Raw genomic sequence first — 72,089 nt, 5'->3', positions numbered from 1 at the left:
TTTTTCAGACTAATTTTTTTTACCAATGAATTTTATTTTTATTGTATACTTAATTGAAATTAAAGGGCATAAGCTAATTTTTTCTTCTGAAGAAATATTATGAAATAATTTTGTATACAAGAAAAATTATTACGTTAAAGAACCATCATTTTCATGATCAAAGACGATCATTTAATAAAATTCAAAATTTAATTATGTAATTGCTATAATTAGGAAAAAGTTAAAATATTGACATTTCATCAATTATTGCATCATTTCATTTCATATATTCCAACATAAATACTGCATCATCCTATTAAAACGATTTCATTGCAGTTAAATAATAAATATTTCATATGATTTTTTGGAAAATACGCGAAAGATATGTATAAATATGTCTTTGGAATTTCTTAATAAAAGCATATATACAAAGTAAGTGTCATGAAGAAACAAGTGTAATTTATAGTAATAAAAATGTTTTAGAAATTAAAGTTGGAAACTACATATTTTGTTCGAAAGATGTTAAAATATCGTTCATTCTATGTATATATTGTAACAATTATGTTTGCGAAAGACAGTTTAGCGTCAAGAAATGAAAAATAAATTTCTGCTATAATCAAATTAATTGCATATATATTATTTAATTAGACATATATTGATGAATAACTTGCTTTGAATATTTCCCTTTTGTTTAATATAAATAGAAGGAAATAATTATGAAGACCTTTAACTTTTAAATGAACATCATAAGATAATTAAATTTGTCATACATATATGTAATTATATATACGTGTAACAGCGTGGAAAATTTATAATTAGAAATTGAAATTAAAAACTGCACTATTATATCTGATTACTACCTATACTATCATTAAGCGAAAATAGAACATATATACTACTTATTGCGATGATATCTAATTTATGTATTATGACTATCATCACATGTAATGCTTACAATTCAATTTATTTATTTCAAATAATTAATACGATCTACCTTATTGCAATATGTTGTAATATTAATATATAACTTGCAATATGTTATAGTATTAATATATTTAACTTTCAAATACTTACCGAGTTATAGATGGCTGTAGTAATTTATATTGGATTATGAAAATTTTATATTTAAATTTTTATTGACCCAATATCCAATAATATTATTAAAGAGTTAATAATGGATTGCACGTAGTTTGGACGAAGATATTCGTGTAATATTTTCGTAGAAAAAAACCAATCAAAACAGCTGTCATTATTTTATTCCCAGAGGATGAACTTATATACAAATACATATGTATAACAAAAGTTTACGACTCAGGTAAAAGACTTGATTACTTTAATGGTAACATCGATCTCAAAGAAATATCTTTCATAAGGATACACATTTATCTTCCTTATATTAACTCGGTCAAACGTAGTGAAGATATTGTATAGGGTTTTCGTGTCGAACGTAACTGGGACAGACATTACACGTCGCCGATTTTCATAATGATATTGCAATTAACTTCAGTATCTCGACGACAGATATTATAAGTCGTTCGCCCTTCTGTCCCGTGGGAAGACGGGTTATTATTTTAGATGTATATTTGTCCTATAAGATGTATATTTTAGATGTATATTTGTCCTATAATTTTCTTTGCCACATTCTAACAGCTTAAATAATAATATACTTTCCTGCTTTATCTCTCCTCGCTTTTTCTTGCCCTAACTGCTGGTGGATAACCGAAAGAAAATAATCAATCATCCTCGACATTTCGCAATTTTCTCCTTTCGATCATTCCTACCCTCTTCATGCTGTGCTGTTTCTAGCAGAAAATACAGCGGAATAAACTCGGTCGAAAGAATTAATACTCTTCCCGAACGTTGCATGAAATACAACGTAAGAAGTAGTCGTGTAACGAAGATTAGGTACAGTAACGAAAATTAGATAAAAATAAATCGATCGCTCATATATTGCAAAATAATTGAACTCATTATCTATAAAAATTCTTATCGAATTCTTATTAAAGTTTATATTATTTTATCATAATGTTTGGATTATAAATAGTATATCGTTTCTTTCTATTGATTTTATTACATTAACATATTATCATAATTTTTGAAATAACAAATTATTTTATATTTATATATCTTTAAAAATGATTTTTTGTTTATTTTATGTTTACACATACACATATGTTTATATTTGCTGCAATTATAAGTACAAATATATTTGTTGACAAAAATTAAGAAATATCATTTCATTTCATTTTTAACTAAATGAATAAATGATATACTTATTAATTATTATTAAAATTAACATAAAAATGAAGTGATAATAAAGTAACAGAAGTTGCTATTTATTAGCAAATAAGAGATACAGAATATTTTGAAAAAAAATTTTTGTCGATGGAAACACTAGAAAAAAATAATCGATCAATTTGTTAATTTTGAATTTATGAAACAATAATATTTTGTTATGTATAAATAAAATATTATGTTACATACGTTTAGTATCCAATACTGAAAGAATTTGAAAGTGTACAAGATATCGTAACGCTAATATTATTCGGTTAATTCTAAGAAGAAAATAATTGAATTCTTCAAGTAGGGAATTCAATAGAAAATCATAAAAATCATAAGTTGGAAGCAGATAAAAGTTTAACTTTAACTCAATCAATTCTTTGCAAAAAGAATGATTGCTAAAAATTGATTATGAGAAAAATAATACTATTTGGAAGCCACAGTTTAGAAAGCTTTTATAAATGAAAAATTATACTCGAAACTGATTTGTTATATAAAAAAATATTTCAAACATTGGTGTAGTATTAAAGGAATCATATAATAATAACATACAATATAACAATTAAATTTTTGTTATTTTCTTCTCAAGATACAAATATTACCATGAATATTGATCACTTAGTAAAAAATGTAATTTAAGATAAAAATAGGTAAGAAAGAAGATAATTCACCTTATATAATAATATTTTTTAGCATGCAACTACTTTCCGCAACATTTGTTTTATTTCTTTTTAGTTTAACAATATCTTTCATATAACGGCAAAAGACATGTAATAAGTATATCGAGACATTATTTTTATTCGTGATATTTTTTATTTTCATTAAAAATAATAAATATAATAGAAAATAGATTAAATAAAAAAATTTTATTTTTCGATACAATATATAAAAAATATAAAATTAATATTTGCTTAGTATGCTAATTTTATTTTGATTATCTAAAGAAAAGATTATTTAAAGATTATCAGAACAAAATTATATATATATATTCAGGATGTAAAAAATTATTTACGATAAAAAATAAATATGTAAAATATTAGACTTACCTCCTTTTTGCATTATTCATATTTATATTCATTTATTCTTATTCATAAAATGTGCACAATTGCGAAATAAATGTTTCCATAGTTTTATCAATATATTTTAATTCCATTTATACTCACGCCTGTAAGTATAAAATTGATATTGATAGATATCATTGATTTGCTAAGAAAGTAATGAAATTACGAAAATTTCTAGAAGTTTATCTGAATAGTAAAAATGTTTTATTTTTTAAATCTAAATAAATTTAGATAATAAGAAATCGTAGATATTTATGCATTTTTAGAAAATTTAAAATTCTAAAATTTAATACGTTATTTACGTTATTTATTTAATGTCCAACGTAAAGATACATAATATATTCAAATAGCACTGTTATTATTGTATTCGATAAATTTTTTTTAATTATATTCCTAAAAATATAAAATTGCATAAATATCTGCAATCTAATAACAAGTTTATCAAAGTTTAAATTTTAAATTAATAAATCAAAGTATTTAATTAATCTAATTAAATATTAGTCGAATTAAAGTATTATTTACATATCTTTTTTATCATTAAAAACCTTAAAATACTTTCTAAAATATATTTTTATTGTTTTTTTAAATTTTGTTTTATTTTGCTGTTGTTTTATTAGTATATTTTATTGTTCCTATATATTATTATTATATAATTTATTATATATATTTTTATATTATTATTGAATATTGCGTATTATTGTAATATATTACTCAATGTTTGCTCTAGTAAATAATAATAATAATAATAATAATAATAGTTCACTTTTAGAATTTATTCTGACAAATATATATCTCTAACAATTTTTTAAATGCATCAGCCTTCTAGCAAACAATATGACAATGTATTTACTGATGTTTTCGTAAGAAAAAGAAATAGAATGTTCTGTAGAATCCATTTCAAAAATTCATTTAAAACCATTTGAAAACCAGGAAAAATATTTACATAAATATGTGTTCTATTTGACTTTTATGTTTTGTTATCTAATATATGATTATTTTAGTAGAAAATATTCGAAATGCCTTATTTTTGCATTTTTCAAGATATACTTATTTGGTTATTTTCAAGTCATGGATATGTGGTATACTTGGATGTTTTGTCATTGATCTCTAGTTTTCTTAAGTATATTTTATATTTGTATATTTCTAATGTTCAAATAAATTAGACATGAAAATTGCTCGTTCTACAATTATATAAATCTATTATTAACTGTACTGAAATAATTTTAGAATTCGGAGTTTTGCAAATATGTACATTTGGTTTGTGGAATGCTTAATACTTAATATAAAAAATTGGTGGGTATATACAAAGTGCTTCGTTTTTATTTGTCAGCATATTTTCTAATTAAAAATAAAAAAATATATTATACAAATCTAGAATTATAACTGGATTATTACAAAATTGTAATAAAAATACCAAATTATATTCGATGAATTTCTCATTTAATTCTGTATAGAAACGTTTAACTATGTTAGAAAAGCTGTGTTTTCTATTATTGTTCATTGTAAATACAAAGATTATTATACTATGTATATATAGATATACAGATTTTTATTTGTAGAGAACTTTGAAAAAAGTAGTTTATCGAATACAAATTAATTTGCATCAGGATATATACTGATGTAAAAAACTTATTACTCACGTATGGATTTATAACATTAATATTTCATTGAGTAGAATACATTTATAACATTAATTTCATTTGTATGTAGAATACAAGAAAAAGCAAAATATGTTGTGCTTTCTAGGATGTTATAGCTTTCAAAAAAAAAATTTATGAAATATTATGAAATATTAAATTTATGAAATTTATAAAAATATTTTTGTTACTATCACTATTCTGACAAATATAAATTGTTTTCGTGGAGTCAATTTTGCACCACAATTAAGTTAAATAAGAAATTATTAATACTTTAATTATTAAACTATTATAATTTCGTTGAAAAAAGATCATATAACAATCTATTTACAATTAGTCTCATTTTAAAACATAAAGTTTTCTACACTCTTCGTTCTTTCCAAGATTTTTAACACTACATAATAAATAGAAAAGTCTTCCTGTCTTTAAAAAAATTATGAAAATTTACATATATGTAAAATATTAAAAAATTTTATTTATATCTAAATCCATTACGGCCTTTAAAGTTACAAAACTTATTATATCTTTATTTTGTGATTTTATTGCGTCTTGAACATTAAAGTTAAACAACAAAAATTCAAAATATCCTAATATTTCGTCATTTAAACTTAATGTTCAAAATTCAATAAAATTGCAAAAAAAAAGTTTTAAAGAATCATTATAAAGAGAAAATTTCAATTTTTAAAACCATGAGGAATCAAGTTACGAAAAAAATTTTTTAATATTTTTACGAATGTTTGAATTTTTACAATTTTTAAGAATAAAATTATTCTTACTTTCTCACTTTTACATGATGTAAAAATGTCTTTCAGTTCTTCAGAGACCCTCGTAGTGAAAGATTATGCTTACAAACACACGTGCTTGACAGCGAGTATACCTGGTTCAAGAGTTACAGTATAACTATATGCAATTGTCTGAAAAATTAGTGAACATTAGTGATAAATAACAATTAACATATTCTTTAGGCTAAATCGGTGCAATTTTTTCACTGAAAAGGCCTCCGTTAATGGAAGTAACGTACCCCAAGACAACAGCAACCAAACCAACAACGACAAAGTTACACAAATGTTGTTAACAGTGACTGTTTCTCAAAAAAGAATCATGCCATAATAACTGAAGCGAAAGATGTAATCCAAATAAAAAATTATGTTTATACATTAAGCAAAATAACTACCTCATTTGATAGATTTATTTCGCAAATATTCAACAATAGAATATGTGTTTTTATGACAAGTAAGAAAATCGCAGGCATCACGGACGAACGAAAACATATTTTAGTTAATGGCATTAATCTAGCTTTAAGACCAGCAAATTCCAACGCTCAAACATGTATCCAACGACTCCACATTCATTAATCGAAGAAATTTTCGATAAATTGGGCGTGAAAAGAAAATCAACTCAAAAGTTCCGGATTTCATAAAAATCGAACACAACCAAACCACATGAATCTATCTTTCCACAGACACATTGAAATGCTTTATATGTAAATTAGAGGGGCATTTAGCAAAAAGTGTCAAGCCAATGATAACCAACAATTTCTCGATATACCACAAACAGCCAAACTAACTAAAATCCCCACTAACATCCAAGGAGTTGAAACAACCCCATCCATACCCAGCAGTACAATCACAGACGCACCAAAAAACTCAAATCACACCAATATAATAGAAAATACGGACATAAATAGCTAATTTATTAAAACGTACAAGATCGGAAAACGGAAGATTCAAATCAACTTTGAAGAAATCAAAAACTCATGATACATTACAGATCTAAATAGGACACAACATCGCATTCAGAGAAACAAACCGCAAACAATCAAAGAAGAAAGTAAGTACCATAACAAACAATGAAACAAATATGGAAGAGCTGCTAAAACCAATTAAAGATATAGTAGAAGAACCAAATAAAATAAACTTCTGCCAAATAATAAGTTTTCTAGAAAACTCAATCGGATCCTCCAACACTAAAGTGATTGCTAGAAAATACACAGAAGACAAACAAGCTCTGATAAATTTTGTGAGAGAGCTTCATCCACACCTCACAAAACGGTCGATCAAAAACTATTGTACTAAAATCATAAAAAAGTTGGCCAAATCTACTACTTGAACTCATAACATGCTCGCTAACCAGCTCAGAGTGTTCGGATATTCGAAAACATACTCGAACTTTGAAAAATCAATAGCCAAAATGCAAACCTTCAAATCACAATTAAAAACTCACAGCAAAGAAAGTAATTTAAAAAATGAAAAAAAAATAAGTAAAAGAACACAATTGTCACAGATTCCATGGAAATAACTAACCTGCCGATATCTTCGCAAATAACTCAGGTAACTTTGAAAACTTTGATCCCAACTTTTTCCAAATCAAAATAAATGTAGAAGAATCAAGAAGCTATAAAGTCAATAACCTCCAGACAATCATAAGCCTCTCAACTCGGAAATTACGATCAGCGAACTAAAATTAGCCATAAAAACCACCAAAAACTCCAATCCAGAACCAAACAATATATGCAACATTTTTATACAAAAACTACCAGAATCTGGATTATTCTATCTGTTAGGAATTTACGACTGCATATAGTCGAACGGTATTTTCCCAAACAAGTGGCAGGAAGCAATAGCAGCCCCCATACTAAAATCCAAAAAGAACAAATTCCACCCAGACAGTTATAGACCTATCACACTCACATGCTGTTTGTGCAAATTATTAAAAAAATACTAAATACAAAATTGCGATGGTATCTAGAAACCAATAACCTACTAGAAAGAAACCAAAACTTTAAAAAATATCGCTCCACAATCAACAGTCTCATTAAACTTGACAAATATTTGTGAAGCCTTTATCAAGAAACTGCATCTAATAGCAATATGTCTGAATATCGAAAAGGCATACGATATGCTTTGGAGATACCGAATTTTCTAACGACTTCAACAGTGGAACATAAAAGGCAATATGTTTAAATTCATAACTAATTTCCTAAAAAATAGATTTATTTATGTCTGCGCAAATAGCAAAATTTGAAATAAAATTGAAATCTCAAATAGAGTGCCACAAGGGTCAATGTTAAGCATAACCTTATTCCTATAAATAATATTACGACAGTTTTTCCCAAACCAGTCAAATATACTTTATTTACCGATGACTGCACATTTTTCATTACTGGAAAAAACCTAAATACAATTTAAATACAAGTCAGTTTGTCTAAAACTGTCTAGACAAACTCCAAGATTATGCCCAACAGATTAGTTTTAAATTTTTGAAAGATAAAACTACCGTCACCATTTTCTCAAAAGCAAGGAAAACACAAAATCATAAATTGCAACTGTACTTGGGATAACAACAAATCACAAGAACGGACACCAAAATCTTTGGTCTAATCTTAGACAAAAGATATACCTAGAGTCCATTCCTAAAATATCTCAGAACAGAGTGCTGCAGAAGAATGTCGAATTTCAAGTCCTGAATAAATTCTACAAAGCTTCAGTGCTATCGAAATTCGACTAGTACGCTATCCTAGTACGCTAAAAATATTAGAACCCAATGTACACAATGCAGGAGCTAGAATAGCAACAGGGGCATACTGCACAAGTCTAGTGACTGCAATTCTGTGCGAAGCAAATTTACCACCATTAGAAATTAGAAGAAAACAACTAAGTCTACCTTACGCAGCATCAAAACACTCAACACTATCAAATCCTGTTTACAACATAATAACCACCAACACCCTACCCGAAGATTTTACAAAAAAGCCCAACTTACCAAAATGCTTCTTAGGAATCCACGATGAGAGTAATCGAATGATTGATTACATGGTTAGACTTGTATTTATTATTTCACTGGCCGCTGTGTACTGTTGTTGCATGCTGTTTATTGTGTGCCGTTTTACTGAACTTTTGGCGCGTTGGAGTCGATTCTTATGTAGGTCTCTTTGTGTCTTTCCCAACCACATGATAGTAATAGAGCATTTTATGACTGTTAGCAAAGTCAGTCTCATAAAGTAACTGTCAAAATTATCTAACAGTACTATGTCCCGAGTATGTGTCACATTATATTCAATAATCCTAGCTATAGGACAAAAGGCAGAGGAACACATCCCCTACATCTTAAACTTTCGGTTCATAAAATATTTCCAAGAACTAAAAATAGATATGCCTCCAACTATGTGAAGAAGACAATATCAATTCCCTCCATAGATAATAATTACCCCCTCCATAATCGATAGCTTTTGAAACACACAGAAAGCTAATATCTTTTAAAATCTGTAGAAAATTAACCTACAACCATTCAAGCCATAAACAAATATACCGAAGCATCAAAATCCCCAAAGGAAGGACCGAATGTGCGGTATGTGCCCCGAAGACAAATTGCTATTTCGTTTCCCTGACATATTCACAGTCTCTAACAGTGAAACTTTTGCCACCTTACAAACTCTTACATACATAAAAAGATCAACATACAACAAATATATAATATAATTTTCTCTGACTCCAAAAATGTAGTGACAGCTCTAAAAAAAATTAGAATCAAATAGCAGAATAATCCAAACTATTATCGAAATAAATTACAAATTTGCACATACAAATAGAGACGTCTTGTTCTCGTGGATCCTAACACATGTAGACATCAAAGAAAATAAAGATGTCGATTCAACAACAAAACTAGCTAGCTCTGTTGCATGTTCCGCAAATCATGAACCCACATTCTACAAAGATCTCCAAAAGTATTTCATCAACGCGACAATAAAATTATGGGGCGAAGAATAGAAAAATGCAAGACTTACCAAGCTACACAAAATTCAAAACAGTGTATATGACGCCAACCCGGCTTTACGGCTGAATAAGCATTAGAATAAAAGAAAAGAACAAATATTACTAACAAGAATAAGAATAGGCCACACAAACTGGACACATTTCTATCTAATCACAAACAGAGCCAAATATCTGTAATACATACATTCTATCTATCTTCATTGAATATATATTAACAGCTTGTTCCAAATACGAAGATAAAAGGAAATAATACAACCCCACGAAATCACTCAAAATGCTGCAAAAAGAATATCCCGGAAAAAAAGTCTTGGAATTTTTGAAAGATATAGGATTATACCAGTTATTACAGCCATACCTGCTCTATCGTAAAACCTATTGTGGTCACTAATAATCTGAGAATGTAAATGTGTAATTTACCTAAACACGTAATTATAAATATAAATAAAATATCTTTGGCAAAAACGAACATTGGACAGTCAAAGTAGAGACTCTCGTTTCAAAATGAGACCAAGTGGATTCTTATATGATTTTCTTTTGCAAAGTATAGACAATTTTTTATCGTTATTTCAATTATGATCCTTACTATAATATGAAAAATTTATGCAGTATTCAGTGAAATAAAAAAGGATCGGGATGAAATTCGGGAAACAGATTCAATTTATCAACGAACAACATTTCAAATAAGAACCTTAAAAATATGACGAACGACCAGTCATTTATAATTTTAATACTTTTTACTAATACTAATACTTGTTACTTTTTAATAAAGTATTTATAATTTTTAATTACAGAACATGTTACAATTTAGCGAAATAAAAATGAAATACTCTGTATCTAATCTTTTATTCTAATTCTTCTATATATAATTACACCTATCCCCCGATTTACACTGAAGACAGATTCCTCAAAACCATGTAAATCAAAATCGTAAAACCGTTACGTAAAACCGTAAATCGAAAACAAACTAAAATATGCATAATTCAGTCATTTATTTCGACGTAAAATAAAGGTAATATATCTTGAAAAACATAAAAATAACAATCCATTCATGAAACAAATATATAAAAATATAAATATGTAATTCATTTTACATATAGAAATAAGAAATATAAGATCCTTAAAAAATTTAACCAAAAATTTAATTACTTAAATCACTTTCGCAGACTATTAATCTTTCCTTCCTGATTAGTATGATGTATGCAGCCAAAATGTTCACTTTTACCAGTTTTTCTTTTAAAATCCGTTATTTAAAAAATTTTGTCAAAGCGAAATCGTGTAAATAAAGAACCGTGTAAATCGGGGGATTTAGCTATAGATGTATTTAGCTTCGCTAAAAGTTTCCTTGAATTCGTTATTAGTTGGAATGTTATTTTGAATTTTCTGGAGGTACATAAAGTTAACCATCGAATCGTTTGCGTGAGATTCAAACTATATTAACTGCTTCATCTATTACAAGAAATATATTCTTAACAAAAATAAATTATTTTATTTTCACGGAATTTTAATGCGTAGAAACAAATTAAGCTTGTGGATCATAATTTTGTATGACATAAATTATCTGGTCACTATAAAATTTTTTTATACCATATTCTTTATAAACAAAAATTTAATAAACATGAATTTAAAAAGTAAATTACATAGTGGCATAATTCGTATTACATTCTTCATATAAAAATGACGGCAAAAAATATATTTTTCAAGTATATTATTAATATGAAAATGTTTTTTAAGTTTCTTTATATCATATATTATTTTATATTATTAAATTTTTGAATTTATAAACTTAAAATGATAAAAATAACATTCCATCCCATTTTATAACTTATTAATCACTTAAATTATTAGACTTAAAATATTTTCTAAAAAAGAACCAATAATTTTTAATTTTTCATCGAAAGAAAAATCCTGATACTTTCAATTATGTACTTTATTAAGTGATAACTGATATTTATTCATGATATATTTTGTCAGATCATCAAAAGTAACTAAAAAATTTTTATCATTGTTACGATAAATATTCTGTATAAATGACAGTACAAATTTTGGAAACACTCAACAAATATTCGTACAGTAAAATAAAATACAGAAAGGAAGATAATAGAAAAGAAAGTAAGTCTTCTATTATTGATGGAAGATATATTAAAATTCTCTGTCTCCGATCTTACGGTTTCACAACAATTTTATCCCAATTTACCCCAATAAGTCCGGAATTAAGAAAAAAAAAAAAAAATAAATGAAACCACGGAAGCAATTTAGATATTACTTACGTCGAGAGGGGTTCTCTGCTTCCTGAAGAGAACTGACGAATAAGCTCGAGAAGAGGGTAAGAGTGAAAAAAATAAGACGTGAAAGGTAGTGCTCGTCTGCGAAAAAGAAGAGAGCAAGTGGAAGGGAAAGCAAAAAGAGTAACACGGGGCGAGGTAGAAAGCCGCATAAATGAGAACGCCTGTGAAAACAGAAGGTATTCCAACCGAGAAGAAATGGCGCCGGAAGAAAAAAACCAACACATCGTGTATCGTCTCTCAATGTTTGAACGTTCTGCAACCGCTAAATGTCCGTCATTTCAATGTCAACGTTCGCAGTAAATCGTTTTAAATTTTGTAGATCTTGCCCGAAACGTGTCAATATATCGATGTCGCGTCACGCTGAAACGAACATCACGATAAATTTCAATTCGCCAATTTCACTTCAATCTTCCTTTCTCTGTTGTTTCAATCGTTTGTCACTTTCCACTTATCGTTTGTCGTTTCCCGTTTTCTGTTCCCTGTTCATTGTTTAACGATTTATTCCAAAAAAATATTAAAAACCTATGAGCCGTTCGAATATTACTCGCGGACATGCACGTTTTTCGATAGTTAAGAGGGAGAGGAGTCGTTCCAAAGGAGAAAATTGAAAGACAACACAGCTCGAGAAAAAAAAATAAAAGGACCGTGGAAACGCAAGAGGATAGAGACACAGAAATGAAGATACGAACGGAGAAAGAAAAAATCTCGTCTCAGAGCGTACGGGACAAGAGTAATGTCGCGCTGTTCCGTTAAAACTCGTGAAATATTTCGTACCATTGAGAAAACACTCGAATGTGTCGATACATAACGATTCAACCATTTTTAATAAACCAACTTTTTCTCTTTTTTCAGTGTTATATGCATTTTATTTTCAGTATTAACAACAATCGTAATCTAAGATGATACAATACGATCATTCTTCGCAAATTTCGTCTACCAAGCTGTGTAAATTCGTTATATGATTTTTTTTTATTTTTACCAAGTTATGTTAGTTTAAATTATCGATAGTTTTATTAATATTAATACAGTTATGTTTTTTAGTATATATATTTTCACGAGTATTCATGATCTATTTGTTATCGAGAAAAAAATGTATTTTGTACCACTTTGTTATAATTGTAATTTTATTTTGTATTAAATATTTTATTTTATAATAATATACATTTACAAATGAATATTGTGTATCCATAGCAATATATTTTTAAACTCTGCACTTTTATTTCTGAGAAATTTATGAATAAATGCGTATTAAACATTTCAATTGACTTTTAAATTTATTTCTTCTGTCTTATTTGTAATAATATAACGCAAAATTATATTATATTACATATGTCAATTAAAACTGTCATCAATGGATTTTAGTCTCGCTATAATAAAAAATAATAAATGGTATTAATGATCTCAACGACACGTTGTTGAATAATGCATAATGTAGTGATCTCGCATATTATAGCATTTATTATTTAATGGTTTTTTTATCTGTCTGAAAATTTATTTATGTCGTAATTAAAATATGATATTAAAAATATTATAACTATAATATTTTATACCATTTCATATCAAAATGTCTAAATAAGAAGAAATATACCTGCATGAAAAATATTGGGTACTTAAAGTCTTATAAACTGTAAAAGAAAGCCACTCTAATGTATTATAATAATTCAATATAAAGTATTTATAAGCACTGTTTGTTAATTAATTATCTTCTAAATATTATCTTCTCTATTTTGATCTGAATCACAAATCTAACATAAACCAGTAGTAGTCAGTATTCGCTTTGAATTTCTTATTTTCATATTTAAAAATAATATTCTACATAAAATTATATAGAATATCTTAGAGAGATGTTTGTGATAGTTTCAAAAATTTAATCTGTTTACTAATATTCACATATACTAAAAGATAATTAAAAATGTAAAGCTAAATATCATACAGTCATATAAGCAATAAATTAATAGAATTTTTTCCTATAAATTTAATTAGAAAAGGCACCAAATTGAATTTTTCAAAATTTCCACTTCATCTAAAATAAAATGCACTTTTTAAAATATATAAATTATACATATCATCGATGTACATTTTAATTGAGAAATTAGTATTAGAATTAGAATTTGAGAAAATTAGTATAATTGAAAGCTAAATAATGAAATTCTGTAATTAATGTTCTATAAAAATTCATACAAACAAAATAAAAAAATATAGACTTTTTTATTATTAAAAGAAATATTTCTAATTTCGTTCTTTCAGTTCTAATGGAAAAAATACCGAAAAAAATTTCGTAGCTGCTTTTTATATATAATATTTAAAAAATGTTCCATTTATTAGACTAATATTAATTAAATAATATTTTTAATAAAAAGTTTTTAATGTTTTTAACGGATTATATAAAAATTTATTTTTTAATATGTTTAGGTTTATAAAACAGGAAGATGTAAATATTTCTATTGATGTCTTTTCCACTTGGATTTTTTGTTCCGTTTTTTGCTTCACAGACCAAGACAGAAAATATCGTTCTTGGGATAAAATTAAAAAGAGACAAAATTAAACACAACGCTAATTTTAAATTCTAATTAATGAATAATAAAACAAGATAATTCATCAAAATATAAAAATAGAGACAATTAAAATAAATGTCTTTCTGTATCAATAAAGAAATTATTGAAGAGTTTCAAATTTTATAGAATGAAAAGGATAAAATTGCCTAATATGAAAACTATTTCATAACAAAGTTATAATTTTCAATTAATTTAAGATTATTTTTATAAAAATTTGATACTCGTTTTACTATATTAAAACTAAATGTGAAATCTATTATGTAACTTTACATAAATTGCTACATAAATTATGCAAATATATAAATAAAAACATAAATTCGTAATACGAAGAATAGTGGTCAAAACATATAAATACTAGCGAAAATTTGTAATTCTCATAACAATATTTCCTTAGTTATTCAATTCAGAAAATTGTTCAGAATCATTCGCAGCAATAAATTTTGAAAAACAATTAATATTATAATTAAACTAGTGTAAAGTAATTAATGTTGAATGCTCGTCGTAAAAACGATAAATTTTATTAAGATGAATTTTTCAAAGGAATTTTTTTGGAAGATATATCTAATCTAATCAGCTTGTAATAAAAATATGTATAGACTTGATATTTTACCATACCTAGTTAAAGAGTTTTAATGCTAAGAATTTTACGGTGTATATAAACGCATATAAATTCATTCATATAGTGCATATTTGAAAATTTAACCGATAGTAGGAAATATTTCGCAAGCTCATCTAATCATAAGATGCAAAGCTATGAGAAGCTCTAGTCTCATCATCTTGTTCCTCACCTTGGTGACTGTCGACCGTCACCGACGCGACGTACAGCTTTGCCCGCACTTCCGCCTGTGGGCGACACTAGACGTCTTTTGCCACAATCAAGCTGAGCAGTGGTATTTTAAATATTTAATCATACTACCAATCTATCACGTCTGCGGTATTATTTCATTATTTAGTAGACTAAAAGCTTTGCATACTGCATCAAGTTAATAATCATATAGCCTATCATTACTTCTTGAAATGTCGATTAAAATAAATATAATTATATTATACTTTCAACAAAGTAGAATTAACGCTACTAATGACCAGAATTTTATAAATTTTTATTGAAAGAATTGTTTTGTTAATTTATATTTGTTAAAAAGTTTAGGTTAAGTAGGATTTTATCAAAGAAAATATGAAAATTTTTATTTCTGAAATATTTTTATTTCAAAATTCTTATATAATATTCTTTTTGCTACTTCTTTTTTCTACTTCTTAACTTTCAGGTTACTTGAGCCAATGAAGTATTGTTAACCTTCATCTTCTATTATTATTTAAAATTATCAAATAATAATTTATTTCTCGAATAAAAAATAAGAAATTGCCTTTTCTTATCCCTCAATTTTGAAACAGATTTTAGATAAATAATAAATAAGCAGTTGAACCGACAATTTCTAAACTATCGGAGATCAAAATTACCCATATTCATTGACAGATCAGTTCATATGCTTCAATCTGCAGACTTTTATGTTGATCAGATGGTTACAAAAATTATTTTCAGGGATTTTATTAATTGCTAATGATGATTTTGAACTTAGATTTTCAAAACTTATATTTGCTATCTAAATTAATGTTTATCAATTCTTCTACATATGTACATTATTTTACACATAATAATTTGTAAATTATTGTTAAGAACAAATTAATTGTTGAATTATAGTCATAGGAAAAATAAAATATTTTTAAAATTTAGAAAAGAAAAGAAAGATGACAAAAAGAATAAATTCTATATTAAGATAGTTGTGTTGAGTAAGAGAAAATAATAAAGTGAAGCACGTTAATACTATACTTGCTAATACTTGAATGGAACTTTGAGTTTTAGAAATCTACATTCAAATTTGTCGTTAACAAATAAAAAATCTCTAGAAATAATTTTTCAAATTATTTATCTAATATAAAAGTACGCATAAAAATAAATATTCGAACTGATGACATTAATGGAAGTAGATACTTCTTTGATACATCATATTTCAAAAATTAATTGCCAACTCAACTTGAAAACTTTTTTCATCATAAGCTATCATTTGATAACAAATTTAGTTCCAAAATAAAAAGATAGATAATTTTTTCAATGATTACTTATTTATTACTTTATTTATAAACAATTATTTAATCTTTTCACCTATTATTTTCATTTCAAATAAATAATATCTAATCTTACTATCAACTAAATGTAATTACGCAACCAATCTGTTTTCGTAACAAAAAAATATTCCAACAATAACAATATAATCACACCATTTAATATGAATTTCATTTTAGCATTTTTTTTCATTAAATTTAATTCGACGTTAGACATAAAATGTCTTTCATAAAAAACATTTTATATCTACTAATTTCTCAACACAACATTCGGTTCCTACAGAATGTAACTGAAATTTAAACTCATATATTATATATATATACGTAGCTAATTCATACATCGTGAGGACACAACCTTGTATGAATTTGTATTATAAATGAAGTATTAAAATCCGCGAGACTATATGCTACAATTGGTAAACGATTCGTTATCAGCCATGTGAATACATGTACATTGTGATCCGTGTCTAATGGTACTATTAGATATAAGGCAATAAATTAGATAAAGAAATAAGTTGAAAAAAGAAATAATGTTATAGTTTTATTTATGTTTATGTTTATTATTTTAAATAAAAGAAGATTCACAATAAAACAAAATATTCATGGATAAAAAATTTTATTACTTGAAAATATTTCCTATTACGTTCTTTTAGATTTTTATGAACATTATCTAACGTATTCTGATACTTCATTATTTATTATATGAAATCTAAAAATAAACTTTTCTTTTCATTTTTCTTTTAATTTCTTTTAATTTTTATTTAATTCATCACAATACTTGATCATTATTCATAATAATTTCATCTTGATATACAATTTTTACATTTAATATTCTTTTTTATTCTTCTTTTCAACTTATTCTTTCTCGTAGAATTGTCTTATATCTGATTGTATAATCAGTTATGGATTAATCTATTATGTAATCACATAAAAATTTACATAAATTATGTTCATTGAAAATAAAAAAAAAGCATTTTGGAAATTTTCTGGATCTTAAATAATTCATTAGAAATTTGTTTAAAAGAACACATAAGTAAATCGTAAATCTATGTACAATTGATGTACAGGGTGTCAAGAAATTATTTGTCATGACCTTCATAGCGCGGTTCTACACCTTCGAATCGGTGAAGATCTGTTTAAAAAGTCGACCGCAAAATTGTCCTTGACTGGTTTTTTGAAGGTCAAATTTTTTTATGATTGCATCTTATTCTACTCATCGAGAAGATAAAATGTCTTCAAGGAACCATGGGTCGGAAATGACTCCTTTTCTCAGAAAATGATATTGAGCCTTCCATAATTTTTAAACCCATTTTATTTATATTATTGTTATATTTCATAGTAAAATATGGTATATCGCATAGATTTTATAATACTTACTTAATTTCTTCGTCTATTTCTTCTTCTAACCCACTACTATAACCCCATTCTGCCGAATTCTCTGCAGTAAGCGTGCTTATTGTCCAACTTCTACGTGACCGTCGTTGTGGTTTAGGCATTCCTGCATTCAAACTTCCATATTTCATCCAATTTTTTGACCAATATTTGGAATTTCACGCAATCGTTCGAATGCTATCTCAATTTGATTTTTTAATTGTGGAACTGTTCTAAACCATTGGTCCGAGCGGTAAACAATTTCTTTCACTGCTCCCCACAAAAAAAAAGTCCATTAGATTTAAATCTGGAGAACGTGGTGGCCATATGTGTGGAGCAGGCCGGCATCCTATTCACCGTATTCCGAACACATCATTCAAAAATACGCGAACACGTCGATTATTATGAGGAGGTACACCATCGTGCATGAAATAGACTGAGTGGCGTCTCTCTCGTGATATAATGCGACGTAATTCACTTAAGAGTGTGGGTTTTAAAAATTCTAAATACATTGCACCTCTCAACGACGAAGGCAAATATATTGGGCCAAGGATATGGTTTCCAATAATTCCTGCTCATACATTAATAGCGAAGCGTCCTTGATTGTGTCTTTGAAACAATGCATGAGGATTTCTGTGGGCCCAAATCCTCGAATTTTGTGGATTCAACATATTACTGCTCAAGAAACTACTTTCATCTGTAAAAAGCAATCGTTGCAGAATACGTGGTTCACGCTGCAGTTTATTTAATACCCAACAGAAATTTCGTCGAGTAGAACGATCGTTCCGATGTAACCCTTGAACACGTTGGAACCTGTAGGATCATAGACCCTCTTCGCGAATAATTCGTTGCAGATGATCTATCTCGTGAGAGATTCCTACTTGCCGAGCTATATTACGTAAACCCATCAGTAAATAAACTCGAGCAAGAGCAATGACACGTTATTCTTTACGCCAATGAACACGGGATCTGCCAGCTCTTCGGTGTGTAGAAACGTGACGCAAAATTGATTCTTCATCACTGAATTGCTGATCGATCCATTGAAAGTCCCGTCTATCGGGTATTTCTGTAGACGATAGTGGTCTCCCGTTATTTCCGATTCTGTCACGATATATTTGTCGTGCTAACGTATAATTTCCTCCCGCTTCATCAACAGCACGAAGCATTTGTCTAACATTCGTATACTTGTTTCGCCACATTTTGATCTAACTCGATTAACTCGCTCAGAAGTCGATACTGAATGGTAAATTCGAAGAGAAGATAATAAATCCGATAGATCGGATTACAGACAAAGAGATCTCTGTTTGAACCAAAGATAGATCAATTGTTTGTTTACGTCTTACATACAAGAAATGGACACATCGAGGAGCAGATCCCATGTTCATTGACGTAAAGAACAAGTCATTGCTCTTGCTCGAGTTTATCCACTGATGGGTTTACGTAAATAATAACAATAGTTTGACGTAATTTGCTTAAGAGAGTAGTTCGTAAAAATTCCAGTATAAATTCTATGCGATATGCCATATGAATTTACTATGAAATATAACAATAATATAAACGATATGCCATATGAATTTATTATGAAATATAACAATAATATAAACAAAATGGGTTCAAAAATTATGGAAGACTCAACATCATTTCCGACCTATGGTTCCTTGGAGACATTTTATCTTATCAATGAGTAGAATAAGATGTAATCATAAAAAAATTTGACCTTCAAAAAACTGGTCAAGGACAATTTTGCTCGACTTTTTTAACAGATGTTCACTAATCCGAAGGTGTAGAATTGCGCTATGAAGGTCATAACAAATAATTTCTTGACACCCTGTACATACATGTACAATGGATCAAATAAAATTTATTCTGATTATAGTAATAATAAGAACACATTTGTATATTTTAAGCAATCATATATATAGTTATGATACATACAGTATATACAGGATATAGTAGATTTTCATATATGAAAATTATATATTTTACATATGTTTTACATTTTTTATTTTAATTTATTTTCTAATATTTTCTAATAAAATATCACCATTTTCTTACAATCTATATAATTTCAGCTAACAAATAAATTAAAAATCCTAAACATGATTGAAACCCTTTTTCTTTTTTTTAAATATTTAAAATCTGCATATATATATATATATATATATATATATATATATATATATATATATATAGACTTTCGCGACTTTTTATATAAAAATCTTAAATTATAATATTTTATATAATATTTTAATATAAAAGTCTTAAATTAAGTTATAATTTTCTAATTTCATTTTTTAGTTGTTCCAAATATGTGTCTTTTATGAATGTAAAATTGTATATATAGGTCTGCAATATTTTTCAATAAAGAAAGTTTATATAAATACATATATTCTATTAGATTTATGTAATGCTTTGTAGACTTTCTATTATTCAAAGTTGTTAAAAATGTAGTTAATGTATATAATCGGATGGTTTGGCAATATTTTAACGAAAAAGTTTCATATAGATCAATAGATACAGAAATATTATTGAATACTAAGATATTTGTCTGAATTTAGATTTACTAAATTTTTACTTATAGACATGTTTGAAATCCAATGAGTAGCCATCGCGATTTTACAAAATTAAACACGATTTTCAACAATTTCAACTATCAAGAAGTATTGACAAATTAATCCCTTAAGCGATTATGTTGTATCTACGTAGGTACATGTCATGACCAAAATCACAGCGAGACTGAAATGTTGATGACAAGTTGTTTTATTCAAAAATAAAAATTACAAGTTGATTTATTTGAAAATAGTAAAAATTACTATTTATATTTATAATATCGAATTTAAGAATGTGAAAATTCAAATATGGGTTGTTCTGAAATTACATATAAATTCAGGTTCTCACAAGTATAAGTATCATTCGCAAAGTTCAAAAAATGTTCACAGTTATGCAATATTTCAGAGTACAAATTATAAATTACAATCTTCATATTTCAATGTTCAATATCCTAGATTCATCCTTTTGCAAAAACTTAATTTTCCAAAAGAAAGGGAAACGTCAATTTTTGAATAAGGATTGTCTCAAATTTTTCCAAATATTCGAAATGTATCTGTACATAATTCATGGTACGGGACATCCGCCTAGGCAGAAAAACTGTACTTCGAGTTTAGCTTGTGTATGAATTTAGAATGTTACTTGGTTATTGAGAACCTAAGAAACTCTTCCACATATCCAAGGTCAAGAGGATTTTTTGACAATCTCTAAGCATTATAGGTTGACAATTGCAACTATTTACGATTGTCAAAGTCATGTATATAAATAGTCAAAGTCATGTAGCATATGTATCAGTCTTTGAATTATTGTCATCAATAACGGATATAACTAGCAAATTATTGTGTATTTCAACATTTATGTTTAATATATTGACTTATAAAACCGCAGTGCCTTATATCTTAAAATGTCTCATTACAGAAATCAATTAATGTAAATTAATTTTTATTATCCATATTATGCTTTATTATCCATAAAATAAAAATTCTTCGAGTTTTTTAAATATTTTTACGATAATAACAGTATTCAAAATACATCATTTTACCTATATTTTTCATAATACACAACGATTTTGTCCAGTAGTTATAAATTGGACAAAATTGTTGTGTATTATGGAAATACCTAGTTATAAAATATTTATTTTCAACATCTTCTGTAAATGTAATTAAATACTAAAAGATAGAAAAATGAATTATATTTTATAAACGAAGTTTGACATCGATACACTGCAACGATTGCTTGACGTAATATTAATATCGGTATGCTGCACGTTAAATCAATGAAGCTGTTAATTACTTAGGTAATACGTGTACGATTATTAAAAAGCAAACATATCGTAAAATGGATTTAAATAATAATTATTAGTTTGATAAATAATAAATGATTTGGAAAGATAAAAAAAGTAACATTATATTGACGGTACCAAAGGTCATAATTACTCTGCGCAAATATACTTTTATGCAATATACACACACTGCACATAAGAGGCAAAAATGTACAATATTCTTGTAACAAATTTCTATTTAGATTCAATTTCTCTATTAATATTTATTGTAACAATAAAAAATACTAATGAATAGTGACATTGGATTAGTAAATTTTTAATTTCAATTACTTACATTTACAAATTCAGATTAGTTATACAGAAAAGTAGAGGGTTTTAAAGTAAATACTTTAATTTTAAATCAAATTTCTAAGAAAGATGATAAAGAGAAAAAAATGTAAGGTTACAGACAAATAAAAGCTCGAAGTTAACATTTTAAAAAAACTAAACGAAGTTCTGAATTTTCTGAAAAAATTACGAAGACTTCATCTAGTAGCTGTGTTTTTTGTGACCGAGAAATAAAACTTTTCAAATTAAATCCTTATTGTTTGCGTCATCAAGAGCTTAATTCGCTGTTTGACCTGAAGGTTATTGAATATTATTCTAGAGTTTTAATTAGAGTTCTAATTGGATAGAAAACTAAAGAAATTCTATATAATTAGATTAAAAAATTAAAAAAATCTAAATAAATTTAATATGAGCTTCATTTAAAATGACTAATAAAAGTTGAAATTCTTCATGGTCATTTTTGATTAAATAAAAAGAAAACGTTCAGAGTAAGTACAGTTATTTATTAATGTTTATTACTTAATTATAGTATTATAATTATAGTATTATAGTATTAATTATAGTATTATAAATTTATCTTATTATGCGTTTGATAATAAAGTATCGCTTGCAGACATATTTTTTTAAAATATTTATTTATCATTATTTCTAGGCAATATAATCCTTTAATACGCGGTACAGTATTTTCTTAATATCAGGAAGTTATTATACTTATTACAAAATACTTATTAATGAAGAAATAAACATTATTAGTATTAATTGTTGTACAATTTATTTCTCTAAGATAACCAAAGTATAATATTATAATGCTGTACATATACAAAAGTCGTCGCAGATTTTTAACACTAATTTTAATTAGGCCTTTCAAAAACCCAGGATTAAAAAGTGAAATATATATAGGCTGATAATCGTGATAGAAAATATTTCATGATAAAATTTTGTAAAAAGTAGATATAAACAAAATTTTAATATTTTTTGAATAAAATTTGCAATTTTCGAAATTTTCTTATAACATTCCTTTATCTACATATCTTCCTTCTATTTGCATCAAATTTCAGTCAGTATCTAATTAATTAAACTTTTGCTGGTTTTAATTTACTTATTTGAATCTGAACATCTTACTATATGGAAATCTACTATATGGACGAAAAATCACTACTGGGAAGTACAGAAATCACTACTAAGAATTAATGAATTCTTATTATATGAACTCCAATTACATGAACTATTTGTTCACTGACAAGTTTATATAAAGAAATTTTTACTATATTTTTATTAAAACATATTTTTTATATACATACAATTCACTTCAACTGATCCTGAGTTTGTATATGTATATCTTTTATAAAGTTGTACGTAAATATTCATTGTTAATTTTAATAAGATAATACAATATATTGGAATTTACAAAGTTTCTTGTTTATCAGTATACAGTATGCTAAAATAAATGAAGTGAAATGATTAATGAAGTCAATATTGATATTTTCTTTTAATTGTAACAATTAGATAATTTTGAATCTTCAATATAAGGATTTTTATTAGGCCAAGACAATATTTGATTTGAAGAAATTATTTTGTAATATTTCCTTAGAAGGGAAACTCATATCCCTCGACTTGATCTTTATCGAAAACTAAGTGTGCAACAAAAATAAGTTGATCAGGAAATCACCAAAAGACTCTATGAAAATCTAAATAAGCAAGAATATTATATTTTGTAGAAGAAAGTCAAATAGGATATTTATTATACATAAACTTTATATTATTATATAACTTTATATAAACTTGTTTTCAAGTATTCAAGCAATCACTGGAAATGGAATCCACATATTACTTTCAGTTGGATAATTGGGTAGTTAAAAACTTGAAAAAACGAACGTTAAGCTGATCATTAGTGTATCTGCTAATATTTACTGTGTTCTTGACTGTAGTCTTTTGATATTCTGTTACGGTCGATTGAACGTAATCCAATCTAGTGTACATTTTATGCTCTTTGAGTCTTGTACTCAAGCTCTTCCCGGCTTCATTAATGTATGTCCTGCTGCAAAAGCAGAGTATCTTACAGGCTTCTGATGTAGATAAGCATAGTATTGCATCCTGCAAGATTATGCATAAATAAATAAGAAATAAATAAGAAATAACTAATTTTTGTATCAGTTACTTGTATAAATAATTATTATGGTCAGTTAACAAATTATTTAATTATTCAAAATTTCTTTTACATAAAATGAACAAACAACTTATTCTATAGAAAATTACAAGACATAGTAACTTTCTTAGTTTAATTTTTTAATTTAATCTAATTTAGTTTTTTGATATTTAGTTGAATAAAAAAAACTTTCTTTGCCATTTTTAGTTCTTATTCTAATGCTAATTTAAATTAGATTATAAAAATAGCAGCAAGTGATCGAAAAAAATATGTTATACAGACATATTGATTTATACAGTATACTAAATTATGAACACATTTTCTTTAATAAATTGGAGTTCTTGTAGAAAAATGATGAACATCAAAGTTTTTAATTCACTTTTAAAGAACATGTAAATAAAAACCGTTTTCAATTTTGTATAAAAATAATTTAGAAATAAATAGAATTAGTGGTTACAGTATTTGCAAATTTTAATGAGATTGAGTTTTTTATACAACAAAGAAGTGGTACATATGAGATTTTCTACAAATATGATTTTCTCATAAATTTCTCCATAAATATAATTCTTTTTTTCGACTACATTAATACAAAAAATACTCAGATTATTGTATACTTAATCACATTTAGAAATAAATACAAATTAAATTTTATAAATAAAAATTTAAATAAATTTTTTTTCTCCTGAATAATTTTTGTAAAAAATAAATGTAGTGTTTTTGTTATGAGTATTTCTCTAATTATGCGACATTTAATAATAAAATAAAATTGAATTTATATGAAATATTTTCTCTGACTATTATAAATATTAAATGGATTTTAAAAATAAAAAAAATGAAGAAATATCACATTTAATACCAATGAACACAATGCAATGAGTTTTTATTATTTTTTTGAATATTCTTTGACTTTATTTATAAATAATACGTATTAAATTTTATTTTCAAATCATTTTCGGAATTTATTGTATAGACTTTTTAAATTATCCAACTGTTTGTAAAACACGAACAATTTGAGCTAGTTTTGCTATAATACTTAACTAAACTAAATAATGCAACAATACTTATTGCTATACAATACTTAACTAAACAAAACTGTACTAAACAATGAATTAACATGTATGCTAGATTCAATTAATTTTAGACACACTTTCGTCATTAAAATACCTATTTTAATTAAATTAGTTACTCTGTTTTGAGAAAAAATTTTCTTAATATTTTGTTATTTCCTATTTTATTAATTTTTTTTTTTTTAACAAAACTTTGTTGTAGCTAATATGTATTATTATATATAAATATTAAACTAATAGAATTGGTATTATAAACAAAGGACTGTTTACTACATCTATAATACATCTATTTATTTATCGTTTAATGCTTATCAATTCATTGTAACTGATTTGGTGGCCTGTCTTAATCTAAAATTTAATTTTGAACTTTAAATTATCTTATCATAAAAAATTGTCACTGTTTTCTCTTATATTAAAAAGATTTAAAGAAAAAAAAGATGTTCAATATGTAAATTTAATAGAAACAATTTAGTGATATGGAGCACACTGCTTTTAAGAAGTTTCTCATTGCTTTTATTTCAGTAAAGATCAATAGCTAGTGATAACATGAATTATTGAAATCACGTTTATTTTCTTACCTTCATTAATACAGCTTAATTTAATTTAAATTTCAACGAGGTAATATTATTCGGCTACAACATACATTGTGATTATATACTCCAAAAAAGATTGCGAGGATTTATGCATTTATAAAAAATTTAAAACTGCAAAATTATGTACATATACAATCGAAAGTATATTCAAAGTATAATGTTTTTCACAATGTTTGATACGTAAGGCAAGTTTGTATGTTTGCAATTATAATTTCAAAAATATGGATTAGCATAAATATCCACAATATTCTAAATTAAAAAATTTTTAAACAGTCTTAAATAAATATAAATCTTATAAAAAATAAATAGAAAATACTCGATTGTAGAATTTTAAAAAATAATGAAACATCTACATCAAACCAGTCGGTACTGAAAACAGTAATTTTAAATTCATAAATTGACAAGCAGTCAATTGAAAAATAATTAAAGATATGAAAAGAATAATATTTCAATTCATTATTATAAAATATCAATGATATATATTTCTATGAAAATGGAAAATCACATTTCTTCAGAATAATTTATTATATATTTTACATGTATACAACGAAACAATTGATTATTATTTTTCGTGTTTCATTCAAACTCTTTACAAATGAAAAATAATCAATTCTTTTGATGAAAAGAAAATATTAACGAAGTTATAAGTAAAATATGATAGAATAATTATAACTTCCTATCATCTATTTTTATTTTTTTGTATTCTAATAAAGAAATACTGTTTTAAATATTTATTAATATATGAGATATTTAGGAAAACAAAAGATAGATATCTTAGAAATTTCATAGCCTTCTAGATACATATTTGCAGTGCAATATGTTAAGTAAACATGTTTACTTATATGCATGAGTTCTCCCTCTTTGAAGGCTGAAGCCTTCAATGCGGATGTAAATAAACTCATATTCTAATACCAGCATAAAATATAACAGAAAAAATACACTTAGATGCAAAATAATAATGACCTAATATAACGCGGAACAAAATGATTTTTGAATAAAATATTCTTTGCAACATATTCATTCTTTGATTTACTTAAAATTTATTTTATTAACCTATTGCGCTGGAATGATGTGCTACGCACATCGAGAATTTTTTGTTCCAAAATTGTGACATTTTCTCAGTTTTAAGTATATTTAAGTATTTTAAGTATATTAAGTATATTTAAGTAAAATAGACAAAACAAATAATAAATTTATTACTACTCAATAATTTCTATCTAGTGATATCATACCGACGATTTCAAAAAAAAGCGACGAAATATTGTACGGTTTGGTCACTCGTTATAGTGCGCAATCAGTTACGAGCGCAGATGGTTAATTTTTATTTATATTACATACATATCTATCTATTTAGTATACTTATTTTCTGTTGTATTATTGTAAGTGAGAAAAATATATATTAAATGGCTTGTTTTTAGAAATAGCTTCTAAGATATTACAAAAAAAAAAAAAATAAAAATAAAATTCTAAGCATAGATATTTAAAAAATACAGTTTTATCATTTCATTCAGCAGTATATGTACAATATATCTACATAAAATATTTCGAATTGAAAAACATGTTATACGTAAAAATATATTTTTCTATCAAAATTTTTATTTTTCTCTTTCTGTTTTATAACTAAAATATCAAAAAATGATTTTAAAAAAACATAAATTTATTTAAAAATATCCTTTTCTATTGCAGATTCGAACACCGCTACAGGACCTGTATTTATCGCTCCAGTTGGAAATCAAACAGCTGCAATTGGTCGTGAAGTCGTTTTCTCTTGCTGCGTCCGCAATATTGGAAAATATAAGGTAATTAAATATAAATAAACTTTCATTAGTTTACGATAATGATTAGTTTACGATTCACTAACAAAAATGCAAATAGTTCATAAATATTTACAATTATAAAATTATGAAAGCTAATTTAATATTTTTAATTTTATTCATATTAAAAATGTTAGAAAATAAGAAATTCGTTGTATAAAGAGTATACATTCATAATTCAAAATCGGAGTACATTCCTATTTTTCGATACTGTAATTTTCATTCTTCGTGAGATTCAAATAAACACACATTATTTCTCATATTATTTCTCATGAATATTTGTATTTATTCAATTTAATTAATTAGATCAAATTATAATCATATTATATTTACTTCATAGAATATAAAAATAATTTTCGAATCAATTCATCTCAACTACTTTCTTTGAAATTATTTCATATATCAATTTATTGTTTGTTGTTTAATGTTAATTATTTTAATATCTTACAATTTTTATAATTGTAAGTATCATCTAGAATTAAGAATTAAAAATTTTGATAAAACACGTAAAAATTCATTTCAACTGATTTATAAAAATAATAATGAAGTTATCAAAATTAAATCCAAATATTTGTGATAAAAATTATAGAAACATATCGATTTTCAGGTACTAAGAAGGTTAAACATTAATTTTGTTCATAAAAGTTCAAGAATAATTCGAAAGTTTTTTAGTCAAATATAAACAAAATTAAATTTTTTTCTTTTTTATTACGTGTATATAGTTTATTATACATATATTAAATATAATTTCAAAAATTACTTCAAAGAACGGAAGAAATTTTAATAATATCAGGTAGTGAAAATGAGTGAATTAAAAAATGTCACTCAAGAATTTAAAAGGCGACAAAATTAAAAATTTTTGTTCTTTCTTTCTTTTTCTTATTCTCTCGTTACGCATGCATTCTCTTTTTTAATTTCTTTTACATCAACAATAGCTTCGTGCTTGTGTAATCATAAGGAGCAATATAAGTTGTTCCTATGTTATATAAAAAAAAAGAAAAAGATTAATTCCATTAACTTATATTTTAACTTAACACTTTTATGAAAAAATTTTCTTGAAGTTTTTTCCCTTCTTTTTATTGAATTTAATTTAATCGAGAATTATTCTCCTTCTAAGTATATTTAGTAATAAGTTTTCCAATCGAAATCTATATATTCCGAGAGGAAAGATGAACGAGTAAGGAAAGTGGAAGCACAGAAAGCGTGAAAAAAGGGATAGTATAGAAAGGGGTGATAATATGTGTGTATGTTAGAAAGAGAGAGTTGGAAGTACGTGGGATCGAGGAGCAAGTAGAGACGGAGAAGACACATTTTCTCTGGCGACAGATTCCACCCGTAAAGTATCCACCTAGATGAAATATTCGGTCTATAGAAAGCCACTCAAGGCAGCTTGGCAGGCAGGGATGGATTAAGATAAGCTCGGCCCCCAGTCAAATCCAAATAGTTTCCGGAGATCTTTTATAAGGGAAAATGCCAGCCAAACTTATAAACGTTGTTTTACTTTCATATTGTTTTCAAATTGAATGGAAAAAATGGCTGGATTATAATATAATATAATCAAAATTGATAGAAATTAATTTGATATTTATATTTATAATTTTTCTCTTTTCCTGCTGTTTGACTTTTTTTCGGTCTAATACATTTACCGAAATTAATTTCATTTCTTATTCGTTTCTCTCACGATTGTATGTAATGCCTGTTCAATTAATTTTCGCGTATCTATTAATTTTTATGGAGTATATGACAGACAACATTTTCAGATAATAAATTAAGCTGATAATTAAATCATTAATTAAATTATTAATTATAAAAAATTATGAATGTTTTTATATCATTCTCACGCTTGTTATAAAAATTAGAAATAAAATGAAATAACGTCTAGTATAAAAATAAACTCGTTCACATATACACTTTTAAAATAGCATATTAAATATTATTACTTTCAAAATTTAATCATTTTCTTTATTCTATTTCTCTATAAATATATACAGAATGTTCCAGGAGGAAACCGAATAATTTTATGTGCTTGATAGATTATAATAAATAAAGAAAATTATACAGAATAAATAAAGAAGATCATACATTCATTTGGTTTTTATTTAAAAAACAGATTTCATGTAATTGGAATAGAAAAATAATTTTTTATGTCTTTTATGTCTTTTCATAACTTTCATATCTTTTATATATTTTTGTATTTTTTTTTACTGTATATATATCTTACTTTTTACTATATGTCTACATCTTTTTTTACTATAAATAGATATTCAAAATGGCGACTTCTTTCTGTAGGACAGTACAACAACAATAATTCAAAAATGTGAAGAAGTAATACAAGCAATGCCATTTGAAATGAAATTAATAAAATGGACCAGACGATCATTAAAACTTCGAATAGATCTCTGTTTAAAAATCGTCATTTTGAATACCGCTTTTTAATCTATACAAGTAAAAAAAGATATAAAACATGTAAAAGATTATTTCCCTCTTTCAATTAAAAAAAATCTATTTTTTAAAATAAATAAAAAAGCAAATCCATAATGTAAACTTTTTTCATTCAGAATGACTTACCAAACATTGGCAAAATTATTCAGCTTTCTCCTGGGACACTGTGTGCGCGCGCGCGCGCGCGCGTGTGTGTGTGTGTGTGTAAATATACACATGTATTTTTACATTCTTTGATTTTCGTAACATAGTTCAAAATGTATATACTAAAGAAAGGTGAATGAACTTATTCCTCAATCCAATGCTTTTAAAAGAGATGAGTAAAGAATAAGAAAAACAGTTTCTTGATTAACATGTTGATTACTATGGTGTTTTTAAATATTTTAGAATAATTAAAATAAAACGAATATCATCGATAAAAAAATTGTAAAGGACATAACTAAATAATACTGCATAGTTTGCTTTGTATTTTTATTTTAACGTAATATTTTATATTAAAAATTAAAGGATTCATCCCATATGCAAAACGTGTAAATTTCGTATAACAGTCAACGTGTTAATAGAATGTGATGTATCAAAGAATCATTAAGGTTATTCGAGGAATACAAGTACTACATGAAAATTTTCGTTAAAGTAACGAGCTAGTCGTTTACACGGCAAGGGTAGGGAAATGACAATGGATTTTCCAGGTTGGCTGGCTACGTGCCTCGGACCAGACAATTCTCTCAGTCCACACAAGAACAGTAACGCACAATGCACGTATCTCGGTCTCGTATGAGCCCAGCGGATGTTCCGGGTCCAGCACAGTATCCGGTAACGCCTTCGGAGTGACAGGAAGTAGCCAAGCCATGGAGGAAGTCGTCAACGGCACGTGGCGGCTCCACATTCGTCAGCTAAAGGAATCAGACAGAGATTGTTACATGTGTCAGATTAACACTAGCCCGATGATATCAGAACTTGGATGTTTGGATATTTTAGGTAAGAATTATTTACATTCTATGTAGAATACATTTAAAAGTATTTTTAACATTAAATGTTAAAAGTATTTTTAACATTTAAAAGTAATTAACATTAAGAGAATTTTATTTTCTATTTTCTATTTGTTATTAAGTCATTAAAGGGGTCAATGTTGCATATAATATATATATATATATATATATATATATTCGCCATTCTTATGTTGTTTTATACTATCAAATATTATTTTTTTATATTGAAGCTATGGAAGGAAATTTCAAGTAATCGAAATATTTATAATATTATAATAAATTATTATTTCATTCCAAATTAAGATTTTATATTCGATTGAAGGACTGAGAGTAAAGAATAGAAAGGGAAATAGGAAAAAAGTTTTCCTTTCACTTAGTAGTTTCTTCGTTTCATCAAAAATAAATATTTGAAAAATTTCATGGATCAGAATAATAAAATTTATGACGAGCTACGTAAAAGTTCCAATAATTTAATCAATGAAATTAATATTATTAATTTAAAGATCTTGTATTGCGTTTTGGACTGTGATGACGTAAGCCATTCAACAATTTCTCATGTTATTTAATGTACGCAATAGGATTAGTCAGGGTTTAAATCGCACGAATTATACATATATGGCGGCGCGATGAAATATACTGCAATTAGTGGAGACTGTAATGAATGTTACTTCGCAAAATGAGGGAGGGTTAATATGGTAATCGAACGTTTAATCTTTCTACTCAGATACGAGTATGCTATAAATTGGACGATAATAAATAGTCACGATCAAAACACAAAGAAATCCTAGTAACTAGTTCATCTTATTATTCATTTCATTCAAACTATTCTGCAAGTATTTAACTTTTAAATCCACTTAAGATAATGAAACTTTTATCCTGTTATAAATAGTTTCTTTTAGGAATTGAGTAAAACTTATCAATTAGTTTTTCTATTTAAAATTAGTGACAAAAATATTACTTTAAAAATTTGTTAAAAATTAAATACAATAATATATCAGTTGTGTACGAACAAATAAATAAATGATATAATCATTTTATTTAGAAATATAAAAATGATAATTTTACCTCTTTACTTTAAAATTACAATTGCTTCAAATAATTTTATTAGAATTTTTCAAAATATATGTAAATGACACAAATATTCCCAAACATCCAATTATGTTATATTTTCTAAAAAAAAAATATACAACATTCTAAAAAAAATTTAATTCAGTTAATCATATTTCTACAAAAATATCATTTTACGAAAATTATGACTAAAAAATCTATAAAATAAATAAAGTAAAATTAAATCCATTATATTTCCTGTTTATTTAAATAAAACCTGGTTCAATTACAGTGAGATATTAGATAGTATATGAAAAAATCTCAATAATTTTTTACTCAACCTTCAATTACTTTCAATAGAAACAAAATAATAAAAACGTAATCACTATATTATAATTATTATATTATGATTAGTACTATAATTGAGAATATGTAATTAATATATCATTTTTAATTCGCCATTTATGTATCAAAAATATTATTTACAGAATACTTATGACATCTATCATTATACAAATTTTACGATACAATTGCATTATTTTATTATTTCAATACATATTTTTATTTATTTATACTAGTATCTTCGAGCAACCAACGTTATGTACGCATGAAAGAATTAAAATTTTTTTTTTTATAGTGACAAAGATAAAGAGATAAGATAAGTAATCCAATCTATATGTATAATGTTTATACTTATACGAACGTTTTGTTATATTCTTTATTTCAATCCAAGAATATTCAAATAACTACGATATTTTCTCAAAATGAAACATGACTTCAAAACGTTACATAAATATTTCTCGTCTTTATATTGCTAAAGATTTATCGAATTAATATCGGTCTAATGATAGAAAAAACCGTCAAGACTTTCATCTGAAATAGAATAATACACAATACATAAATTTAATTATGTAATATATAGAACATATATAGAATTCGTTTTTCTATGTTTTTGTAGTTTTGTATAAATACGCAGAGTATTTCATTTAAATTAAATTAATTCTTTTGAATATTTTCAAAACTTATAATAGAAGCATTATACAATGCAGATAAAAGTTAAGTATTTTCAATAAAACATTAAAATATCATTTAAGTTAATTTTTGCATAAACCGATCTACTATATTGATTTATGTGTTAAAAAGTATATATATAATTCTATTAAACAAAACAGAAACTTGATCTCTATATATATATATATATATATATATCTAAAAAGAAATTAAATTATGTCTTCCATTATTTAATTTGTATTTATCAGTCATTATCAATATCATTAATAATGTTAGATGTATTCAAAAGAATTAATTTAACTAAAATACTGTATAATACTATATAGACTCGAGGAAGAAACTCAAGAAAATTCAAGCTTTTCATCTCTAAAAAGAAGCATTTCTTTTACGACGTTTTTCATACTCTGTGTTGCTTTGCTAGACACGACTTTCACGTCCAGAAAAAAGAAAAACGTATTTCATTGGCCTTTTGCCAATAAATCGATCCACCTATTTGTCTGTCTTTGCGCAACTCTGTCTTACAATACAAATTACACGTATTTCATTTACTTACTTGGTTAATAATAAATGTTCATTCGCAGAAATTGATCACCTATTTCTTGATTACATGATGTTAACAAATCCAATTTAGTTTTAAATAATAGGAATCACTTTTTTGAATACATAAAAATAGAAAATTATTGAATATTGTAATTCTGAACGCTTTTAAATTGTATGAAAAATTAAAGTTTAGAAAGTTACAATGATTATTTCTACAGATTCAAGAAAAGTTTTTCCAAATGTGTTACACAGTAGCTATTTGTAGATATCTTTGATAAGAAAGGACCATCCAAAAAAACTTAGGAATGACTTTTCGTTCAAACACAATTAAATCAATGATTTTTTTAACTTAAATAATTCAGTATGTTTTTATACGAAATAACAAGTTGTATTGATAAAATATAGTTTTATTTAAGAAATGTTGTTACGTCTTTTATGTGCCTAACTGAAGGTTACAATGTTTTTCATCATTCAAATTTTGATCAAAACTTTTTTTCATAAGTAATTTTTGTGTTAAAATCATGAAATTAGAAGTTTCACTACGTAAATCTTATTATTTGATCAGTAGCATATTACTATTTGACAGCAAAGTGTAGAAATAAATTTTAAATAAAATTAATCTAAAACATAACTGATATTTTAATAATTGTATTTTTCAAGAGAAAAACATATTAGACTTATAATAAATACAATTTATATACAATTTCAAGACTACAGACAATTTCATATTTTTTGAATAAATTATGTTTGATCGAAAAATATAGATTCTTAACAGTTGTAATATAGATAACTTCTGTTTACTCTATATATAATCTTGTAAAATCTTGTCTAATGTATAATCTTTCATCGACCGAATTAATTTTTCTTTTAATAATTATAGATAATATTTTAATATGACTTAAGTGAAATTTAATTTCTCAACTTGAACTCATTGAAATATTTCTCCAACTTAGTATATTCGCTAAATTCTTTTCTTAATTTAAAATGTTTTGAAAAATGAAAAATTCACATTCGAAAAACAGCATTTAAAGAATTTATCCAATAAAAAGAGCTTTTATAAAAGTTGAATATATGTACATTTGAATATATTTGGTACACATATATTTTAAAAAAATATATTTACATTAGTAGTGCATATTTTTATTAATTGTGCATAAAAATTAATTTGAAAATATATTGTTTTTATTTTGTTCTTGTCTACAAAAATGAAAATTTTATGAAATATATTATATATAATATAATAATAAAATATATAATGAAATATATTATATATAATATAATAATAAAATATATAATAAAATATATAATTGTTCATATATATGTATACATTATATCATACACAATATATACAGTATATGTATATGTATAATAATATATATAGATATAAACATATATATAAGTTTATATAAGTTTGTATATATATATATTATAATATCGAATAATATTGCTAAAATTCGTTATAAATTATTTAGTGATTAATAAGTATACGATCAAATGAAAATCATTCTAAATACAAAGATCAATTATCCAAATTTTAATTCCCAATCTAACCTAACCCAAATATTCATTCACTCAATAACCAAAGTGTAAATCGTATACATCAATGACTACAATTTTTCAGAAAGAGATCAAATAATAATACTAGAATTAATTGAAAGAATACCAATTAGAGACTGTGTGCAGAGGCTAAAATAATAAATTTCATTTGATTTAATTCACAATTATAAAATAACAGAGTTTGTATTTACCTTGATTCTAAGGATAAAATTGAAATATTACTATTACAGCTGTTAGAACTAAAGCCATTAACTATTTTAGTATAACACAGCTGTTATAGGTATTAGGACACTTAGGAAAAGTTAGGTAAACCTGAATAATTATTACATAAATTGAGAAATTATTGAGAAATTATTAAAGCTTTTAAGAGTTATTATCTTATTTGAAATCTTACACTATAAAAGAGCTACATATTTGAATACTTCCATCAATTATATTTAAATTAACTATTACTTAATAAACTAATATGTTATCATGTTGATTATTATTTCTGTTGTAAATAATTCTGCAAATGAAATTGAGAATTTGGGTAGATCTAGAAAATTTTCCTATTTTTAGAGCACTAATTATAATTAATTTTACGTTTCAACCGAGTTCGTACAACAGTAAAGAAATTTTGTAAAAGACTACGCATTTCTTGTTTCAAAATTTTTCCTCAGTTTATTATTTTAATCGACAGTGAAAAAATTAAACGGACGTGATTTCTCTTTTATTTTCAAATTTTATATTTTTATATTTCGTATAAGTTTATTTATAGCTGGGAAAACTTATTTTCAAAGAGAATTTGGAATTTCTTCCTGCACTTTAATAGCAACTGACGCATCATAAACTAGTCTCAAGTCATATGCAAGCGATTAATGTCGTTATTTTGAATTTTCCTTAGGTGATGTGTAATCTTAGAGACGAATATTAAAGGAATCTGTTAATTTTTCATTACTCAGTGTTTATTTACAAGTATAATTTTTATGCATCTTACCCTTCAAATAAAGAAAATGAAATCAAAATTCATTTAATTGCTTCATAAGATACTATAGATGAGTTATTTCGCGATACATCGTTCGTACGAATGAGATATCTTATTTATTTGATTATTAAGAAAAAAACTAAGGCACGAAACCTCATAAGGGATATTAAATAAATGCTTTTAGGAAGAAGTTTATCTATTTTTTTTTTTTATTTTGTTAAAAAAATCTGAATAAATATGTGTTGTAATAAATAAAGAATTGTGATAATGAATTAGAATGTGCATACAAAATAAATTTGTATACAAATAAAATTATAATGCAGTATTATGTATTATTCCATACTTTAACCTTTTAAGTGTTTAATCCGTGTTAGAGTATTATACAGATGCTTAAAATAATTATTATTATTAGAATAATAGCTATTCAAAATTCATAATGTATTGTAATCAATATTATAATGTATTCAATAAATGTATCAAAATATGTATTGTTACATATTCATCATTCGGTACTAAATTTCTAGATTTTTGGTTATTTTAATGAATACTTAAAAGGTGAATTGTCATAATAGAAGTGAACAAAATTTTTCCAAATGCAACATATGTTTCATACAATATCCATGATGTTTTGTATGTTGATTTTTGATATCTGATCTATTGCATTTGACGAATAATATTGTGCCGCAAGATATTTTATCTATAGTTACGAAGCATAATAATTTGCATAAGTCTCATATTGTATATACGTATATTCTCAGATTCTCCTAATCTCGGACACAACTTTTCTATTTTGACATATTTGCAATATATACATAATCGTAAACGTACCGAGCAATTTCTACGAAGATTTGCAATCTACGAAGAATGCAATCCATTTAATTCACTTAACTTTTTCTTCTTTTTTTAAATAAGATTTAGATCAAGGTCTCAAATCTTCATGAACAGTTTCTGTCAATTTTTATTATATATTTTACATTATTATTTTATGTAAACACAAAATTTTGATCGATCGTCTGGTTTTATATGAAATCAAGTGACCTAATATTTTTAAATGGAAAAATATATATGTAAATATTTTCCTATAAAATGTATCACTAACGATTCCATATGAATTTATTGAAAAAATTCAAAATAAAGTTGTTAAATCGAAAAAATTAATATTGTTACTTTAAAAACTTAACTTTTAGAAACTAGATACTCTTATATTTTTAGACGACATATGTATATTTATTATTTAAAAAATTTATATAGTTATTATTTAAAAGATTTAGTAAAACAAAGTTAATATTGAGTAAAATAATTCTAAAAATATTACGATGTACAATTTAATTTGAATCAAGTATTATACGATTATAAGTATACATAAAGTACATAACAACGTTAATATAAATATATAATTGCATCAATACAAATTTATGTACAATTATATAAATACTTGTAGAATCATGCAGAAAGAAAAAAGATAAATATGTTCATAACGTAATTATACTAACAAAAATCAAAACTAATGATTTATAATCAAATTTGTTTATAATCCAATTTTACTTCATTAACCTATTTTTTTGAAAAATATATTTAAAGTTGATAACTTTGTGCAACGCAATGCACGTGTTGTATGTAAACATTGATTAATTCGTTATTTAAAATCCATCCTAAAGAACTTAATGATTTTCCAAATGCATTAACATGTAATCACATATTGATACTGATGCACAAATGCAATATCCTGTTTATGATATATACAGAAATACAGCAATATAATTCGATTATAGGTCAGTCAACAGTCAATCAGAAAATGAATTTATAGAATTCATTAAACAAATTCGCATTTAATACATGTGCTTATCTTTTACAATCAAAAAATAATAATCATAATGCATTATTAAGACTTAAATGGTCTTAAATGTCTTCTCTCATTTAGGTATCTTGTTCATCACAATTGAAGTTCTTACTTAGAAGTCTCTTCTTTCAGTCTCACTTTCTTTTTTATCTTTTATTAAATGATTTAATTTTGAAGTATTTCTTTTATTTTAGACATATCGATACCGGTTTTATGAAATTATAGAACAATTCTGAAAAAATACAAAGTTTTAAAACAGAAATTAAAATAACACTAGTATGATAAAATGTATTAACAATAAAATAATTGATAAAAATAAAATAGTCAAAATGACCAATTTTTCCAAGAAATCATAGATTTATAACGATACATTTTAAAGGATTTGAGTGATTTTTTATAGAAAATGTAAATGAAAGCTCGTGTTTTTCACTTTAATATAAACATTTTATATTCCTTGCGTTTTAATTCATGTAAGTTTTACACTTTAGTTCAGAGCTCTAATATTGGTAATATTGTTATTGTACATATTTTTTGTGAAAATTATTTGATGAGAATATTAAGTAAAATGCCAACATATTGAATTCGACTGAATAAAATTCATTTATTTATTTTAAAGAACATTAATTTAAAATTTTTTTTAACGTACATATCTATTGGAATTAAAGAAATTAATTGCAATAAACCAAATTATGTAGTTCATATACTTCTCAAGGAAATTTTTTGTATTAATAATAAGATAGCAACATGGACAGGAACATAAGTTGGACATTTTACAATACAATATTTTAGTCTTTCTGAGATACATATAATCCATTGAAATTATAAAGATTAACAAATATGAATCAAATTTTCATAAAACAAATCTTGAGTTCTAATAAATAAAAGTACCATTCATAACTAGTTGGAAATTAAAACTATTGAATTATTATAAAATCATTTGAAAATCTTTAAACGTGAAAATAATATCATCATAATCATACGTAATTTGAAATTTATATTTCTGCAACTTCTAATTAATTAATTAATTACATTAAACTGTACTATAATTAAACATGTACTATAATTATACGCCTCAAGAGAAAAGATATTGAAAAAGTAATATGTACTGAATATATCTTTCTAAATGAAAATCAAACCAACCCACTTCAGCATAGCAATAGTATCGTTAATACAATTAACTTCATTTTTTGTAGTATAAGTATTGCTTATACAAATACGTAGCTATTATCTTATTATTATAACACAAATTATAGAAATTAATTTAAAAATTAATATATAGGATGTTTTATTTTAATCTCCCAAATATTTCCAAAAATACAAAATGCTGAAAAATATGTTTCGGACAAAATTTATATGATATGGAAGAGAGCAGACCATGCTATCATTTATTTGTTTTAACAACAGTTATTGAAAAAGCTTGTAATGTTAAATTGAAACCTATATTTTTTACTGTGTATTGTCATACGTAACATCGAAACATTTTCAAAACACTATTTGTATGCATTATTTGCGTAAGCTATTCCTGAGATATTTTAAATTTGAGTATCATTGACATTAGTGTTACTCGATATATAGAAGGGAGGAGATTACAGTCGGACTTCCTACATTATAGGAGTTCATACATATGAAAAGACCCGATTGTGCGTATTATAAGCATATTAGACTATGTTCAAATTCTCGGTCGTTTAATTTGACGAATATTTTCTGTTTGCATACCACTGTACGGTGTCGTCTTCAAAACATCTTTACCTGTTTAGATTTCACAATTTGTATGACTAATAAATCGAAATGAAATAAATATTTACATACAATAAAGAAGAAATATACCTATCATGTTCTAATTGCTTTCCCTAGTCTACTTTAGTAACACTAATGCTGATAGCACATTAATTGTAAGACTTTATATCTTATGCCATAAAGGAATAATTTATGATAAAAATACATATATGTAGGTAGTGTTATAAAAATGTTTCAATGTCAACTATAATAAAAAATCAAAGTTAAATTTAAAACTTTAACATTGACTTTCACAACTTTTTTCAATTTATCGTAAGGTCAAATAAATAACAGTGTGATTTCTCTCCTTTGGTAGTATACAACTTTTGTTCAAAACAATTTTTTATATATTACAATATTGAATACACTTGAATTTGATTAATTTTAAACGTGACAGAAAAGAATAAATAAAAGGAGGTTATTCTGTGAGAAAAAAGTAAAAAATGTAGAGTAAAACTTTTTCATTTAAAGCTTTGTTTAAGAAAAATAGAATTTGTTGAAAACTGTTTACTTATTAAATTTTTAAACTTGATTTTATCAAAAATGAAGCATCTTGCAAAAAAAATTTATTCTATATTTTTGAGTTATTTTCGTACACTTGTTATAGCTACCAAGCAATAAAATTTTTTGAATGTTCATAATCTTTTAACAAAGTATTTTCAGATAACTTTTGTTATCTATTTGACCTCATTAATACGTAGTATGTTTTATCCTATTTTTTTAAACATATAGAGAGATGAGACATTTTTGCATGATGTTTTAATTCAAACAAAACAAGCAAAATATTAAATATTTGTATTTAATAGATATATTAATTGATGGATCATCAACATTTTGTATTACTTGGTAAAATATCTGTATTTAACAGATAGATTAATTGATCGGATAATCTAACATTTTATAATATACAGGGTAGTATATAGAATGTATCACAACTCGTGGACAAGAATAATTCCACATGTAAAAATGAGTTTTAAAAAAGGAATAAAATTTTTTCGTCCAAGGCTCAGTGTTTGACGAAACTAAGTTTGAAAATTTATCGAGTATTTTTAATTTTAGACATTAAAAAAAGGACTAACAAGGGATTAATCGATCCGTCAAATTAACGATTATCGAGTTCTTTTCAATATACTGTTATAAAGATAGAAAAAAATGCATTTTGAACACATTTGTTTGTCCAAAGTTTGTTTCTATTTTATTTTCACAAACCAACTATTTCGGATAACTTCATATACGAGTTAAATCTGGTAATTTAGGAAGTCAATTTATTAGTCAGCTACGATAAATCCAACCTTGAGAGAATTTTTCATTAAAAAATTCACGTACATTCCATCAAAAATGGGACAGTGCAATACTAATCATAATTTGAAATGTGTTGCCAATAGGAGTTTGTCTACGATTCTGTGTAACAAATCTTAGGAATAACTTCTTCGAAAATCTTATAACTCTACAATAAAGCATTTTCGGACATATGAACTTTTTTTATTTATTTGATCTTATTAATATATAATATGAATTTTGTTCCTACCTTTTATACACTTTGCATATGTTATCATATAATATACAATATATGAGTGCCATAATGGAAATAAAATTATATGGAAATAAGATTTTTATTTTTATGTTACAAATGTATGATTGTGTCATACCAGAAACAATAGTAAAAAGATTTTAAACCCATACGTTACTGTCATGGGAAAATAAAAAATTCAATATAGATAATGCAATTAATAAAATAATATAAGAATTAATTTATTCAAAGAACACAATTTGTAAAAAAAAAAAATAGAAATAAAATTAATTGAAAGAATTAAATTCAATAGAAATAATATTATAATCTCAATTCGATAACCAAAAATTATAAAAAGAGTACGAAACTATTAGCTCAACTTACTCTAATAATTCCGATTTAAATTATGATAGTGATTTTTTCCATGCAAGTCCTATAATTGAACAAATTCTTGGAACGAGAATGTTCTATAAAAGAAGTACTAATTTATGCTTAACATAAAAATACAAAATCCTTTATAATATACAATATTTTTTAATATTTATCAAAAATTTTCAATTTTATGAAGAAAAGAAATATGTTTTCAGTTCGTATTTAATGATTTATGACTTAAGGCTTTAATGAAAAAATTTTATTCTTTCTTTTTAATTTATTTTTATATGTAAAATCATTTCCCATTTGGTTATTCACGATTTGCGAAATATCTTGTAAGTTCTAAACTTTATTATAAACTTTATTTTCCTTTTTTCAATATACATAATATTCCAAAAATTACTTAACGACACAAAAATTTAATAAAAAATATCATAGATATTTTAATTTCAGATGTAAAGGGTTAAAAATAATTTCAAAGAAAATATTTATTATTTTTTAAAATTCATAAAAGAGAACAAAATTAATTACCTATTTATTATAATAATAAATGTAAATAAATAATGTAATTATGTATTTTTTACATGTACTAACATAATAATTGATGCGATATTGATTAATTATTAAGTCTTATGATTTTTATAATTTTAAATTTGAGTCATTTCAGTAACCGATATTTTATATATATATATACATTATATATATATATATATATATATATATATATACATGTATATATATGTGTATATATATATACATATACATATATAATATATAATATGTGTGTGTGTATTTTTTAATATACTAATGAAACTTATTGTTAGATCATTACTATATTTCAATAAAAATTTATTATTAGCTACAGTAATAAAAGATTGTATTTTATAAAATATTCTTGCTATTCTTTTTCTTTTACTTTACAACCTATTATATTCAACAGAGTATACTGTATAGCAGTCTAACGAGGAACAAAACGTACATCTTTTTCTTCCTTTTTTTCGATATTTCCGTTTCCTTTCCTCTTCATTTAACATCGAGGAACGTGCATAATATAGGAGAGATAATTATTATGTTCTCGACGTTCCGAACATTAGCAATTTCTTGTTCCGCCCTTATCTCTTACTGCTCCTAAAACATGTCTATTATTTATACTAACTAAACATTGAAGACGGCTCATTATAACGTCTCTTGCTATAGTTGTGTCTATAAAACGATCTTTCAAAAGCTTTAATTTATAAAAGTTCAATATACTTTGACATAATTCTTTAGTTTTATTACATTTTATTACGAAAGATAATACCTTTATTTTACTTTACGTTACCTACTATTCTTTTTATAAAATTCTTTTTCCTTCCCTTTTCACAAAAATGAAACATATCATATTCTTTGATTCACAATAATGAATTATTAAAAATATAACTATATTATAAGATAAAAAAAATTATACGATAAGAAAGAGTTATTAGTTTTAAAATGTAGTTTTAATTATTAAAATGTACAGTAACTATACAGTACTATAAACATACTGTAAGAAATTATTCGATAATATACTTGCCTGAAATTCCTTTAATTATTTTCAAATAATATTTCTAGATAATTCGAAAGCGAAATGATTTTAAGTAATTTTATTCATATATGTGATTTAACGCTTGTAAATTGAAGTAACCATTTATATTATTAGTATATATATTTTATTTTAAAAAATTGAAGTTATTAAATAATTGAGAAAAAAATTTTCTTCTTCATAAAAAATCATCTTCTTCATAAAAAATGTATGTGATTTAATTTCTGAAAATTTTCAATAGATAAACTGAAGAAATGTATTTAAAACAATTTTATATATTTATATTTTATTAAAACAATGAAACTTATAAATAATGGAAGATTTTTGAACATGAAATTTGATAAGTTTACATACATAATATCAATAAAATTATGAAATGAAATTCGTAATGAAGCATCGTGTTGAAAATGTAAATACACGAAATGTAAACTTTTTAATAAAAAGTATTAAAATACAATATGAAATATTCGAAATATTCCTTTTGTTCCAGCATTTGACTCTAAAAATCATTATATGGTACATCAATGATTTATCTTAATATACATTTTACAATATGCACAATGCTATATTAAAAAATATATAGCATTTTATTTAAAAAATTAAAGGCTACTTCCTACTTTTAATTAAAAGCCATATTTTATAAGAGGTAGTGTTATTTTTTCTTTTTTACTTCATAATATTCATCATTTATGAAAAAAATACTGATTAATAAATCGGTGAACATCACTTATAATTGTAGTCCATTTTGTTTTAATTTTTAATAATTTAAATGAAATATTCTACTATTAATTTTATAAATTGGTTTAAATTATTTATTTAAATTGTATTCTTGAGGAAATGTACTATTCAATTAACATAGAAAAAGAATTAATTAATATCATTAATCACAAACACATTAGTTTTTTTCCATCTTTAGTGGGAACAGAGTTATAATTCAGTAACTATTATATTTGTATGTATTTAGCATATCTATATATGTATAGAATTATCCTCTATTTAGCATTTCTATACATATATAAAATTATCCAGTATTTAGCATTTTTATACATGTATATACAAATTTTGTTTATACTTAATTTTTTACTAATATTGTCATTAAATTTGATTTTTTGCTATAATGACATTTTGTTACGAAGATCAATTTGTTAAAGATATATTTTTAGAAAATAATATTTCTGTTGACTGGTACCTTTGACTGTTTATCATTAATAGTCAATTTGCTCATTAATTTGTTTGAAATAAATATGATTTTCTGAAAGCATTTTCAATAAATTGACATCTTGGCAGAAAGTGATGTCTTATATAAAATTATTGTTATTTGTTCGTTTTATTTTTATTACTTTGTATAAACTTTAGACTAGAAATCCTGTCTAAATTGTGACGCTGAATCATCTTGATATTCCACCGAATTTTCTTCGCTTTATTGTCTGCTCAATTAAATGCAGAGCGCAAAGACTAAAGACTCATCGTTAAGGCACGCGAGAAATTGTCGAATTTATTCGAACAATTTCTCATATTCTAAATTCTAAGATCTATGTCTATATTACTCTAAATATTTAATGATTAAAAATAGTCAAATAGTCTTTAATATTTATGAAAAATTATAATTATTACAAACAAAATATAATTAACTACATATTATATAATTAACTATAAATTACCTGCGATATTAATAAAGTTAGATTAACAATTTTCAGTTACTAAACATTTTATTTGAATGTCAATTACAAAAGCAGTCAAAAAGCAGTCATATTATTCTTCATAGAGAAAGGCTACTACGTTATTACGACAACTATGAAAAATCATAAAATCTATTTTATATGATATTTAAAAAAATCGTTTAAGGTTTTAAATATTTATAAATAATATTTATTCATCAGAAACAATAAAAAATATCTATTTAATCAACATTTTCGTTTTAATGGAAAATATCATTTTAATTTACTTATCTAATGTGCGAAAAATGTATGTATGTATTTTTTTGAATATGAAACAAGACAATTTAAATACATTAATTCATAATTTATAAAAATTATATTTAAATATCAAATAGATTTAATGACATTAAATAACAGACATTAAATTGTTATGCAAGAGAAAATGAAGTTTCTTACTCTGATGATTCTCTTATTAATATTAGTGCTAATTTTTTTTATTTTCATGACCATAGTAATTCATGATTTAACATGATAATCATGATTTTGATAAATTATACCTTCACACAATTAATCAACTCCACTACTTATATTTAACTAAGAAATATTATTTTTAAATGCAAAATTGCATTTATAATAACATGCATATCAAATAAATTAAATATAGTATTATTAAATATAGTATTATTAAAATATAGTTAAACATTTTTTAATATTAAGTTTCCGATCTTGATTTCCTAACACACAATATGAAATGGAATAATTAAAATTCATACTTTCATTATAGGATTAACAGCATTTCTAGAAAACCCTATATTCAAATGCAAATGAATTCAATGAATAATATTAACATTAAAAATATAGTAAAAGAAAATGGAACATACTGTAGATGACTTCTACATTGATTTTTTAATTTCCAAATCTTTAAGATTTTATAACATGACAAGTATCTAATATATTTGTATCTAATATATTTGAAGAAAATAGATATTTATTTATATAACCTATATTATTTTCCTGATAATGTATAGTACTTTTTTAAGGTACTCAAAGATACATTAATTTTAAATAGATAAATCTTTAAGTTCCTTCATATGTACATATGTATCTAAATAGATAAAACTTTAAGTATCTTCAACATATATCATATTCATTTTTAATTTCTTCGCATAGATGAAATTTGCCATGCCTGATATTGTTTATGATACGCGTTGGTCGAGATATTCCACACTACGTGTCGTGCGAAATGCTCGACATATAACGCTTAGATATTTTGAGTGTTTTTTCATTAGAAAAAAACACTCGCGATATTTTTTCGAATTATTTAGTTAAAAATGAATTCTTGCGACACCGTATTTATGAATATGAAAAGGGTTAGCATTATTCTTTTCTGTACATGAAACAATTCAAGGCATTGTATTGCGTTCAAAGTTTTATATGAATAATATTGCATCGTGAACTATCTTGTCAAAAATCAAATTATGAACAACGTGTGTCAAGATACTTTGTTTCTAAATGCATTATAGTTATTATAAGTATGTATATCCATACGTAGTCAATGAACATGAGTTGACGTCTTTCTAAAATTATAATTATTGTATATTCTCTAATATGACAGCGTTAGCCGTAAAAACTTTTATTTCATATATATTTTTTTCATTATAATTTCAAAATCTATATTTCAATCGCTTCTATGATTAGATTTTGCGCATTATTTCGAAATATATTCTATTTGTTATTCTGAAATTGAACTTGTATAAAGAATAAAAATGACAAGTGAAACATTTCCTTTTTCTTAATAAGGGACAAGTGGTGAGAATATATTTTTTTGACATTTGTTGAACAGTACCACCGGATATCGTTTATGGAGGTGACACCAGCGCCGACTTGGCAGTTTCGGAAGGTGACAATGCAACTCTAAGTTGTCGTGCAACGGGAAGACCAACCCCAAGAGTGTCCTGGCGAAGGGAAGACGGAGAACCCATTCTCATAAGGGCCTCTTCCGCTGGTACATAATGACACTATAAAACTCGTGGGTATCTCCGCGGACAGACCTCTTTCACTTACCGCTTCGTGAAAAAAAAAGGCAGAGACGACGAAGGTTTAATTTCGTTTGCCACCCATTATTTCTATTGTTCGCGTTTCTGTTTCTTGCCCATTTTCATTTTCTTTCTCTACTCAAACTGAACTTTATTACAATGCCTGTGATCGATAATCGCTGTTATATTGCTTTATGTCACTAAAATCAATAACGAAATGCGCAACGCGTAACATTTGAACATCCCGTTTTTATGGCTTTAAATGTCCGTTTTATTGCATTGCATTACACTTTCAATCATGTACGTATATATCCAGTACCTCATATATTTAATATCGCAACTAGTGATACCGCATTCGATGTTTTCCTCTTCTTTCTTTTTTTAGTTTCTTATTTTTTCAAGCTTCGTTTATATAACGTGACACTTTTTCGTATTTTCATTATTGGAATGTGGCACATTTAACTTTCAAACAATACTGTTTGATTATAGATGACTCTAGTAATTTATGTATGTTAAATTACTGAAATTTTTTTGGTATTTGATTTGATTTGTATTTTATATCTTTCATGATAGAGATTTTTAAAATTACAAATTCTGAGACTAAGTGATTTAGTAATTTAAATTTGGTTTAATGAAATTCCTTTTGTGTTTTATATTAATATATTAATATGTTCAAATTGTTGAGAAGTATTCAACAACAATTTGACGAATATAAACACCAGACATTCCTATGCATTCTTTTAATTGAACGTATTTTCTCTTCTTTCTTTTTCGAATGCTAGTTATACGAGTACACATTTACAATTTTTCTGCATTTATATTCGTAAGTGATGATATTATGGAAACATTTCTATTTGTTTCCTTTAACATCGATCGTACCGCAAGCAGAAACTTCAAATGTAAAAGAAATTGAAATTATATTTATTTTAAGTTTGTTTTTTTCTTTTGTGAAATATTGCTTTTTGAATCAGATTTGTTTAATTGAATTTTGTCGTATTTAACTTTATAGTCAAATTTTTACTTTACTTCACTTCATTTTGATACTTTATTTTGATAAAACTTTTATCAGAAGTAATTAAAACTTCCACTACAAGTATCAAATATTAATTAATAAAAATCTGTTACTTATAATATTATTAATAAATGTTAAATAGAAAATCACAAAAGAAAAATTATCGTAACTAAATTAATATTTGTAGCTTAATATATTTTTTAAAAACACCCAATATAAAAAAATGAATATAAGGATTTATGAATATAAGGAAATTAAAAAATGAAATTTTTAACATTTAATGTTTAATATTTGTGATATTTAGATTCGTGGAATTATAGTATATGATTTTGGAAACTATTAACGTCATATATCCACTATTCATATAATACCATACTACTGACTTATACGATAATACGTGTATAATTTAAATTAATGTATAATTCAAATACATAGGCTGTTCAGTCGCAAATATATACCAAAGGATATTCACTATTCAGCACCATGTGACTTTACATTAGTTTCACGTTAATAGGGTAATTAGGCGACACTAATATCCAAATTACGTCGAAGACCTCTTACGGAAAGGAGGACTTACTAGAATAATATGATTTTATATGCGTACCTAGTTGCATCTAAGACTATGATTATATACATATTAATATACATATAAATAGCTTACTTTCACAAGAAGTTCCAAAATGTTTCATAGTACTTATCTAAATAAATTAACGAGCTTATGAACTTAACAGTATTATAATCATTTTGCAACCGATTAATTAATATATTTTACTTTATACACATAAGTTATATGTATAACAATAAAATCAGTTCAAAGAGATAAAATGTAACAAGCCGTTACATTCATATTTATATTTATTCCACTTGGAATATAAGAGTATATAGGAGTATATTTATTACAAATGGAATAGAGAGTATTCCAACTCTCTTTACCTGGTAACTTTGTTATTTTGAATACTGATCAATCGTATTTTTTTCCAATAAAATTCTTTTATAAAATAATTAAAGTATAAAAATAATAAAATGTCACTTCTCTGAAATTTTCAGCTTTATTCATTTTACTACAAAACTTATTAAAAAATTCTTCTACATTTATACATAGAAGATTTCAACGATTTCCACATTAACGGAAATACAAAAAACAATATCTAAAGAATTTGTTTAGATACAGCAAATAAATGCTGTTTTTTTTATCTAGTTACTGACGAAGTTATAAAATTAGATTAAAAATTTACAATTATTTTGTTTTACAGACATAATTTTTACAAATTTTGTGTGTTTATTCTATATAATAAATGTATATGTAATATTTTATATAAAAGATATAGTATATGTATATAAAAGAAATAATTATGTGCATTACATCAGTAACAACATATACAGTGCAACGCAAAGTCAATTAAACTCAAAATAGAGCCTGGAAGGTTTTCATTCTTTTCTTCACTTATGATTTTAAATAATTCTGTCTTATTTGAATATTTGAACTTGTTTCCAGAAGTTTGCAGAATTTTCGCTTTCCTCTCAAATCAGATTGAGCTGGTCAGTTTGAAACTTTTTAAATTGTTAAAATTTGTAGCAGATAATTTGCGTTTAATCATCCTATAATAGAATTGTGTTTCGAATCGTTATTCTAGCAAAACAGCACGTTTTTATTTTTCAAACATGTGAAATAACATGTACAAACAAGTAGAGAAAATGATTTCTCACAGAAAAAGTAAAAAAACAAAAAATATAGAATAAAGTGTTTTGATTTAAGTCTTCATTTCGAAGAAAATCGAGTTTGAAGATTTATCAAGCATACCTGAATTAACTATTTCTAGACGTGACAAAATAATTGTAGAATAAAATAAAATGTAGGACAAAATTTTTTATTTTCAAGAAAATAAACTTTGAGTGTGTTTCGTTACAAATTACTTCGGTACACATCTACTTAAATTTTCACGCTTGATTTTCTCGAAAACGAGCATTTTATACAAAAATTTTATTCCACATTTCTTATTTACTTTTATTTTTATTATTATGTAAATCAATCTCTTGTTAATTATTTTATTCTATCATATCTAGAATTAATTAACTTCAAGTCTATTTAATAAATCTTCAAACTCAATTTTTTCGAAAATGAAACTTCAAATTAAAAAAATTTTATTCCATATTTTTTCCTTATTTATTTATATTTATTATATATCTATTATATCTATTATAAACCATCCCCTGTGCATGTTATTTCAACGCTCCAATTTCATATTTTCTTAACTCAATTGAAAAATTTAAACAGAAATTTATTTCTGATACTAAAAATTACATTAACAAATATTTTTATATATTTTATATATTTTTTTTATATATTTTATGTATTTTTTTGATTCTCTGCTTTTTTATATCTTCAAATTTTTTATAATAAATTTTCAAATAATAGTGTCTAGTAATAAATTATTGCAATAAATTTATATATAAAATAATCCCACCTATTGAACTATCACAATCAATTTTTTTTTATTTCCACAATTGAATCAGTGCCGTGAGTAGCAAAAATCCCTTGCCATAAGATTTGTTTAAAAGTATTTATAGTGTTTGATATCACTTTTTATATCAAATGTGTATTCTTTCTTATCACTTCCGAATTAATTAGCTTTTCATTGGAGAAATTCTCTAAGGTTATATAATATTTCTGTGAATGATTTTCTCTCTTGGCGAAATCAATTTAATTAATACATTATGGATATTATAAACGATTTAGATATTTTAGGCAAAAATTTATTACTATAAAATGTAATAAGAAATAATTTAATATTTCGATACAATCACAATTCAAAATATAATTCCAAAATAATTAAACGATTTTTTTAAAAATATACACTCTCACTCAAAAGTCTTAGGATCTATTTTTATTATTTAAATTACATGTATATTTTATAATATAAGTATTAATAAAATTCTTTGTTCTATGAAATATTATTTAATTTTTCTAGATTTCAAGCGAATACAGAATAGTCTTAAGACTATTAACAGGAATGAATATATTGATAAATTTTCGATCTTTGAATATTAATAAATTTCACATTTAATGCTTATAAGGTAATATAAAATTTTTATTCGGAGAAAGTATTTAGTTATTTACAAAGAGTAAAGTAATAGAAGTTTTAGCAATATTATGAGAATATGAAATGTTATATCTTTTACAAAATTAAACATTATATTTCATTTAATAAAAAAAAGTTAATCTTCAAATTAAAATTGAGGTATTTCTTTATCTGTGAAAAAGTTATTACCATCATATTTGTCTATGTCACAACTTTTCTAAACGCTGTTTTTATGTATTATTTGAAACAACGGAGATACTTGTGATTAACAAAATTGAACAATATGTACGATAGAGATAAAGATGTCTGTTATTTATTGACAGGTTATACATAACTGAAAGGGCCAAAAAAATGTTAATTTCTCAAAAATTTGCGAAAGTAATTACTTTATAACATTATTCTAAATCTCCAAAGTGTAACATCTTAAACTTTTATTTATAGTTTGATTAATATTGTTTCACAAAATGTTTATTTAGAATATTAAATATATTATCGATTTAATTAATTACGAAAAGAAATATTAATATAGAAAGTGAAATTTATTCAGATTAGTTTACATTATCGTTTATTCCACGAAAATAAATTAAACATTATAATATAGGTAAATATTTTGTAGGAATATAAAATGAAATACTATGGAGTAAAATTTAAATAAATGTTCGTAAAATTGATTGCAGAGATTTGTTGATAAATATAATCATCTGTTTTACATGTAGACTGCAAATCTTTATGTAATTTCATATTTTTATGACAGCAAATAAAATTTGTTAAAGAAATTGTACGATTAAATACTAAGTTGAGAGAAGTTGTAACATATTTTTATCATAGCAGGAAGTAAAAGAAAAGCAAAAATTTGTTTCCACTTTCTGGTACAACAATAAGTATTTTATTTTTGATATTTTACATATTTTTGTATACTGCAAACATTTTCTGCAGTTTTGCATCTATAAATTATAAGTATGTGGAGTCCAGTTGTATGTAATTGTACTTTCCTGTGACATCGATAATAAGCATTTCAATAAAGTTGGAAACTAAAAGCGTAGAAATTTTCGGACGTAGGCATATACAGATTGAGCGTAAGAACATGGTAAAGTGAGTATAAAGAAGCAGGTCGTTGAAACAAGTTTCACCTCTTGAACTCGAAGACAGAAACAGCGGGTGCGCGTGTAAAGAAACAGAGGATGAGAATCCTCTTCATGGTATCTTGTACGATACTACACACATCGAAGACAAGAGTCAGAGACATGTACATACATACGCTGGCGAAGACACGTGAAACGGAACCACGAGACTTACGTTTGTACAGCCTAAAGGAGTACATACAGCGTGCGTATACGTATAACATCATTTGTACACATATGAGCAAGAAGCGTGTGGTAGTTTCTGCTGCAGGGTCTCGAGTTGGCAAAACTTTGGTCGATGTAGTTACACTACCTCCTTCCACTTTTCATGGAAGGTAGCTAAAACGTTCAAGACCCGCAATATTTGTCTTTTTTACTTTAAATATTTTTCTTCATCTGCAGCAGCTTACGATTGTCATTGCGAAGACCGCTATTAACGTTTGCTTCCGATCCACGAATTAATGGAATTGACGAACTTACGAGTTAATGGAATTAACAAAAATTTACTACGAAGTTGAATCATTACTTCAAGTTAAATGTGTTTATCTGAAGAACAATATTATTACATACATACTCTTAAGATCTTTTATTTATAATTGTTTATATAATTATTTATATACAACAGAATATAGCTCAACTGCATTAAAGTTTTATATTAAATAAAAATAAAAATTCGTTAATTATTCCCAATATATTAATACATCGATGATGGAAAACGAAACAATTCGTTTAACATATTCCAATAGTTAATGATATGATATTCATTATATTTGTACATTAACAATTGTGCATATATATAACATACTTATTTTTTATTTGATATTCAAAGCGTTTTACAGTGCTTTAGGAACCTTCTTTCACAATTACATTCATTCATAGAATGACTTTTCCGATCTAAAGTTGAGTACCAACGTCCCAGTCAATGACACACGTTGCGACATTGGCTAATGATAGTGATTCTTCATGACAAATTACAAGGAATATGTTAATACTTAGTTCAATGCCATTTAAGTGCTTATAGTAAAGAGCATAACTGAAATTACAGTGAAAAATTGTCGATAATTTAAACTATCATAACTTTGTAAAAAAGAATCATGCAAGAATTTACTTGGTTTCATTTTAAAGCTTAAAATAATTCTTTAAAGATAATTTTACATTATGTAGCGAATGGGAAAGTAAAGTAAAGATATTTTTTTCTTAAAAATTGTAAATATAGAGAGACGTCCAGAAACGTCTGTAAAAATAAAAATATTTTTTCATAATTAGATCCATCATTATTTTGAAGAATGAAGTCTCCCCTCTACAATAACATCTTCAAACTTACTGTCCAATTTTCTTCACCATTTTATTAAACTTTGAGCATTAAGATTAAATGACGAGATGTTAAGATTTTTTAAATTTTTGTCGTTGAATGTTAATATTCAAAGTTCAACGCTCGCTCAAAAATTATGTAGTAAGTTCTAAAAACTTGTTATAAAGAGAAGATTTAAGGAAAAAGTAGCTTTACTTTTCACGCGCTATATAATGTAAAATCATTTTTGAAAATTATGTTAGTAGAGGTCTTAAGCTTTAAAATGGATTATTGGATAATTTTCTTTTACAAAGTTGTTTCTTTACAAACAGTTTAAATTATGACTATTTTTCATTGTTATTGTTTCAGTTATACTCATACAAGATACTTTCGATTCGTGGTTACAACCAAAAAAAAAAGAATAACATTTTTCCACTTTGTTTTCAAAAAAATCGCATATGAAAGTCATTTGTTAAACGTATTCAAATTTGAGCAGGAATAAATAATCAAGGGAATTATTTTATTACTTGCAAAAGTAAGTGAAAAATATAGAATAAAATTTTTTTATTTTCAAAATCTCATTTTCAAGAGGATAAAATTTGAACATATTTGTTTAAAAATTGACTCTGTACATAAATGCATAATTTTCTCAAAAATTATAAAACAATTATATTGCATTCCTCTATTAATTATGTGTGGCTGTCTGAAATTTCTCAAATTCAAGCACCAAATACTTAACAAATATTCAAATTTAATTTTCTCAAAAACGAAGCCATAAATAAAAATATTTTATTCTTTTTAAGACACTTATTTTTTTATAGAGAATCATTTTTTTCAATTGTACTATCACATCGAAAATATCTTATATGAAATACATAAATAACATGAAAAATCATATCATATTTCATTTAATGAGAAAAAAGTTTAAGAAGAGTCAAAAGTAGTTTCATTGCCATATCAATATTATCTCACCGATATAAGTGAGTATATTTTTAATTTAAAAAATGTCTGATGTCAATACGTTAAAGAATTACAGTATACAATAGAATACAAGAAAAACTGACAATACTTATTCACAAACAAATACCAGTTGTAGATTTAAAGAGTGTTACTGTTAAAATGGAATGAAAAGTACAATTCGCATGGCATTTTTAAACTCTATCGATGCTTTTTTTCTAAATATACAACCACCGCTCACGTGCAAGTTGAGTCGCTTTTCTATCTGACGATGACGCTTTTCTTACGAGCTTTACAAACTCGTTAGCGTTCGCTCACTTAAGAAACTCGTTAGCAACCTAAGTAGTGAATTAAGCATATATCTTCTCGTTTCTTCTTTCGCTTACGTTGTGCGTCGAGCTTCGGGCTATCTTGTTCTCTCTCTCTCTCTCTCTTCATCCTCTTCTCATTCCTCTCTTTCTTTCTCTCTCTGTTCTCCTCATCCACACTCTCATTCTCTCGTGTTTGCTTTCTCGTATTTCCGTTCACCCATTCCACTTTGACGGTAGTTTCTTCGTTCAATTGCATTAGTCTGTGGTTTCGACCTGGTTAAAAGTTTTACCTGGATTTGTTTAAATCTGAAAAGTTGCCTTCTTGTCCTGAGAAATAATGTTCTTTCCATTTCGCGGCTTTTCGTTGGCAATCTTTCATCTTTGACTATCTTTCCGGATTGTCACACGAAAGCTCTTCATTACGTTTTCGCTGCGTTATTCTTCGGTTAGGATTCGATTTGTTTTATCCTTACTACGTAGTATAAAAATGAAAGAGACGATTATAATAAATAATATTGCAATTAACTTTATTTAATCTATTCAACTTTATTTAATTAATCTAAATTATTAAAAAATAATTTATTTAATTAATTTAATCTTTAAGGTAATAAAGATTAAATATTTAAAATAGTAAATTTATGTATGGATAATGTTTTTAATTTCAAATATCTTTTTCAAACATGTATTTAATTATCTTCTTCATCTGATTGCTTTTTAAATTTCATGACTAACATCTGACATGACTATAATAATTATTGAATAATATCACATATTTAAATTTATTTTACTCGAAGATAATATGTAAAGCACTTTACATAGATGCTTTCGGAAAATAGATTATAGACTAAGCTTCGTATAATTGACTTCATTTTTCAAATCAAACTTGTTTTATCACGGACGTTGAAATATTTTGAAACTGTGTAGAGTTCGTTATATCCTGAGGGAATATCCTTTCGTTGAAATGCAACAAAAATATTCAATGGTATTTTGTTGACTGTGATAATTGTAACTGTAACTATAACGTCCTGTTAGGGAAAAGGAAGGATAAGAAATGTAACCAAACAAAGTGATAACTAATAATTTTACTCGTTGCTAATAATTTTATATTTTTGGCGTTTTGCAAATATGTATTATCGTGTCTCTGCCTTCGGTAAAGTCGAGCATGTAAGATAAGCAAAACGAGTCGTCGACCGAGGTTATAGAATAAAAAGCGATCTGCAAGAAGCATAGGAAACACGAGGCAAGAGAAAGAAGGCAGGTATTGGTTAAAGGGAGTAAGTGGGGAAAGGGTCAATTTTCAAGAAAATATGCAAACAGAAAACGTTTTCTCGGTGCGCAGGTGGTAACACTTTCGAGAGGCACGAGACCTACAACGGTTCGCTGCTGCAATTCCATCGTGTCGAGAGGCGACAAATGGGAGCGTATCTGTGCATCGCTAGCAACGACGTGCCGCCCGCCGTTAGCAAGCGAGTGACACTCGCCGTGAATTGTAAGCTTGTTTCTTTTCTAATCCTTGATTGTAGTTGGCAGAAAGGCTCCCATCAACGACAAAAGACGACGTTATGATTCCCAAGATCACAACGTGTTCTTTACTAACAATTCATTTGAGTAATTGCCACGATGACTTGAATAATCTTTAGAAATTTTTGTTACGCTTGATAGACTATTAATACATTCAAGATCTATAACTCAACATCTGCATCATTGATTAATATCAACGTTATCATTTATTTCATGGATTGCATCCAAAAATGTTATTCTACTAATAAAATCTAATATAGAATAAAGTTTTTAAAGCATTATATAACGATTGATTTTGACATCACATAAAAAATAATAATATAAGCTTTGATATAAACACGGTTATTAACATATGAAAATAGCGATGTATTATACATAGTAATCGGATACATTACCTAAAGGAACAATTTAGTGAAGAGAAAAAAATACACAATAATTGTGCTAATCTACGAATACGAAAGAACACAAATTATACTTGTAATATCTGTCAAAATAAAAAACCGGATTTATGTTTAAACAATTATTTTGTACAATAATATAAAAATTTTAAAAAAATTTTATAGTTTATGTTTATAATTGTAGAGTTACGATTGTCATATTGTTTGATATTTTTTAGATAATTTAAACAAACAAAAATCGCGTTAAAACATGCTTATTTTACTTCAACACAGTTTAGTTTAATTAATTCTATTGTAAAAATATCTCTGACTATTAGTTATTGGATAATCTTTCCAAAATTTATTAGTCTCAAGTATGTTAATGCTTTCTTACGACGAATCCAAACAAATTAAATAAGAGAAAGATTTATTTACAGACTTCTAATTTGATACAATGATCGATAATGTTTCAGTGATTCTACGATATCGTTGCTTAAGAAAAAGTACGATCAATTCACTTTTCTATGTTACGGAAGCGTAGCGAAAGAGATTCAAGATTGCTTATCAGCAAGTAGAATCGGAGCGAGCTAAACCAAAGGATAAAAGGAAATGTACCGAGTTGTCTGCGGATTTATCACCTCGTGCAATAACGTTTCTTTTGCTTGTAAACTTGGCAATTTAATTTTGTTATATCGTTAAATCATGCAACAGTAAAACATTTTAATATTCGTTTCTTATTGACTTTTTTTTTTTTAATGAAAAGTAAGCTTAACACGATTCTTTGAGAAAGTTTTCTCATAATTCTTAAGCAGATGTACTTTTCCGTAAATAATAAAAAGAACTGTAACGTTGATGCAATGATGCAAGACGAGTTTCACTATACTCGTCTTCAGGAAAATGATTGAAAGAGGTAATTAAAATAGGGAAAATGATAATAGTTATAACTATTTGTGGTAACGCTGAGATCTTTTCTGCCTGTATTTTAACCTAGAATAATGCGTATTATGAACTTTGCAGTTTTAATATGATATATCACATTTTTATTCACAAGTTATATTATTGAATTCTTTATTGATTTTAAATTTAAATACGATTGTATGATTATTCAAATGTATTATTATTTGTTACAAATGTATGTTTCTTCGAATATAAAATAATTTGCATTAATATTTCATAATTACGTTAATTGGTGTTGGTACCTAAATTATTTGAAGAGAAAATGTACCAAACGAGAATTAACTACTCTCAATTTTCATAACGTAACGCAGACTTTATAATTTCACATTGTTTCACAGTAAAGTTTAATAATGAAATATACGACGTGCTATATTTTAGCTTGTTTTACTTTTTCAATAATGCTGTCAAACATAATAATATACTTTTAAAGTGGATATTGCATCGGTAAAGCCCGCATGAAATTATCATACGCAAGCTGTAATTACACGGTTCTATTGTCACATGTATTTCTAAACTCGTAAATTTCCCTTGGTAGTCTTTTAATGAATACACAATAGGATTATATATGTAGTCTTTTAATAATGATAGGAAAATAACCGATAACAAATCACATCGTATAATTTATTTCTTTCTGATCGATAAACAACATTAATTCTTTGAAATATCATTATTCTGCTAGCAAGAACATTAAACTTGTCATTGAAGTATAATCAGTACACAAGATTTCAATTATCATTTGTATCTCGTTATTCGCGTATACTATTGTTGAAAATAAAATATTTTTAAGCTTAAAATCAAATAAATTTCAAAACTGGATTTCAAAAAATCTTTTTGCATAATGTTATGTAAACATTGACGCAACAATACAAGAAAAATAGTCGTTGAAATATTATTACCTCCAAATTACTCGAATATCCGAAAGTATTAAAAGTATTGAAAGCTTGAAATACTAAAAACATTGAATTTCAAACAAAATGTTATATTTATTTAAGATAAATGAAAAAATAAAATTGGTGTTTCCAATACAATTCGTGAATATGGAAGATTTAAATATTCTTGAATACTTTAGAATATTTGCATTTGCATTGCAAAAATATTATATAGAGAAACTGCGAGTATTTACGCTAATTGATAATTTTAAGAAGGCGACTAAAAATTGAAATCCGAATTGAAAAAATTGTTTATTAAATATTATAATGGATACTATACTTCGGATATTTTAAATATTTTTGTACATTATGTATATTCCATTTATTTGTTCCTTTCTAATTTTTCCATAAATGCATAAAAATTTTTAGTCTAACCATCGAATCCTATAATGCGAATGTTTCACATTATATAATCATTTAATGAAATATTAACGGGTTGTGAAACGTCGCATTAAATTGAATAAGGAAAAATGAAAAAGGACAAATTGTAGTTATGTATGTCGTTCGTACAAGGACGTTAATTAAAATCTTGGCAAGCCGTGTAACGCGATGAATATCGGCTAATTAATTTGAAACCGCTTTCACAGTTGCACCTGTCGTCAAAGCACCTAATCAGCTTCTAGGAGCACCTTTGAGTACGGACGTGCAGCTGGAGTGCTATGTTGAGGCATTTCCAAATACAATTAATTACTGGGTAAAGAACCGACGAGGCTCAGAGGACGAGATGTTGCTCGAAGGGTGAGATTATGTGTTCTTTTAATCTTGCACGTTGCTTCGTTTCCTAAAGGCCAGCAAAACTTATTGTCATTGAATTACACAGACTCAAGTATAGTGTACGAGAAGAACGATCCGGATACAAAGTTCTGATGTGGTTGTTGATCAAAGGATTTACCGAACAAGATGTGGGCAGTTACAAATGCGTGTCGACGAATAGTCTTGGCAAAGCCGACGGTACTTTAAGGTTATACGGTAAGTTTTTCACTGTATGGAAGAAAGCGACTCGGGTAATATTGGTAAAGACTTTTTTCACATCTTTCTGCTAGCTGTAATTGTTTAAATAGTTCCATATGTTATATTTCCCATTGTTATATTTCTCTGATGAAGCAAAATTTCGAATAATTCGTCGACACCTATAAATGCGAATTTTTATAATTTCTGTATACTCTGATCTTTGTGTAGCGTTTAGTTATATGTATTATATATACTATACATAATGCCTTATCTAACTGTTTATATACTTGAATTTTAATTTATGAAGTTTGTAATTATAAAACTTTATTTATTTATAATTAAAAAACTTTCATTGAAATCTCATTTCAATTAAAACATTGACTTACATTGCGTACTGAATACCCAATTGAGATTACTGAAAAAGATTTTATGAAATTTATGTCCAATGAGGTATTAAGGTATTTTAAGAAGTTAAAAAATGGATTACCAAGTATTCTTCCAAATGATTACCAAGCGATTTAAAATCTTGAAGTTATTGTTTAAGAAACCTGCTCTTTTATTTTCTTTCATAATTTATAAAGGTTATTTAAAAAATTGATCCTTTCCTTTTTTTTAATTTAAATATAAAGAAAAATTTAGAAATAATGAAATCTCAAATAAGAAAAAATGGAACTTCGTAAAATAATTTTATTTCAAGATACTTTGTAGATTCGTTCAATACTGTAATTTTGTAAAATCAGAAATTCAAGACAATTTTAAGGAAAATCTCATTTGTAAAAGAGACCTAAATATTCTAAAATATATAATCATCAGAATCATTTATCTTTATGGATAATTATAAAAATAAGTCAAGAAATTTTGAACTGGTGGAAAATTTGAAGTATATCTCCTTTTAGTATTACCTATGAGGAATTATATATATGTATGTACATATGTATGTATAATACTATTTATATATTGTACAATACGGCAATTATATGTATACAATGCTATTGTGTATAACATACTTCAACAATCACATTGTTCTATTAAACTGATTTATTAAATTAATTTAAAAATCTCTATTGCGAATTAAAATTATAGTTAAATATATAAAAACATAAAATATCAAATATTTCTTCAAACAACAGAATATTATACTTCATACGTAATTTCAAAAAGCGTTTATGCTTCGATTTTATTGAAATATTGAAAATAGATTTTAGATAAAATAAAATTATTTCTATAAGAACAATGTTTACAAAAAGAATTTTTTATCGACTCAGAAACTATGCATTTTGTCACCTTATTGTTACTTCTTTTAAAATTATGATCATTTTTGGCGAGAATTTTGAAAATAAATTTTTTTTAGGTGAAAATAATGTTTACGATAAGGACTTTTGGCGATTCAAAATTTTGAGAAATACGTTTCATTATTCTAACGTCATTTTTTACTTCACTTCAAGCAGTATTTGATATTATATATACAAATATTTTCAAAACTATATAAAATCTTTTATAAATCGTGCATGTGTTAGAATTTTAATAAACTTGTCAATTCGCTTCTCTTTCCTATTTCCAAAAAAATATTAAAGATATTTTGAGTTTTAATTTCTGAGTTATCAAAAATTCTTTTCATAAGTATCGCCTTTAAAAGCAACTTGTTTTCAAAATTTCAATCAAATTGATAAATAATTATTGTCAGAAATACAATTATTATATGAATTGATATCAAATTAAAATTTTATTTTTATTAATTTTCTATGAAATTATGATATACAGTTGATTATAATCGGCATTAGTATTATAGTGTTGACTTGGAAAACATTTATATACTTAGTTTGCCTTTTCTAGATGTTCATTTCTATTGCCCCATATAAAATACTTTAAATACCTACAGTATAGGTATTATTTCAGTAATCTGACAAAAATTAATCAATTTTTAATTGACTACATGTTGCAATACACAAAATTTTTTTCAAAAAACTTTTTTTCAATAAAAAGTCAAAGTCGCCTTAGTTTTTTAAAATTGACTCTATATATTTTTGGTTTTATAGTATTAGCAATGTAAAGTTAAATTCAATGACCTACTATATCACGAAGCTAAAATGATTTTGAATATAGAAATGTCGTATCAACAAAAACATTATCAAAAATAGATTTAACGTTGATTCCATACTTCATAAATTATGTTGATATTTTACAATAATATTTGCCATGATTTACTCAACATTTTTCCAATCGAGGATCTTCACATTTTGTTGGAAAAGAATTTTTGGGAAGAATTTTAGATGTACATTGCAACATTAATTTTCGTTCGAGATATTGTGTGACCATCGGAAGTGCTTGAAAAATTATTATGTAAATTACTGTCTATACAAAACATATAATATACGTATCCTCATATGTTTTAATAATAGAATAATAGAATAATATCATAATAATACACGTGTATCGTCTATTTTCAGAAATTAAAATCGGTTTCGACAGATCATCGCGTGGAAAAGATCATGTATCGATAATCGGCGGTAAGTTTATCTTTTCCTTTTGTGATAATAATTTTATAAAATGAAGAGGACGAAGCAACATTAATTATGTTTATTTAGGTCTAGCCGAAGCGGCGCAAAGTTCGGGCGCTAATAGCGGTGGCAGAGGATTATTCGGATGTTGGAAAAAGTTATCACATTTCTTGTCGATGTGTTTATTTGTACCAGTGCTACTTTGGCCGCGGTGAAGAAGGCATCCGTTGTTGATCACCGCTAAGCTGAGTGCCGGATAACTTTGTGCCAAAGGACAAGATAAAAGAAAGAATGTTGTGCACATGTACGCGTGTATGTTTGAACGTATACCAAATCAATGAGAGTATTTGGTTCGAAAAAAAAAAGAGAAAATTCGAATTATTTGAATGTCCGTGAGTGAATGATAAGAAATAGCGAACCAAAGAAGAAAATAAATCGAAGGCTCGCATTCTACACATCTTCCTATTTCCCTTTCCTACTTTCAAATGTCGAAAAACATTTTTAGATCAATGGATGTTGTCAATGTATGCGCCCGTTTAGATTTGCAATTCATTTTGCTAAATGAATCGATGGAAAGACGCACTGCCAAAAATACAAGACTCGGAAACGCTGAAGCAGCTTGGCCCTTCCTAATAATGCTTAACGAGACATTGATAATAATACTTCACAATCATCGTATCATTGGTATCAGCGTCGCGGATATTTAGACGTCACGAAATTCGATGTTTCGAAATAAAAGTATGCGATCGAATGTTGTATATATATTGTCTACAACTGCACATATCCATCGTCCATTTCCTTTCCTTTTTTTTCAAGATAATTTTTATATTATAACTATATTCTAATATTCTAATATTTCTAACCTGCATAGGACGATAAAAGTGAAACAATTTATATACATATATTGTATTTTTTAATATTTTTAACTCTTTTAATCCTAAAACTTTTAGTTTCAATATATTATTGCTGAAAAATTGTTGTATGCACGTAATAACTGATTTAAACATTTTAATATTCATTATCAATATCTTAGAAATACGATAAAGCGTGTATATTTTTTTATATTAAATCTCAATTTTTGCAAGTACGTAAACAGTACTTATCGACGCCGCAGTACTTGCTTTTAATAGGTCATCTGCAGTCTGCATTAACAACTGAAACTTATCACTCGCTATATACCAATTATAAGATATTTTATACCAAAAGATACACTAAAGAAGTAAAATAAACATAAAAATTAGATTTCATGTTATTGATAATGTATGTTAAAATGTAAACAAATTAGTTGGGAGTCAGCATTTTGACTACAATATATCCACCAACTATTATCTTATAAACTTTTCAAGTAACTCATAAGCATCTTTAATTACATCAAAATGACAATAGTATATCGTAATTTAAACAAAATTTATTAAGATAAAAAATGTATTAAAGCATATCTAATAAACAATTATTACAAAATAATTAAATACAATTTGAATTTATATATTAATATAATAAAATTATAATTTATACAAATTAATTATCAATTAAAGTAAAATTCTTTTGAAATTACTTTTTATATAAACAGTTTGTTTAAAGAATTATAAAGAGAATATATGACACATTTAAAATATGTAAGATATGTGAAAAATACTTTAATGTATTTTTAAATAATGAAATTGATTTTTTAAAGATTTAGAAAATTTTAATTTATAATTAGAAACTGTAGTAATTATCATGTTACTAATTCGAAATGAACAAATGTAGTTTTTAAATTGAAAGATTTGAATTATTTTCATAATTAGATTGCAAATGTTTATGTATTTTTATATTTTTATGAATATAATTAAAGAATTGAGGTCCAAATAGAAATTCATTTAATCCATTAAATATAAAAGATACTATATTTTACATATCTTTACATCTTTGATTATTAAATACATTCTATGGATTCTTAATTTTCCAAAAGTACATAAACATCCGCAATTTGCTTACAATTAGTCCGAATAAGGCATTCATCAAACTACAATTTATTTAAATTGATCGCGCATATTTTTTATAATTATATAAATTTATTAATTTTAAGTTTGTAAATCCAGACACATTTTCTATTTGCAATTAGATGCAATTAATATTCTATACTTTATTAGATAAAGGCCGAATATTGTTCTTAAAAAAATATAGATCTAATGAGTATTAGGATTATTATCAAGCCGGTGAAATTTTAAAATAAAGTATTATACGAATGAAAACAAACTTTGAATATTTTATCATTTAAAATGATTGAAACAAAACATAGTTAGGATATTTACATCGTAATAATTTGACCAAAATAAATGTTACATAATTCTATCTCTGTGATCACTTTAGATGACCTTCAAAGAAGACAATACTTTCATTTAGTATGTTTTTAAATACCATGTATGAAGGGAAACTTGATTAGTGCAGAGCACAAAGGCAAGTAAGTATTTTCCTTATTCTACATATTTTATTTTTGACTATCTGTTAAATTTTTGGCAACTTTAGACTATGTTTAATACGTTGACTGTCATAGTACTTTAATTTTGTTAAGAGTATTTTAGAGTAATTGAAATAATTAAAATAACGAAATCAAGTAACAAATGTGTATACTATCTTTAGACATTACGATCTATGCTCTTGTAAATATCCTTCCTATCGACGCTAATTGTATTTCAGAATATAAAATACATCGACGCTAATTGTATTTCAGAATATAAAATAAACAGATTGACACGTTAGAGACTGAGATTAACAACAGTAAATGCTCTTGACACAATAGTCGTTATGGAGCATAGTAGACGTTAGGACTTCTTATCAATCGCTGGATGAATTGGATAAAGTGCTACTTGTGACATGTCTAAGACAATAAATTTTTTCATATTAACAAGAAATCCCAGTCCTTTGTCTATCAGTAAAATTGTATTTATAGTTATTATACATTATTATACATATATAATTATTATATTTAGCTACATTGCGACTGTTTCGCAATGCAATAAAAATGACATTTCAGTCTTTGAATGGCATTAGTACCATATACACATTATATTTAAATATATTAATACAAATCCTCATATTAAGCTTCAACGAAGTCTAGTACTCTCGGCGGGAGATCAAACGCTTCTATAAATAACAATATATCTATAAATATAATATACAATAAAACATAAATATAAAGCATATAAAATAATTATAAAATAATGTAGAATAATTATAGAATGATAAAATAGACTAATAATGCAATAAACAAAAGAGAAGAGAAAAAATAAAGAAAATTCAAAAACATAATAGAATCTAGAGAGATAAATTTACAAAGTAACAGGCGACGATTTAAATCATTCATATTATCACTTGCTATATTTTCTGATGGTCCCGTTTACACCGGTGATTTTATCTGATCAGATGACGAGACATGACGTAAATGTCTTTTGACGAGCTACCGACTCGGATGTCATAAAACGTCTTATCATCGTGAGGCGCTCGATGATGAAAACTTATTGACATAAGCGACATATCGTGCCAATGCAACTAGTCAGCGAAAGACTTTTATATCTTCTCCAGTCTCGCCGACTCAAGCAGCGAAGGTATTCTTGAAGAGCACGGCTACATCGATTATGATGAATCTTCGATGGTTTTTGCGTCACGATAATGTCAGGATATAAAACCGCGAATTGGTCGTCAGCTCCTCAGACATACTGATCACTAGGGAGCCTCGAGGCCTGGATTTTTCAAGGCTGTTGTAGCGCATCTGCCGAGCGGCCGAATAAGGATCGCAATGGTTAAACAGGTGGGGGAGTCTCCATGCCGTATCTTCAGTCACTGTCACGACGGGTCCCGTTTAAAAGAAGCATGTCAAAGCGTGTTTGATGAACGAATTGCCAGTCTGCGAAGCGAATAAATTGTCCTCCAGGCATGAAATGATTGTTTATCGGGAAGTGGTACCATATCATGGAGATCGCGTCGAAAATCCTATTTCAGTTTTAGTAGAAGAGGTGGGACGATAAATAACTGTTTTTTTTTTTTTTTTTTTGCTGTATATTGTTATGATTGTTACAGACTTGATTTGTTGTAAAATACAGTGGGTATAAAATGTATTCGTACAGTGACTAATCACAACTAAAATGCTGAATAATATTTATTACACAATATTTTTTAAATAAACATGGTACATCTATTCTCCAAAGTCTGTAGAACAACAATATCAAATAAACAAAAAAAATTCATATTGTTTATACAAATATCAAGAAAAATGAACAGAATGACAGAAATGAACGCGCAATAAGTATTCGTACAGTTCTATTGTCACTATCAACTGTACAAGTAATTTAAATATTAATAATAGAAACAACAAATAATTGTAAAATTAATATTTACAATTAGTATTTAGTAGGGTTTCCCTTTGACTTTATTATTGACAGCTACCAACCTTCTAGATATTGAATTAACTAAATTAGATGTGATTTTATTGGTGATATTATTCCATTTGTTGATTAAAGCATTTTTTAAGTCCGTTTTAGATGAAATTGTATGTTTTCGAATTGCTCGTTCTAGATAAACTCACAAATGTTCAACACGATTAATATTTGATGATTGCGGGGATGTTTTTAAACGTGCTGGCTTATTATAATCAATCCACATTCTTGTATTTTAAGCGGTATGCTTAGGATCATTATCTTGCATGAACACAAAATTATTTTCAATATCCATTTTTTCAGCACTTGAATGCAGATAAGTTTTTAAAATATTAATATACATCTTGTGATCCATTGTCTCGTCAATCAAATGCAATTCACCCACACCTGCGGCACTCATGCAGCCCTAAACACATATTGAACCACCACCATATTTTATTGTCGGCTGTAAGTTCTGAGGTTTATACTCTTCATTTTTTTTTTCTCCACACTGTAAAGTGTCCACCGGAGCCAAAAATGATAAATTTGCTGTCATCCGTGAAGATGACCCTATTCCAAAACTCCATTGGTGTTTTTACGTAACTTTGTACGAACTCCAATCTCTTCTTTCTATTCCTTTCATTCACATAATATTTGTGGATACATATAATACGCCAGCACATTTAAAAAACACCCCCACAATCATCAGATATTAACCCTATTGAACATTTGTGGGATTATCTGGAACGAGCAATTCGAAGATATACAATTTCATCTAAAACAGACTTAAAAAATGCTTTAATCAACGAATGGTATAATATCACCAATAAAATCACATTTAATTTAGTTAATTCAATACCTAGAAGGTTAACTGCAATAATAAAGTCAAAGGGAAACCCTACTAAATACTAATTATAAATATTAATTTTACAATTATTTGTTGTTTCTATTATAAATGTTTAAATTACTTGTACAGTTGATAGTGACAATAAAACTGTACGAATACTTATTGCGCGTTCATTTCTGTCATTCTGTTCATTTTTCTTGATATTTATATGAACAATATGAATTTGTTTTGTTTATTTGATATTGTTGTTCTACAGGTTGTTCTACTTTGGAGAATAGATGTACTATATTTATTTAAAAAATATTATTTAATAAATATTATTATTCAGCATTTTAGACGTGACTAGTCACTGTACGAATACTTTTTACACCCACTGTATAGTTTGTTGAAGTCTTGCGTGTTTAAATTCTTTAATTTATTGTTACACATCTTGTTTGATTGGGCTGTATACATGGTTTTTAATGCTTGATTTACTTCTTTTATTATTAGAGTTCTCAAGCAGTTTGTAGAAGTTGGCTGTTGCTTCCGTATATTTTATATAGACTTGTTACTAATTTGCTTTTTTGATGTTGTAGTTTCCTGATTTTTCTGTTCAGAGTTTATTTTAATGCAGAGTATATTTACTAATTCGATGTACCTGTCCATCTATGGTTTGGTTAAATTTGTGTCTGCGGGGACCTTCAGTGACTAACCAAGTCCTTTTTGAAGTCCAGTCCGTCCGGTGTAGGTTTATGTAGGTTTGCTGGTTATGTTCCTGATGTAATTCCTGCAAATTGCACCAGTTATATCCCCTGACTGGACTTCTTGCGTTTCTTCTCTTGTGGTCTTTCATATGGAAATGTGTGTAATTGGTTCGTCAGTTCTTAAGTTCTTCTTCCATACCTACATTCTTTAGTTGACTAATATTAATCCTGCTCACTGGAATGTTGATGAGCTTGGATGCAGCAGATTTATTCGGAGTTTAAATTCGTACCTCTCAATCCATTCAGCTAGGGCTACTCCTGCTCTTGTTTTCTTTGTGAAAGAAAAGAGTGTGTGTTTGTATGTTAGTATGTAATAGTTTTGTCTCTTGTGCAGTTCCAATTGAATAAAAGTTTTTTTTTATTTCTATTGCTAATTCAGTGCTTTTAAATTTTGGGCTATGAAATTATGTATAATGAGTTTGATGTGTTTATTTTATAGCTGAAGATTCTAATATTTTTGTGTTTATATTATCTAAACTGATTTCCAAGAATGAAATTCTCTTTTTGATAAGTATTGCCATGCCTCCTCCTAATATTGCATCCTTTTTATGAGTTCTAATTATATTGTACTCTCTGAATTGGGGCTGATGTCTTACTGATAGTTTTGTTTCTACTAGACATATATCTGGATTGTGTACCTTTAAAAATTCTTGAAAGTTCGCTTTTTTGTGCAGTCTTGCAATTGAGTTTACATTTAGAGATATTATTTTTAATCCGTACGAACTCATGGATGTATTCCATAGCCGTGTATCCCTTATTTGTGTATGCGTTAGTGCAGCTGAACATTAAACTAGATAAATGGAACTATACTCTTCCCTAGTTATTGTTTGTTCCTTATGCATATCTTCTATATTTTTAGTATTCTTGGTTTATTATCTTTGGTTACGTTGCATTATGGTAAAATTTGCAGCTGTGTGTCTGCCATTGTTGTCTGATCCCTTGTGTGTTTATTGACACCTCGTGTCAATCGAGGTTGACTCGCCTGTTGAATCTTCGTTTGTTCTTTTTTGACCGGGCAACCAGCATATGCGGATGGCCATAGTTGTTGCATAATTTGCAGAAGATTCTGTTTTAAGGACTTACCTGACTCTCTTCTGACATGGTTAACCACATGTTTAATGCAGCGATAATTTATACTGCAGTTTGATGCGGAGTAACCTAGTCATTGACAGTTTAAGCATTGCGCGATTTTGTTATGCTTGAGCTTGTCCAAATGGACCTCTTGGTAGTTTATTTGATTTATACTATGCTACTTAGTGTCTGAGTCAGTTGAAAATTGAATTATATGAGGTTGGTTGTTTTCTTCACTAGATTTTATAGTTTTGAAATGGGTTATTTTTAATATCTTAAGTCACGTTGGTAAGCTCAAGTATTTCTTTCTCTATTTCTTGGGTATTTGATTCAGGATCAAGACTTTTTATTAGATACGTTTGTGGTTTTAGATCTTTTGGAGTGTAATAGCTTATTCTTGAAAGATTGGGGGATTCTTTTATTTTTTGGTACCCAGATCTTCAACTTGTAGCGTGTGTTTATTAGTGCTAGTTCTTTTATTATTATTTGAAAATTTTGTGTTTTTATGTAGCGCTTTGCTACTTTTACTAACCTTTGCGCTGTACAATTATATTATTATGGGCGGTGGAATCTTCCCTTTTGGCAGCTTTTCCAGTTGTGAGTTGTCTTTTTTCTAAGTACCTATTGGTGGCATGGAGCTTTTGATGTCATTTTTTCTCTTTTTTCTCGGTAGAGCTGGCCCGTTTTCTTCCCTTTTTAAGCTTTTTGGTTCCTCTTTCCGTCGAAGTCCATTGGCTCTTCAGTGTCCTCCAAGGTGCTTAGCAATTGAAACCTGTTTTTACTGCTACTTGCCACTGCTTCGGAATACACTTTCCCCTTGGCTAAGATAACTTTTTGTCGACGAATTCTTTCGAGAATTGCATTTTTCCGTTGATGTGTGGAATGTTCCGGTTTTGCATTGGAAGGATTGCTCTTTTTCGCAATTCTTCAACGAGCGATTTTAATTTTTCTATTTCTTCTTTCAGTTGATTATTTTCCTTTGTTAGGTGAATATTTACCTCTGCCAGCATGCTCTTTTGCACATTGCTTGCTTTCGGCCTAGCCGCTTTTAAATTTGGCATTATACTTCTTTTTTATGGATTTATTTTAAAGCGGAAAGAATGTACCTGCGCCACTTGTACACCACCGTAGTGAGGTCTATGGCCTTCTACGGGGTACCAATTTGGTCTCGAGACTTTGCCGCCAGCAACGTCAAACTGTTGCAAAGAATACAGCAGTGGATGGCCATCCGAGTCGAGCGGCACTGACTTTTGCCGGGATGGTCGATCCCGTTCGATCTACTGGCAAAAGTGGAAACAGAAGTTTACGAGCAAGTACGGGAGCTCCGAAGAAGGGGCGCGAACATCCAAAAAGAATATTTGACAGATAAGAGGAAGCGTGCGTATCAATAGGCGCTTCGAGACTGGAAAGAGAAACTCGAGGGGTTTGATGTTGGTGGCCAGAGAGTTACTGGAGCAATCTTAGCCAAGGCTGGGACCAATGGCTAAAACAAAGAATTGGAAGCTACTTCCGGGTTACTCAGGTTTTAATCGGGCACGGGTACTTCGGGGAACATCTGCAACGGATTGGAGCTGAAACAACGGCATAATGCCCAGATGGACTCTGCCCAACACAACATCAAGAATGCCCAGCCTTTGAGCAACAGCGCAGTACCCTGAGCAGAGAAATCATTGGACTGACTTGTCTCCGGGATCGGTGATTGATGCGCTGTTAGCGAATAACAACAAAAAGAGGGCCTTCATCTCCTTTTATGAGGAGGTGATGGTCAGAAAAAAAACAACGGAGAGGAGCCGGGAAAAGAATGACCGAGCAAGACTGGGAAGATGCCGAAGAGTTGTGTCCGACCGCCGCATCAGGGATAACATCACCTCCATCTGAAGATAGCACGGCGGCCCAGTAACATTTCTAGGGGGGTCCAATGGGTCCTTGGGTCACCGCAACTTCCATGGGCAAGAGACGGAGGTAACTTCTCCACTCCTTTTTCCGGCAAGCGAAGAAGAAGAGAAATAATTAAGAAGATAGAACAAAAGAAGAAGAGCGTCTCGCGGAGGGTGCACCGATATCAGAACCTTCTAAAAACGCGGAAATACCTAAGGGGTCTACGGGAGTTCGGGTGAGGGCCCGGACTCCCGACACCACTACCTCACGAAGAAGCGGCACTAGATATGTGTCAAAAAAACATCAGGAAAAGAAAGGAGGAATAACCTTTAGAGAAGAAGCCTCAATCAGGCGAATGCCCGTGTAACACTGTAGCGATTGCTACGGACCCAGAGCTTCTCACAAAGCAAGACGCAGGCCATCGTGGAAGTTTTAATCGGTAAAAAGGAGGCTCCTTCCCTCAGAAGGAGGGTGTCTTTTGAAGATTTCCTCCAAGTAGAAAAAAAGAAATATTATAGAAACATTGTAGAAGATGGGCCAACAAGGCGTAGGCGCAGTTTTCGAGGATTTCAAAGGATTTCCCCCAATAGATGCGACAATAAGCTACTGTGGAGGTTTCAGCCAGTACGAATCTGGCACTACCCGGTTTCCTCTTCCCAGAACGGGCTGTTTATAAAGATTTTTTTCGCATTAAAAAAAAAAAGAAATGCAATGACACTTAGCTTCACATTTAGAATTTATTTGGAATTTAGAGACACGTATATCTAAAAACAACTGTAAATTTATAAAAACAACAGTGCGATTTCTTAAAATTGTTATTATTGGTGATTATAAAATGGATAAAATGGGTAAGATGTATATTTTTAGGTAGATATATATTTTTAGGTAAGGGATATATATTCACATATTAGTTTTCATTTTTTAAAAAGTCTTTCTGAATAAAAAAGTTTTAGACTTATAATAAAGTTTAAAAAATAAAGTCTTAAATTTATATTTTTATGAATATAA

General features: G+C 26.5%; 3 protein-coding genes across 3 annotated transcripts in view; 2 read left to right on the top strand and 1 right to left on the bottom strand.

The window, feature by feature from the left end:
• The window catches only part of LOC122531693, a 187,601-nt gene extending 178,662 nt beyond the window's left edge, over positions 1-8,939 (top strand). The window contains exons 5-6 of the mRNA XM_043659812.1: positions 8,439-8,772; positions 8,883-8,939. Coding sequence (XP_043515747.1) covers positions 8,439-8,772; positions 8,883-8,939 — 391 coding nt within the window. The remainder of the gene's footprint in view (positions 1-8,438; positions 8,773-8,882) is intronic.
• A 9,355-nt stretch (positions 8,940-18,294) lies between these two features.
• Positions 18,295-18,969, bottom strand: LOC122531692. Its single transcript, XM_043659811.1, has 4 exons — positions 18,947-18,969; positions 18,643-18,874; positions 18,456-18,510; positions 18,295-18,410 (listed from the first exon to the last, which is right to left on the bottom strand). Exons 1-4 carry the CDS (start codon positions 18,967-18,969, stop codon positions 18,295-18,297), a joined length of 426 nt encoding a protein of 141 aa, XP_043515746.1.
• Positions 18,970-19,668: 699 nt separating this feature from the next.
• LOC122531691 (lachesin-like) lies at positions 19,669-62,416 on the top strand. The gene is made up of 9 exons (XM_043659810.1): positions 19,669-19,714; positions 27,710-27,822; positions 30,969-31,257; positions 46,951-47,112; positions 56,255-56,404; positions 59,287-59,437; positions 59,520-59,668; positions 62,098-62,157; positions 62,236-62,416. The coding sequence occupies exons 1-9, from the start codon at positions 19,669-19,671 to the stop codon at positions 62,361-62,363; spliced, it is 1,248 nt and encodes a 415-aa protein (XP_043515745.1). The 3' UTR covers positions 62,364-62,416.
• Positions 62,417-72,089: the final 9,673 nt, after the last annotated feature.

The sequence above is a fragment of the Frieseomelitta varia genome, unplaced genomic scaffold (genome assembly GCF_011392965.1).
Source record: "Frieseomelitta varia isolate USP_RPSP 00005682 unplaced genomic scaffold, Fvar_1.2 scaffold_411, whole genome shotgun sequence".
Taxonomy (NCBI): Eukaryota; Metazoa; Arthropoda; class Insecta; order Hymenoptera; family Apidae; genus Frieseomelitta; species Frieseomelitta varia.
Note: the sequence above shows the minus strand (reverse complement) of the source record. Positions and strands in the feature narration are given on the sequence as shown.

Bases quoted from the DNA above. Each gene is read 5' to 3' on its own strand.
- LOC122531692 (XM_043659811.1), bottom strand. From the start codon at position 18,969: ATGGGTTTACGTAATATAGCTCG. The intron at 18,511-18,642 runs GTATGAGCAGGA...ATATCACGAGAG, and splicing joins AAGGACGCTTCGCTATTAAT to AGACGCCACTCAGTCTATTT. The intron at 18,411-18,455 runs GTGTTCGCGTAT...TACGGTGAATAG, and splicing joins ACCTCCTCATAATAATCGAC to GATGCCGGCCTGCTCCACAC.
- LOC122531691 (XM_043659810.1), top strand. From the start codon at position 19,669: ATGGGTTCAAAAATTATGGAAGACTCAACATCATTTCCGACCTATG. The intron at 27,823-30,968 runs GTAATTAAATAT...TGGATTTTCCAG, and splicing joins GCAATATTGGAAAATATAAG to GTTGGCTGGCTACGTGCCTC. The intron at 47,113-56,254 runs GTACATAATGAC...CTCGGTGCGCAG, and splicing joins CATAAGGGCCTCTTCCGCTG to GTGGTAACACTTTCGAGAGG.